Source organism: Saccopteryx bilineata, chromosome 7 (assembly GCF_036850765.1).
Source record: "Saccopteryx bilineata isolate mSacBil1 chromosome 7, mSacBil1_pri_phased_curated, whole genome shotgun sequence".
Taxonomy (NCBI): Eukaryota; Metazoa; Chordata; class Mammalia; order Chiroptera; family Emballonuridae; genus Saccopteryx; species Saccopteryx bilineata.
This window is the reverse complement of record NC_089496.1, coordinates 38535165-38607253: the sequence shown is the minus strand read 5'-3', so window position 1 is coordinate 38607253 and position 72089 is coordinate 38535165. Positions and strand designations below refer to the sequence as shown.

At 40.7% G+C, this 72089-nt stretch overlaps 1 protein-coding gene and 1 long non-coding RNA gene across 2 annotated transcripts; one reads left to right on the top strand and one right to left on the bottom strand.

The window, feature by feature from the left end:
* Positions 1–19984: 19984 nt before the first annotated feature.
* On the bottom strand, positions 19985–26736 carry LOC136310560 (uncharacterized). Its single transcript, XR_010726585.1, has 3 exons — positions 26538–26736; positions 24830–24886; positions 19985–21640 (listed from the first exon to the last, which is right to left on the bottom strand). It is a non-coding gene; the product is annotated as an uncharacterized lncRNA (long non-coding RNA).
* A 476-nt stretch (positions 26737–27212) lies between these two features.
* On the top strand, positions 27213–29102 carry TWIST1 (twist family bHLH transcription factor 1). Its single transcript, XM_066238931.1, has 2 exons — positions 27213–27992; positions 28526–29102. The coding sequence occupies exon 1, from the start codon at positions 27339–27341 to the stop codon at positions 27948–27950; it is 612 nt and encodes a 203-aa protein (XP_066095028.1). The 5' UTR covers positions 27213–27338; the 3' UTR covers positions 27951–27992; positions 28526–29102.
* The last annotated feature ends 42987 nt before the right edge of the window (positions 29103–72089 follow it).

Below are 72089 nucleotides of genomic sequence, written 5' to 3'. Positions count from 1 at the left end.
TGTGTCTATGAGTTTTTGCTTCTATGTTTGTTCATTTATTGCTTTGTTTCAGATCCCACATATGAGTTAAATCATATGGTTCTTAACTTTTCTCTCTGACTCATTTCACTTAGCATAGTATTCTCAAGATCCATCCATCCATGCTGACATTCTTGGTGAAGTGCACTCTCAATATGGATTTGTAGTGTTGGGGAAGTTTCACATCTTGTTCTCCTAATTACTAAATTATATAACTCACTCAAACCATCTGGGCTTCAGTACCTACCCTGATCTATAAGATGGAATAAACATAGCATTATATACAATATCAGAAGAGATCCTACAAAGTGCTTAGTACAGTGCCTCACACAAAGCAAATGCTTAGCCAATGTTGTTGTTGTAGCATATGCTAGTTTAATGTTGAACTTTTATATAGAGCAAAATGACAATTCGGCCTTTTAGAAGGGCTCATGAAAACACACACAAAAGCAGTTTTCTTACAGCCTGTCCTGCTTCTCCTAAACAGAATCTTAAATAGCATGGCATATATGCCCAATTTAAAGTGCTGTCCTAAATATATATTTTTGTTTAATTTTGCTTTTAAAACATAGTATTTGAAGTTAAGACTTCTGATCTATGACAAATGTAATCACAATCTTGGGTTGACCAGGAAGATCACTATAAATCCAGCATTCCTAACGTCATCTCTAAAACTTACATATAAAGTTCTTTACATGAAAAAGTGATACCTCACTTGGTAAGTCCTCTGGGAATTTGTATTTGAGCTAATTCATCTTCAAAGCTGAGGTGTTGGTGATAGTTAAGTGACAAGTAGGATTGCCTCAGTTACTAAGCATTAATTAGAACAATGATTTTCCAGCCTTTTTCATCTCATGGCACACATAAATGAAATACTAAAATTCTGTGGCACACCAAAAACTGTATTTGTTGCTGATCTGACAAAAAATAGGTATAATTTTGATTGTTTCACACACACATAAAAATCACAATTACCTACCCTTTTTGCTCCAATGTGACTTTTTTAAAAAAAACAGGTGCCTATACTTGTACACAAGAAATTCTTACACTAACCAATCAGACAGAACCTTATTACGCAACGTGAACAATAAGATGCCACTCTTATACAATATATATTACCTATATATTTATGGTTCAAGACAGGGCATTCATACCAGACCAATGCTATTATTGTGTTGGCTGTTGTCATTTTTATTATTTGACAATCTAAGGTATTACATGTTTTGAAAATTATTGCAGCACACTGGCTAGAAACTAATCTTGGCTAACATGAAATCTAAAATCCCACTCAGTGCAGTTAACTGAGAGTGGAGTAGCAGGGACATGCTTTGTTTTAGGTTCCCGGGGGACATAGGGGTCCCTGTGCATCCAAGAAGGTTAAGTGGCTACCACTTGCCTCCAACAGAACAGAATACTGGAGTAAAAGAGAACAGGTGCGCTGTTGGAGCAGCAGAGAGAGACGCTGGACCCCAAAGTGCATCTGAACACCTCTTGGCACCTGGCCTTATCCTATTTTATACACAGATTTTTCTTTTTTCATTCTAACACTAGTGGGTTTCTACAAAATCTCTGAAAAGTGGTGTATTCTCTGGCCTAGATTTATTTGCAATTTAAATTTCAGTTTTTTGAAAAGATCAAGTTGACCTTAAATTATAATCGTTCAACATTGAAAAAATGGATAACTTTTTTCATATTTACTATATCTTATGATAATTTTTACTCCTTGCATAGAAAGTTAAAGTTATTAAATCCCTTGTTCCTTTCAAATGCTTTGATTCAACTTCAAGTGGCTTATTTGAGGGTAAAGGACCTTCTGAAATTTATTAAAATTTTTTCTGACTTGAGAAACATACCCAATTTCAAACATTCTTACCACGGGTTTATATTTTTGAACAAAAATGTGGTGGCTCTAGTTAACAAGCTCTTGACAAGTCGTGGGTTTTTTTCATTGCAGGTCTTACCGAACATGCCACACTCATTTCTTTCATCACTAGTCATTTGCCTAATTTCACCAAAGCCTACTATAATTTGAGCAGATGAGCTCAGTTAAAAAAATGCATATAGTATACCACTTTGTTTAAAGATGACACAATCCTAAGTTAAATTTCATACCCTTATGAGTATACTAGCTTTCATCAAATTCAATCAACTGCTTCTAAAATTAATTTGAAGCAGGCTGAAAAGTGCCCAGAACTCAAAGCATTACACAATAATACAACAAAAATTATACCCCAAATTATACCCACATGAGAATTAGGACAGTAGTCCCCAACCTTTTTTGGGCCACGGACTGGTTTAATGTCAGAAAATATTTTCACGGACTGGCCTTTAGGGTGGGATGGATAAATGTATCATGTGACCGAGACAAGCATCAAGAGTGAGTCTTAGATGGATGTAACAGGGAATCTGGTCATTTTTTACAAATAAAACATCATTCAGACTTAAATAAATATAAATAAAATGAAAATAATGTAAGTTATTTATTCTTTCTCTGCGGACTGGTACCAAATGGCCCACGGACCGGTACCGGTCCACGGCCCAGGGGTTGGGGACCACTAAATTAGGACATACCTCAATCCATATTTCAGGGTCCTCATCCTGGATACTTCTGCTTCTACTTCTATAGTTATAACCCCTCCCTCTGTTGTATGATTCCCATACATGCAAACATTCATACATGTAAAAATATTTCAATCAGAATACCTTCACATGTATTTTTTAGTATGGACAGTACATATGTAAATATTTTTACTCATAGCTCAAATCTTAAAAATGTTTTTATATTTCTTCCTTTTCCTCCATACTTTGATAGTTTCACTTTTTTTTTTTTTACTAAGAAACATCTTTTTCCTGAACACTTTCTATGTCATAACATTAATGACTGTTGAACATTCCCATTGTTTGTCACCAAAATTTAAGTGAGTACCAGTGCTTTTACACACATTAAAAACAAGCTTGTGGACAACAGTGGGGGGACTGCAGGAGGGAAAGTGGGGTGGGGGGCTGGGGGGAGGGGTGGGATGGAGACTCGACTTAGGGTGGTGAACACACAATGCAATATACAGACGGCATGTTGCACAGTGGTACGCCAGAAGCCTGTAGAATTTTGTTAAACAACATCACCCTAATAAATTCAATAGAAAATTTAAAAACAGGAAAAAAAAAAAGAAAACAAGCCCCCAAATGACTCCAGTTCTTGATTTAGCATTAGCCCCACAGAGCTCTATCAGGCCTGCATATAATCGCTAAGACCAGCAGCCAGTCGCCATACAAGAGAAAGTGTCTGGAAATGCCATTCAGGAAACCCACAGAACACTCATTGATTAGATGAGGGTCACTGACTCAATGAGAAAAACAGAATTCTCCCTCCGAGCAGATCTACTTCCTCTCTCAGAGAATCAAGAGGATCTGAAGTTGAGGTAATTTACCATATCAAGAAAGAAGTTAGAAAGGATTCAAGAATGCTCTCTGAACCTTGGCTCCAGTTGGGAAGATCTAAGCCGTATTTTACAACATTAAGGCCGTGTTGTGGGTTTTCACAACTCACTTGCAGAAATGTCACTGGTAGGAATTTAGCCTAAAAAAAAAAAATCATCACTTATGTACAAAGATTAGACTACAAAATATGTATCTCGTTTTTATTTATAATATCAAAATGCAGAATATAGCATAGATGTCTACAAATGTAAGGACTTATTTTAAATTGTTGCAGGTGTAGAAAGGGTCATGTACAACATATTGTGCTCTGGAAAGATTATTTCAGTAAATGATACATAAAAAGTATTTTATAAACAACACATAAGGCATGATTTCATTCCTGTTTCATTGGGGACTGTGTGTAAAAACATGGTATGTATCATATGTATGCATATCTTTATATTTATAAATACAAATTTCATTTTATATATGCTACATGAGAACTAGTCATTTTTTATACTTGTTTATATTCTTCTGGTTTTCTACCATTCCCTTTTTGTCAGAAAAAATAATACAATTATTTTAAAGCAAGTAGGGCTACATCAACATGAAAAGCTTGACTGCACAGAAAAAGAAGCCACCAACAAAATGAAAAAGCAACCTATAGATGGGAGAAAATACTTGCAAACCGTCTGACGAGGGGTTAATCACCAAACTATATATGGAACTTCTATAACTCAATAGCAAAAATGCAAATAATCTCATTAAAAATGGGCAAAGGATCTGAATAGACATTTTTTTTTTCCCAAAGAAAACATACAAATGGCCAATAGGTACATAAAAAAACGCTCAACATCACTGGTCATAAGTGAAATGCAAATCAAAACCACAATGAGATATCACCTCACACATGTTAGAATGGCTGTCATCAAAAAGACAGGAAGTAAGCGCTAGTGAGGGTGTGGAGAAGGGGAACCCAGGTCCACTTCTGCATGGAAATGAATTCCTGAAGGAAAGACAGAATCTGGAAGAGATATCGGCACCTCACCACGCTCATTGCAGCAATATCCACAAGAGTCTAGGAATGGAGGCATGCACAAGGAAAGCATGGAATATACATACAATGAACTATTAAGCTATAAAAAGAAGGAAATCTTGACTCTTGTGACAAGATGAATGGACTGTGAGGGGATTATGCCAAGGGCAATAAGACAGAGAAAGACAAATCCTGCATGTTCTCATGTATATGTGGAATCTAAAAATGCCCAGTTTCTAGAAATAGAGTAGAATACCGGTTGCCAGGAATGATGGGTGGTGGGTATGGGGAGATACTGGTCCAAGGGCACAAACTTCCGGTTAACGGATGAGGAAGTTCTGAGGGTTTCATGTAGAGCATGGTGTGAGACTCTGGTTAACAATGCTGTATTTCACAAAGTTGTTAAAAGAATAGATCTTAAATGTTATCAGCACAAAAGAAATAAAAATAAAATTATTTTAAATTAAAAATAGCAGTACATATTGTGAGTTTTACTCTTAGTTGTGTGGCAGGATGCTGTTGCTCAGGTGAGAACTCTTATATTAACTCTAAAACATTTAAGGTAGGTCATTAACAGGCTTATAAATATTATTCTGTAATTTCTTTGCATACTGCAAGCAGACCATACCAGCATATTAGAGGCCCACCCTGTAATTCCTTCCAATTATTGCCCTTCTCTCCCTGCAAGAATATCTAGTGACCTGATTTCTAACAGTCTCAATTAGCTTCAGAGTTTTTGTATTGTTTCGTATGAATGAAATAATTGGGTTTTGGTAAAATACTGATTTTCATTTAAAAATTTATCTTCAGTCAAATAAGTACAATGTGTCTGTAAAGTCATAGTGCACTTTTGACAGGTCACAGAAAAGCAACAAAAGACGATAGAAATGTGAAATCTGCACCAAATAAAAGGAGAACTCTCCCAGTTTCATACCTATTCAGTGCAGTTCGATGTGGGCTCACGCACAGATTTTTAGGGCTCCTTAGGTAGCTATCCTGTATAGCCTCTACAGACTCGTCACTGACTGATGGCCTACCAGAACGGGGTTTCTCCACCAAACTGCCGGTTTCCTTCAACTGCTTATCCCACCGAGTAATGTTATTCCTATGTGGTGGCACTTCATATTGTTATAAATTGGTTTATAACCAATATTGGTTATAAACGCACCAATATTCACATTGCACTTTGGTCACGGATTCAAATTTAGAGAGCCACAGAACACACTGAACTTTCCTCTGTACCGTCCACATCTCGACTGGCATGGCCGTGGGCTGCTCTGCTGTATACATGGTGTTACATCATCATCTGCGCATGCGCACATGCTGCCACATCATCCTCCAGAAACTGGGAGGGTTTTCCTTTTATTTGGTGCAGATTTCACATTTCTATCATCTTTTGTTGCTTTCCTGTGACCAGTCAAAAGTGCAGCATGACTTTACGGACACACTGTATTGTGACAGTCCCCCAAAAAGAGAAGTTGAAATTACTTACAATGATAAGGATTAAAGTTACCAATAAATACACAGTTAAAAATTACAAGAAAAATTACTTAGCAGATATGTACTTTAAATTCAGTGACACTGAAATGGAAATTTTAACAATGTGAGCCATTCCTTCTTAAACACAGCTGAGTTCGCCTGTAACTTCCACAAGCACACATACACACACACCCTAATAAAAATCGGCACGCTAAACTAGACTCATGCTAAGACATTTATTGACTGGTCGGGGATACACTTTAAATTTCTAATGAAATTCGTGGTTTTTAAACAATTAGTACTACAGTTTCGCTTCCTAGTTAGCCCACTGGGAATTACAATGTGTGTAATGTGCTTGTGTGCATGTATGATATGTACATGTACCTGTGTGTGTGTGAGAGAGAGAAGGTATGTGGAGACTGTGGAGCATTTAAAATTTACTTTATTTTTTAAAAAGATACATTAGAACCTGATAAAGGTACTCACAAAAAGCTTTACATATTCGTATGTATGTAAGTCATATGCATAATTGTCTTCACTTAGTTTTCATATTCATGGCTTGAAAACTGCCATATACCAAAAGAAAAAAAATTACATTCCTAATATAATTTCAAAATATTTAAAACCTGCACTGCTTTTAATAACTTTTATTGTTTTGAGCATGTGACATTTTATCCCCATTAGCAATAGCAGATGTCTAATGCATTAAAATAGGAAAATCCTGCACATGTGTTGAAATGGAGGACTTTACTGAAAGGAAAGCATGTGCTTTGATTTATATTAGTCAAAATTCAGATACTGTACTTACTGCTCTTTCAGGAAATGAAAAGGTGAGGAAACTGCTATATATCAGTAAACAAGAGCAAAAGTCTCCATAGAAACCGAAACAGTTTCTGTGGGAGCCACTTAAGCTAAATTAATACCTACAATATGTTCCTATTAGCCCCTAGGGAGCTAATTTGAACAAAACAAAACCCCTTCTTTTGATTCATGCATATTACATAGTATTTACAATTCTTCTTTGTTCACATTTAATCGTCAAAAATTAACCAGTCATCAAGTCTATAAAAATTTGAGTGAATTCTAAAAGGAATTGATCACATACACCAAACAAAAACAAATGTTTACTTACACTTCCCCAACTCCATTATCTTCACCACTAGTCAAAAGGAACATAAAGAACAAAATGAAAAATAATGACTGACGGCCCTGGCCGGTTGGCTCAGCGGTAGAGCGTTGGCCTAGTGTGCGGAGGACCTGGGTTCGATTCCTGGCCAGGGCACACAGGAGAAGCGCCCATTTGCTTCTCCACCCCTCCGCCGCACCTTCCTCTCTGTCTCTCTCTTCCCCTCCCACAGCCAAGGCTCCATTGGAGCAAAAAAATGGCCCGGGCGCTGGGGATGGCTCTGTGGCCTCTGCCTCAGGCGCTAGAGTGGCTCTGGTCGCAACATGGCGACGCCCAGGATGGGCAGAGCATCGCCCCCTGGAGGGCAGAGCGTCGCCCCATGGTGGGCGTGCCGGGTGGATCCCGGTCGGGTGCATGAGGGAGTCTGTCTGTCTCTCCCTGTTTCCAGCTTCAGAAAAATGAAAAAAAATAAAAATAATGACTGACAAATCCAATTTTGTTTGGTGGCTTTTTGTCTCAACGTTCACAGGCACCGTCTCTTCTGTATCTGTGGTTTCAATTTATACCGTCTTGCAAACAGCACATCTGTTACTACCGGGATGATTTTGACTTCATGCAATTTGTATTATGTTCTGTTACTCTCATTTTCTATATTATTATTATTGCTTTATATTCATAGTGTAAGAAATACTAAACTGGGCTGTTTTCTTAAATGCCTTAGAAATGCATGTTTATGTCTGTACGTGGGTGCACATAGGTATGTGCTTGTGAGAGACATGCACATATAGCTTCCTGCTGCCCTGATGTCTGATCACAAGGCTTCTACCATCCCAAGACCTCTGAATCGTTAGTATTTCCTTCATTAGGAGGAAACTCAGTATTACCTGTCATTAGAGTCTCTGATTCATAATTTCGTAACCATAGTGTATGCAATCTGCTCAAGTACCCTAGTGTATGGTGTTCATCTTATTTATGATGTCTGGAACAGCACAAAACGGAGGGGACTAGATGACCATTGGATAAGTCTACCCTGTTTGGCCAGGTCCGTCCCACTGCACTCAAACTTGACATCACTGCCCTCATGTACTGGACAAAATTACTTTCCGATTTTTCTCTTTTTGTTCACTTGTTTTGTGTGTGTGTGTGTGTGTGTGTGTGTGTGTGTGTGTGTTTAATTTAACATAATTAAATTGAGTGTGGACTTCTAAAAACAATATTTAACATTAAAAGAGAACAAACTGGTAAAGCTTTTTCTTTCATTTTAACAAAAAGAAAACACAACTTCTGGGTTGAAAACCAAGGCTGGTTCGGGTCCATATGGAAGGTTCAGTATAAGAAATAAATTGCTAAGTTTTAATATCACCTCCAAGGAAGCCCAAACAACATCAAAAGCAGCACCAAGGTGTTGCTGGATCCTGACATTGAGAGGACAGTGACAAACCCCAAGGAAACATGATTTCAAAGGAAAGGGCAGTACTCAGACTCAGTAAACTATGCAGCTGGAAACTGTTCATAGAGGATTACCAGAAATTTATTACCAAATGGATTGAGTGACAAAAGTGAATACAATTCTCAGATTCATAGCATTCAATTCAGAAATAGAGGTTCAACTGAAACAAAAGTCCAACCACTGGGAGAATTTCCAAGTCAGAAGATATGAGTTACAACCTTTTCTTCATCAGCTTCAAGTACAATGCCATTATCATAGCTCTGATCTGTGGACGTTCTTCAGAACAATTCACTCCTTCATAAATCTAAGGTTTCTCTTTCATACGCTGACTGATTGGCTACAATTTGGTTGTAGCAGCTTTTTACTGTTCCTATATCATTCCTAATTGACTTCCATTGTATTGTACCACGTTACATTTCTCATTGTCCAGTTGTCATTCATGTCACAAGGATAAGTGGCTATGCAGAACAAAAAATAAAATAATTGTATCTCCTGCTTCCCTCCTCTTGTCTTTCTTCTCCCCCTCCCACACACAGTCTTTCTCTCCTTTTATGCTGTCACTGTCTGCTGCATTCATCTGGACTATATTTTATATGCTTCATATAAAAGTTTCTCATTTCAAGACTTTTCCTTCTATAAAAATGCATGCAAATTGTGTTTTCCACAGAAATTATAAAGAAAACATGAATATTAGGTATTTTATTACAATTTAGTGAAGTTATCAGACATTGCAAGTGTCTCCTGTAAGAGAGGGGCTGATAAAATGATCAAGAAGGTGAACAATTTCCTGACAGCACTTTCCCAAGTCTAATGTTCATGGTTGTTTATACATGTAGCCCTAACTAAACCCGCACATACATGTCACCGTGAGGAGAAAGGGAAAAGTAGCCATAATGTAGGCTTGGTTTATGTCTAAATTGGACTAGATCAGATTGAGTTCTTTCATGCTTTGTTCGGCATCCAGTTCTTGTTCTAACTTTCATTATAAATATAACATAAATCTATCAAATATTTATTGGATGTTTACTATGGCCTTGACTCTTTTCTCAACACAATTTTCTAGTTTGGCTAATGTATCTTACTTACCAGATCTCACAGTAGAATACAAGACATACACTTAATGGTCTTGGGCTGATACAGGAGGAGACATGTGGGAGCATTAGAAATAGTAGCTACTGAGATGGAACAGACAAATATTGTTAATATAAGTTTGGCACTATTTTATACATAAATGTTCTTAACTTGAAGCTGTCTGGAAGAGGAGCACTGGCTGAATACCTAGTATGCAGATTACGACTAGCTCTAAAGGAGTAAATTCTAAGCCTGGAGTCAAGGTAAAGACCAGGAGGACAGTGTGATTCACTACTAGAAGAAGAGCCTGCTAGTTATCTAACAATATCCATTCTTCCCTTCTTGTTTTAGCAATAGAATCCGTGAAGGTTACACTAGACATGGCCATCCAGCTAATGGCTGCATTTCACAGTCTCACCTCTAGTTAGTTGTGGCTGCGACTAAAATCTAGTAATGGGATATGAGTAGCAGTCTCACAAAATTTCTATATGGGGCTCCTCAGAGAGGTCTTCTCCCCTTGCTTTTCTTCTTTCCCACTAGCTGAAATGACATCTGGAATGGCCATTTGGTCCATAACATGGAAGTCACATTTTGAAGGTGGTTGAGTAAGAAGTTAAACCGCCAACATCCAACATGGCTGAGCCATAGAACCAACCCTATAACACCTATCTGAATTTTTCCTAAGGTAAACTGCCTTGTTTAATCTACTGTATTTTTGGAACTCTTTATTATAGTGCCATATCCTACCTCGTATATCTTTTTCTCTTAGGTGCCTTGGGACAGTGCCTGGCACATAATAGGGTCTCATTAATCTTGTGGACCAGCAAAGGGCAGAATGACCTCAGACTACACAGAAGGTTTATAAGCCTAAAGCCAGAACACAAATAGGCAATGGCCAGGTTCAATTTGTTCTGAGCATGTTAGGCTGGAGTGAAGGACCAAGTGTTATGTACCTTTTTCTCAAGACAGCTTACAACACACCCCAAATTCCTGTTACCCTAGCCTCATCTCATAAGGTACCCCGAAGAGAAAATAACCTAATTATATATACAAAATGAAAAGGAACATGAAATGTGATAGAACGAAAACCAGCTAGATGCCTTTATGAAACACAACTCAAAGTTATTTTCATTTATGACAGTATAAGCAGTATAAAGTTGAATAAAATTTTACAAAAAAATGTAGTTAAAATATACCTTATCTAATTTGAAGTTTTTAAAATTATAATAAACTTAGCATAGTTTTGATTCATCTGTCTGCTGTGACCTTCTCTTTGACAATACAGATTTAGGCTAATCATACTAAATTGTGGAAGATATCTGTTCCTTATTATACTTTTTCCTCCAACCAGGGGTAACAAACTTTCAAGTTACACATAAGACTTCCACTGAAGATTTTGCCAGGCACAATGGTTTTCTCCAGAAAAGATCACTTCACTGGTAACCTAGATTACTGTATTTTACTGTCAGATTTTGGGGAAGAAAACCTCAAAATTACTTCTCAGTAACTTTCAGTATCTCTGCTAAGGAAAACAATATTTGCTGAGGATAGTCATTATTATGTGTATTATTCAAGAAACTAAAAAACCTATAACAGAATTAAACCACAGAATCAGAAATGAGCCTTTGAGAAATTACTTTTAATAAATTCCTTGTCACCATATCATAAATCTACCTTAAAAGACACGATTTTATTTTATTATTTATTTATTTATTTACAGGGACAGAGAGTCAGAGAGAGGGACAGATAGGGACAGACAGACAGGAATGGAGAAAGATGAGAAGCATCAATCATCAGTTTTTCATTGCGACACCTTAATTATTCATTGATTGCTTTCTCATATGTGCCTTGACCGCGGGCCTTCAGTAGACCGAGTAACCCCTTGCTGGAGCCAGTGACCTTGGGTCCAAGCTGGTGAGCTTTGCTCAAGCCAGATGAGCCTGCGCTCAAGCTGGTGACCTCGGGGTCTCGAACCTGGGTCCTTCTGCATCCCAGTCCAACACTCTATCCACTGCACCACCTCCTGGTCAGGCTACATGATTTTATTTTTTAAATAGTAGCCCTATGAAATTTGTAATGTATTTAATATACAGTTGTGCTCAGGGATACTGTCCTTTATACTACTTAGTTGCTTCCTTCTCTACTAAAATTCAATAAAAGAAAGAAAAAAGCTCCTTCCAGATCACAATACCAGAAATAGCTGGACTTCTCATGGTCTCTCTCTCTCTCCCCCTCTCACCCCCCTCCCAGGTGTGTATATGTGTGTGTGTTTCCTTACAGACCCTACGGATCTTACAATTGTAGTATCTCTTACAATTATAGTATCTGTTCAAGTTGCACACTAGATTCTGTTAGAGCCAAGTGTCTGATGCACCATTTTAAAATACATAAGATAGAAAGGCAACTAGCTTGCTAGAATCCCAGACCTACAAGCTATAAATATTCCAAAAATACATAGGACATTAAAGGTACATTCTGCTGCTAACTTAGCTAAGTTTTACTTTATAGCTTCATTTCCCTTTTGATTCATTTATCTTACTTTGTTCATTTTTATTAAGTGTATTAGTGTTAACAAAATTATACACATTTCAAGTGCATGACTCTACAACACATCGTCTGTGTATTGTATTATATGTTCACCACTCCAAGTCAAGTCTCTGCTCATCACCATCTATCCTCCCAAACGCTCCTCCACCCCCTCCTCTCAGGCTCCCCCACACTCACCACCCTGTTGCCCATGGCCACGAGGTTTTTCATCCTTCTGCTCAATCCCTCCACGTCCTCCAGACAGTTCCCCACCCCCACTGCCCACAGCTGTCAGCCTGCTCTGAGTCTGTCACAGTTTTGCTTGTTAGTTCATTTTGTTCATTAGATTCCACGAGGGAAATGTTTTCTTCCTCCTTTCTTTTTATATCCTCTACCTGAATTCTTTTTCTATAATTAAATGTGTATGGACAAATATAGGAGTATTCTTAATGTCCTTAAACACTTTTAGTTTAGTTTGCAGTTACTCGTGTTGTCATTTTTATAACTGATAACATATGCATCCTTGTGTTTCCTTGTATCACTGCTCGGCACACTTCTCATCTTTCTCAGTAAGCTCGAAATACACTTGACCTTCAGGTGTTTGTTGGTAAGAGGACAAAATGGTATTTTCTGAGTCCCTCCACCCGTTCTTCTGTGTAAACGTGACTTTGGTGGGTTACACTTCTTGGACTACATTCTTTTGACCTGTGCTCTATGAAGAATACCTAAGTAGCCCGATTTCCATCCCTTTTTCAAGTTATCCACGTTCTCTATCGGATGCCTGTCTTCAATAGCCAACAGTATTCTGAGAGTATTTCTGTGTATACTTCTGTTCTCATTCACTTTGTTTGGAATGCACTGTGCCATTCTAATCTATAAACTCTGATTTTTTTTTCTTACTCTAGAGAATTAATTTATGTCTTTCTTATTGCTTCTCATCCATGTGCCCTGGTTTCCTTGGAAAATGAATTATCACTAACTTCACAATATCACCCTACTTAAAACAGTATTTTCCCCATTAGTCACAATACCCCTTCTCTGATTTATTTTGTTTCCATAGCAGTGATGACCACCTTTCTTTTGGTTTCCATCTTCCTCTCTTCCTTCGAACCTCACTCCCATAGTGATCTGTTAGTCCATAGCTTAGAAGCTATGGATATGCTGACATATTACAAACATTACATCTAGCCCAGCTCTCTCTCTCTCAAACTCCAGACTTGTATGTCCAGCTGCCTGCCGAACAATTCCACTTGGACTTCTAACAAACTCAACATGTCTGAAACTGAAATCTATCCGCTCTGAAATGTGTTCTTTCTCAGCCTTCTCCATCTCCATAGCTGCCAGCTCATTTCTTTTGCTCAAATAAAAAGCTTTAGAGTCACTCTGTCCTCCTCTTGCAGGGACCTCATCTCTTACCTTTAGAAAATCCTGCTGGCTCTGCCTTCAACCTGTGTCTAGAATCAGACCACTTCTTTCGACGCCAGCTTCTCTGCCACTCCCCCCGCCAGTCCAGGTCCCAGTCACCATCATGGAGATTACTTCATGGCCCCCTAACTAGTCTCTCTTCCCCGAAAGCAAACCGTAGACCAGAGGTCCCCAAACTTTTTACACAGGGGGCCAGTTCACTGTTCTTCAGATCGTTGGAGGGCCGGACTATAAAAAAAACTATGAACAAATCCTTGTGCACACTACACGTATCTTATTTTAAAGTAAAAAAAACAAAATGGGAACAAATACACTATTTAAAATAAAGAACAAGTAAATTTAAATCAACAAACTGACCAGTATTTCAATGGGAACTATGGGCCTGCTTTTGGCTAATGATATGGTCAATGTGCTCCTCTCACTGACCGCCAATGAAAGAGGTGCCCCTTCCGGAAGTGCTGAGGGGGCCAGATAAATGGCCTCTGGGGGCCGCATGCGGCCCGCAGGCCATAGTTTGGGGACCCCTGCTGTAGACCTTGGTGTATATTGGGTCAGAATTATTTCTGCCGCACGGTGATGTTGTCAAATACTCTCGAGGTGTCACACTTGTAGTGGAGTGATATCCTGAGCAGAATGGACCACTTCTGAAGTGGTTATGTCATCCTGAGGAATCAGAAAAGGACAGCACTGACATATCAATCACTGAAGAACAAACTACCCTTCTAATTGCTGTGCCCACAGATTCGGCACCTCCCTTGGTTCTTCCTCCCAACTATGTTGTTACACTCACTTGGGGCTCTTTGAACCACACTGCCTTCTTTCTCTTCCAGCTCAGGGTCAACTGCTTCAGCTTCTTCTTTGCAAAGAAGATAAAACAGATCATTTACAGATAAGTTTTACTTTGTTGCAGTTTTCTTTTTTTCTCTCTTCACTAATATTTGTGCTGAGCCATGTTCCCTTGGTGTTGCCATACAAAATGTAACACTGTCTTAATTATTAGATACAACATGTGGGTGAGCTGTATCTAAATATGTTTATTGAGTAATTTCAGAATCCAGTTAGTGGACATATTTGATGAATATTTGTGGGAGCAGTCTCCAAATATATATACCGATACAAATGAACCAGACTCCAGGATGAGCCATACAACATCACATTTTGCTAGAGTCTTGATGCTATGTATGCTAGAAATGCCATCTCTGTAGCAGTTCTGAATGTCCCCCATCCACACCAACTTACTACTGTTGGGTGAATGCCTAGTCCGTCAGTCTTGGTGGACAGAGAGAGGGACAGATAGACAGACAGGAAGGGAGATGAGAAACATCAATTCTTCGTTGTGGCTCCCTAGTTGTTCATTGATTGATTTCTCATATGTGCCTTGACCAGGGGGCTCCAGTACAGCAAGTGACCCCTTGCTCAAGCCAACAACCTTGGGCTTCAAGCCAGCAACCTTCAGCTCAACCAGTGACCATGGGCTCATGTCTATGATGCCACACTCAAGCCGGTGAACCTGCACTCAAGCTGGCGACCTTGGGGTTTTGAACCTGGGTCTTCTGCGTCCAATGCTCTATCTACTGCGCCACTGCCTGGTCAGGCTCCAATTCAATATGTTTAAAGTAAGTGTTTTTAATCTCTGATATATGAGTCATAAATATTACTCCATTTCATTGCTGTTCAAGCATATTGGCTAAAATGTAGGTTTAGGAATATTTGACCTACAAATGCACATTTTGTACATTTCTAAAGAGAGTAATCATCAATAAACAGGTATTAATGGGGTATATACATTTTGCACATATGGAGCCCAGGAGGAATGCGAGAAGAGTCTGGTTTCTTTCAGTAATTAGGCAATATGGGAAGAAAAAACCGATACAAATGAACCAGGCTCCAGAATGAGCCATACAACATCACGTTTTGCTAGAGTCTCGATGCTATGGATGCTGGAAACGCCATCTCTGTAGCAGTTCTGAATGTCCCCCATCCACACCAATTTACTACTGTTGGGTGAATGCCTAGTCTGTCAGTCTTGGTGGACAGCGCCCTTGTCATGATCACCTGAATGGAGACGGTGGACTGAGGAAACCGCAGGGGTAAGGATGGCTCCTAGGTTTTTGGCCAAACGATTAGATAAATCCGGGGATGTGAAGTATGGCATAGGGAATATAGTCAACAGTAACTGTAAACTGTAACTGTCACTGTGGTGGAAGAAATACTTTTAAATTTAAATAAATATATACTGATATATATATACTGATATATATATAATTAAATATATATACTGATATTTATTGATTTGCAGGGTGCAAGGAACAAGTTGAGAGCGACAAGTTCAACTTCTCTGTGAGAAACTCACACTGTGATATCAAGTGGACAGGTGAATGTGAATATGAAAATCTTCAGCTCAGATGAAAAACCAGTCACTACAGAAACTGAAGAGGTCATAGGCCTCCTGTTGCCATTTCTTTGCAGGTAGGGCATAGAGAAATTATTGAACCACCTCCAACTAGTGTTCCCACCCTGAGCTTTGAGTCTTTAGGGACTTACACAAGGACATAGAAACAGCTGCTTTTCAAACAGGACCAGACCATCTATTAATTTCTTCACTGAAATTTAAACCTTTCCATTCCTACTTAGAATTGAGTGCAAAACTTCATCTCCACCCACAAAGGTCTGCATAACAAAGTGTTCATGTAAATAATAGTATCAAACATGTATCAAGTGCCAGGCACCACTTTAAGTGGTTCGCACTTGTGACCTTATGTCCTCATTTGAGGTACCTTAGTCTCTGCCCTGCATGGGAAGCACGGAGGGGCAACGAACCCAAGGCCACAGGTAGTGAGACGCTGGGCCGGATCTGAACCTCCACGAACCGGCCCCAGAATCCAGGCTGGCATCCACTGTGGCCACTCTCTCTCCTGCAGAAGAGGAAGAAGTGCTCTGGAGTTCTAAGACTAATTCTAATCCTAGACGTCTATGACCTTAAAGACATTTTTTAAAGCAGTTTCTCCAGTTCTGCAATTGCAATGCTTTCAAAACTTTTAAGACCCTAGAATCTATGTAAACACAATTAAATAAAAAGTAAAAATAAAAAAAAACTAAATAATCATCTAACTTAATTTAAGGAAATTAACTTAAATTCGTATTTTTATTCTTTCATTCTCTAAAATAACTGTAATAATATGATGCTCTGCCAATACTTATTGAGATGACAAGCTGGGGCAGACCTGAGATTGTAGCTTTATTGCTGATGTGTTCACATACGGAATCTGAGAGTCATTCTGCCTCACCAAAGTCGGCTGTGAAATTCTAAGTTAAGATGCATATTAAATAGAGTCCAGTAAAATATTCTAATGAATCTATAAAATACCTGGGTGCCCAATTTTCATGTAAGAATCAGTGTAATGAAAATAATAGTGAGCAAATATTATATAAATTCAGAAACAGTTTATTTTCCTAATAATTATATCAGATTGTGCGGTCTACTTTGCGGATAGCCCAATTAAAAAAATAAATATAATTCATCCATTAATATTTACTCTTCAGATATTCCAAGCCTGCTGATGTGTTTCAGAATTAACATCTTTGTCTCCCTCTTTAGGGTATTTTTTTTTTTTTCTGAAGCTGGAAACGGGGAGAGACAGTCAGACAGACTCCCGCATGCGCCCGACCGGGATCCACCCGGGACACCCACCAGGGGGCGACACTCTGCCCACCAGGGGGCGATGCTCTGCCCCTCCAGGGCGTCGCTCTGTTGCGACCAGAGCCACTCTAGCGCCTGGGGCAGAGGCCAAGGAGCCATCCCCAGCGCCCAGGCCATCTTTGCTCCAATGGAGCCTTGGCTGCGGGAGGGGAAGAGAGAGACAGAGAGGAAGGAGGGGGTGGGGGGTGGAGAAGCAAATGGGCGCTTCTCCTGTGTGCCCTGGCCGGGAATCAAACCCGGGTCCCCTGCACGCCAGGCCGAAGCTCTACCGCTGAGCCAACCAGCCAGGGCCTCTTTAGGGTATTTTAAACAATGATTTTTCCCCAAAAACTTGACTGAAATTAGAAGTGCATTAAGGTTGCTTATGACCATTAGTAGATATTTTTTTTCTCAGTCATTATATACACTTCATGTTCCCCAGAAATATTTCTAGTCTTGGACACAACTACATGTAAACAGACCCGTTACAATTAAAACAAAGATATTGTTAATGATAGTTTGCTCTTGAGGGACACCTGTCAGTAAATAGAAGAGTATCCCTCATTTGATGGACACATGTCAAGGTTCTAAGACCCTGCCAGGAACCGAGATGGTGAGAAACGGCAGTGGGCCCTTCATTCCACACTAACTCATGCTCCACCTGTCAGAACTGAAGCCAGACAGAACCCTGAATAACGGAAGGCTCCCTCGGGCTCAGGTGCCACAACCTCTTCCGAGGCCCACACTTGAAATAAAATCGCCAAGGCCTTAGTACCACGCGCGTTCCTTTCTTCACAATTGTCCCTGCTTTCAATGCAGCCTCTCCACTATGTCCCAGTGTCCTTTGGCTCCCCCGAGTCCCTCCTGTCTTGAGACAAACATCCAATAATCTAATACACTCAAAGGTTTTGGTGATCTAATGTGTGACCTCACCTTGGGGACCCTGCCACCTACAAGAGCAACCTGGAGAGGACAATGCCAGGAAACAACTTAATGAGTACCGAGTGACAGATTTCAAGCATGACTATGAGAAGTATAAGGTAGTTTCTGGAAGGGGTCCCTGCCCCCCTTCTAACCACCTCACTGCCGATTTGACTCATTTCTGGCATAAAAGGGTAGGCCCACAGTTAGCTGCACACCGTTTCCAGAAATAGAAGGAAACTCATTCTCATCACTTAGGAAAACGCTTTCAGGTTCCAGAGTGCGCTGAATCTTAGCTACATGCGGTCATACAGAAACTTGTTCCTCTGGAAAACTGACTAGGCAGACTGGATGATTTCTAACATCCTCCCAAGTTCACATATTTCTAAACTTTTTCTAATTGCCAATTTCATTTTACAGATAAAGCACTGAGGTCCCCAAACCTCCCTCAATCCGGTCATTTTCTCTCAATTTTATATTACCCATTATCCTGTCCACATCCCCATAGCTACAGCCATGATACAAGTTCTCATAAATCAACTGATATACTTATATTAGTTATATTGTGGGTTGATACAAGATCTTCTTACACCTAATCACATAGCTGCCTAATTCATCCTCTGCACTGTGTCCACAGACTGGTATTTCTAAAATATAAATCCAATCATCTACAGTGTGTCCGTGAAGTCATGGTGCACTTTTGACAGGTCACAGGAAAGCAACAAAAGACGATAGAAATGTGAAATCTGCACCAAATAAAAGGAAAACTCTCCCAGTTTCATACCTATTCAGTGCAGTTGGATGTGGGCTCACACACAGATTTTTTAGGGCTCCTTAGGTAGCTATCCCGTATAGCCTCTACAGACTCGTCACTGACTGATGGCCTACCAGAACGGGGTTTCTCCACCAAACTGCCGGTTTCCTTCAACTGCTTATCCCACCAAGTAATGTTATTCCTATGTGGTGGCGCTTCATTATAAACGCGCCGATATTCACGTTGCACTTTGGTCACGGATTCGAATTTAGCGAGCCACAGAACACACTGAATTTTCTTCTGTACCGTCCACATCTCGACTGGCATGGCCGTGGGCTGCTCCGCTGTATACATGTTGTTACGTCATCATCTGCACGTGCACACATGCTGCCACGTCATCCTACAGAAACTGGGAGGGTTTTCCTTTTATTTGGTGCAGATTTCACATTTCTATCGTCTTTTGTTGCTTTCCTGTAACCGGTCAAAAGTGCACCATGACTTTACAGACACAATGTACTTCCCTGCTTAACATTTCTATTTTCCAATTGCATTTAGAATAAAACCCAAACTCCTTAGTATGACACACAGACTAATGTGATCTGAACTGTGTCATTTCCAGCTGCTTCCACACCCAATCCAGCTCTCGCCACCTACAACTCTGTACAAGTCTCTGAGAAGGCCACCACACAAGCTCATGTCTCCATGCCTTTGCCCATGCCATTCCCAATGTTTTTTTTTTCTTCTTACCCTTTCTACTTCTCACCTGGTTCACACCACTCACCCTCCAAGACTAAAGCTGAAATAACGGGTCTGCAGGAAAACTGCAATGGATGCTTGCTGTATTATTTACAAATATCTGATTCTGCTAAGAACGGAAACAGGGAGGAAAAATGACCCTGGCGTGGAAATAACTAACTTGAGAGACACCTTAAACATCAATAAAAGAAGAAAGGGAAAGAAGACTACGTAAGCATCGAATAGTCAAGAAGACCTGGGGGAACCACTATTCCGGAGGCGTCCGTATTGATGGGATTTTCAATAGGATCGCCATTACTGATGTCCCGTCTGGCCCACCTGTCTTTCAGCCAAGACAGAAAGATAAAATACGTCAACTAGGAGAGAGAGAAAGTGGGAGAGAGAAAAACAAAAAAAGGAGATATTATTGAGAGGATATTAACTTTGTAGATTTGTGTATTCCCGGATCTGGGTGGCACGGCCGTTCCTGTCTGCAACCTGTCCTCGTGTGTTAACTGACTCCACACATTTCTTATTCTTACTCTATGTTTCATATTGACCCAATAAGCCATGTCCATCTTCATTAGGCCTCTGGGCTTCCCGGAAGTGTATTTGGAGCCCACCCTCACAGTGAGATTTCCCAAAATGTAAAGACATCCTGTCACCTCAGACCAGGTCCAGTGTTTTTCCCTGGCACCGCTTGAAAACGTCTGCCTCACAGACAGAGGGGGGGATAGACGGGGACGGGAAGAGACTTTGCTTCAGGCAACGGGCGCGTGATGCGGTGGACAGATGATGTTCTGTTGACTTGTACACTTGAAACCTGTATGGTTTTGTGAACCGAGGTCACCCCAATAATATCATTTTTTAAACAAGAAGAAACATCTATCACAGCATTTACCCCTCTTATCCTTGATGTGAGAGACTAAACCTCACTCAGAGCACTAAAACAATGAACGACTGGTGAATTGGTTCAATTACAAATCGATAAATGTGGTGTACCCTGGCCCTGTAGCTCAGCTGATTAGAGCATCATCCCGATACGTCAAGGTTGTGGGTTCATTCTCCAGTCAGGGCACATATAGGTATGCATAAGTCAATGTTTCCCTCTCTCTCAAAAATCAATAAAATGAACATGGTATAATTAATTAGTACCAGTTGAAACCAGAATTCAGTTCTCCTGCATGCACCATTAGGCAAAAGCAAAACCTTACCATTTCTCAGGGTCCTGAGTAGGGGTGAGTAAGACTCATCACTTACACTATGTCTTTCCCTGAGGAATCTGAGGTGGAGAGGGCAAAGGCATTGATCCTGATTAACTACAGGGAAAAACACCCAGTTTGATCTCCATTCTAGAGGTCAAGTGGAAAATAACTAATGAGCCAGAAGTCTTAGCAACCACACAACATGTCTGAAATCCTGCCATTTTTCAGGGAGTAAGGGCATCAGTATTCCCTCAGATGTCTTCCCCTTCACTACCCTGAGATCCAGCAATGACAAGTCACCATCTTTGCTCCAATTCTAAACAGAGCATGCCTACTAGATGAACATCACCTTTCATTAAACATTTCGTGGCCCTGTCGCTTCCTTTTTGTATGACTTGGCTAACAGTGACAGGGATTTTTAAAACCAAGTGCCTACAGTAAGGCACAGCCAGCCACTTCCAACAATTTCTTGGAGAAGAAACCGAAGCAAATAACCCTAATGCTTTTCTATTTTCCACTTATTGCCATTGTTGCTTTCTCTCTCTTGGGATTTAAGCCTTTGATTCCCCTTGTTTATCAAGCCCCGTTCTTTCCTTCGCTCTGTTGGTTCCCTTTTGCTCACTTGCTCTGGTTTCATCTTTCCCCCTCTCCACATTCTGCTCTGTCTCTCTTCAGCTCGTCCTTATTTTTACTCTGCTTTCTCTCTTGTCCTTGGCTCTTCTTTTCAGGTGTGTTGGTCCACTGTGCGCAGTCGGGAGACCTCCAGCAGGACCTCACCACATGTGATGAGGACTGTATCTGCAAGAAGACACAGATGCAAAGCAAAAGCACTGAGTTCCAACTGAACCCCAAATGGTTGTCATGACACCCCACCAGAACCATGAACAGTCTTCCAGGAAAATATTGAGACACAATTCACTTTAACTGAACGGTAATTTGCAAAGCAATCAGACACCTGAAACCTTGTTTAAGAAATAATAGGAAGAAATAGGAAGGCAACCTTAAATTAAATCAAAGAATATGTGTAATAATTCTGGGAAAGTCTTGGGAGTCAATCTTTTTAAAATATCCTATTTTTCTATATCTTTGAAAATTAATTTTAGATTTTAACGTACAATGTACATTAAAATATCACTGATAAAATGTAAAACAATTTCCATGTAATCTTTTTTATGTAAGGATATCCCAAATTCCCAAAAACTGCAAATTTAAACTTTCAAAGGCATTTTGGAATGATCAGATATTTAAAAAACTGTTTTTCATTGCCAAATATGACTCTACAGTTAAGAAAATAAAATTTCTGATCCCTGAAAATTTTGTATGAAATCCTGCTAAATGTAAAATAAACACTTTCCCTTAAAATGCCCTTTTAGTATATTTTCATTAATGTATGCTTTCTTTTATGTTCTACAATAAAAATACATTTTTTCCAAAAAAAACCTATGACTTGAATGCCAACTCATGTTTGTATTTAAAAATTAATAAAAGTTACATAAATCAACTCGACATCCCTAAAGTGACATTCGTTGATTGTGCAGTATTTTTACTATTAGCTAGCTTTCCTCTTCCATAAGCTTCTTTTTAAACAAAGTTCTCTGGGAAATTGCGTCCTCTTGTGGTCACTGGCAAAAACAACATGTTTTCTAAAGAAAGAATCAATCTTAACAATGGATCTAGGATTTAAGGCTTGGGGGGGGAAGGAAGTCATTTGTGTAAATTGAAGTGAAGAGAGATGAAAGTTGCGAGTGATTAGAAAGGGAAATTTAGCTGGAAAAACACACAATGTAAATCATTTGATTTATATTTAAATGGATCGATTATCAGATGATTAAAAAGGAGGTAAAAATGCAGGGAACACTGTGGCCATGACACAAGCCTATATGAATACCTAGGAATTCCTCATATTATTTTTTCAATTATTACAGCAATTCTTTGAATCAAGTCAGAGCGTATTTCACCAAGGTTAACTGGCAGCAAGGATGAGGCCGTGACTCTCAACCCCGCAAATGCAATCAGGGTTCAGGGGAAGCCTCTTCAAAGCAACCCACGCCGCCACGCTCCTGACTCTTCTGTCCCTAAAAATTCAACACGTTATGTCTCCTTGTATCTGTCTCATGTTGAGTGCACAATGCCAGATATCTGAAAAATTAATATTTAGGTAAAAATCTGATTTGCTCATTTGAGGTGTGGTTGGCAATATTATTACTTATTTGTTATGGGGTTTTTTTCACTTAATGAACTGCAAGCTTCAAATTTCAGATCTTTATAACTTTAATTCCCTTTTCTTGAAGAAACTCAAAAAGAGAAAGGCAGAATCAGTCAAATTCATGAATTAACGTATCATTAACAGAGTAAGAGAATGATCCCATAGTCAGGGCCAGGTGTTCAAACATCACTGAGGCTATTTGTGCAACAAGAGAAAGAATCTGATTAGACATAGAGTTATCGAAGTCACTTGCACTGACACAAGCTTTATATTCCACTTTGACAGAAGTCCTCTCCCTTAAATCCCTGTTCAGTGTTTGAAACCAGATTGAATCTCCGATGGCCAATCTCATCTGAGATCCACTCACTGCAGCCTTTTCCAATTTGCGCCCCCTTCTGTGTGAATGATCCTGTGCTTCATTCATACAATTCGGAGAAATTATTTCACCCAACTCGAAGCCCACAAGCAGGTAGGTCATCCAAAGACTGAGGAAAAAGAGTAGAGACAGATTCAAGACCCAACTCCAAAACTTACCAGCTTGCTCACAGTTCCATAGTGTGTGTGTTTCTTTTCCTTCTCTGCAAGTATTTATAAATGACTTTGCTAAGAGAACGCCAGCCCGTACTCAAACTGTAAATGTACAGACATATGCATACGTATTGCATATACTCAGTATGAGATTCCTCACTCTGTGACGTCTAACAGTTTTCCTAAAATTTTTAACACAGCACACATTCCTCAGGAAGGACTATAAACATGCCAGGTTTGCAGTTTGAAAACAAAGCTCGTTTTGAATTATCAAGTGCAAAAGAAAAACACGTTGTTTTCAGTTCCATTTTTTTCCAGAAAATTTTAGAAGTAGACAAAATAATTAAATTGCAAATTAATCCGCTATTCCCAAAGAAGATAGTCCTCCACTAACATTATCAAGTCAGGCTGAGTCTGGGCTCCAAGGGAAATTTCAAACACTTTTTTTTTTAAAGAATCCCAAAATTAGGCTTGTAAAACTAAGCTTTCAGATGTTAAAATGAATATTTTTGAAGTTATCATTACTGTTGTGTATACAACAGAGGATAGAATTACATCTGGCTCTCAGACCATAGAAAGGGATCCAGTCTTTATTCTTGTCTCAGCAAGCGTGGATAAGAAAATGTTAGATAAACTGTTAGGCGGGGTCTAGTTATAGATGAGCAAAGTAGGACAATCTGGCCAGGAAACCATTGTAGTTTGCAAACTAGGGAGTATCAAGCCCTGGAAGTCTGAGAGGTAATTCGTTTGGCAAGCTACAACCTTCTGCTCAAAAAGTAACATTTGAGCAAATCAGAAAACCAGTTTCATCCTTATCCTTCACTCCTTGTTGGAGTTCAAGAGAAGTTTCTTTTCAGAACTAAAGTCATTCATTTTGACTTGGTCAGGAAGACTCCGTGCAGGGCTGGCTCTAGTTAGGTCATTCATTTTAAATGCTCATCTAAGCATTCTGTCATCCAGAGCAGAGGGGCTCCAGCCCTGACAGTCCCTGAAATGGCCAGGACTCTTCATCCCCCAGAAGTTTAGTGCCTGGAGAAGGACTGGGCTCACTTGTTTAAGAACTAGTTTTGGAGACTGATGACTCTGCAAGTCAGGCTGGCTGCTGACCCGTGGCTGCTGCGCTGTCAGGACTCGGTTTCTCCTCCAGGTTCTGGGTTCCCATTTTCATCCCTCCTCCCCACCTCCCACCCCAATTCCCCTTGGTCAGGTAAGGCTTCCTTTACACTTCGCCCATACTTCCATGTCTCGCTTACCCACAGCCACAAAGGAAAGCGTCCAAATATTTAACCTCTTGCTTTTTGAGAATTCAGCTAAAGGGAAAGAAATAAAACAAAATTAAGATTTGTGATGGATCTCTTTTTTAAAAGCCGAGATAGGTAAAGATGGAAAATTTTCAGGATTTCTGCAGCTACTTTCAAATAACAGTTGTGGAATACTCTGCAATTCAGGTTTACAAGAAAGAACACTCCGTAGAGAGCTGGGCAGAATTTCTGCTTGTCTCTAACTGCTACCAAGAGATAAAGTTCTACTGGCAGAAGATGCAGCCACAAGGGTGACTTATCAGAGCACGCTTTGTGTTAAGGAGACCTGCCTGAGTGCTATTAAGTGGAGGTCAAGTAGAATTTGCTTTTCTGACAGACTTTGATTTTAAAATATGGCAGCGACTGGCGAAGCAGGCCAGTTGGCATGCTGTGGTCCTTGTTTCTGAATATTTGTAAAAATGGTGATAGACAAACCCTGCAAGTTGCCTCACCCAAGACAGCACAGTCTTGTTCGCCCCAGTAAGAGAGATGCCTCTTACTCTCATTTCCCCAGTAGGCTGAGCCCTTCACCGGCCCCAGGGCGCTCCAGCCCCCTAAGTTTCCCCGGACCAAAACTGCGAGTCTCAGCGGGGCACAGCCACGTGGCCTTCCTCTGCGTCGCCTCCGCTCCCGCCTGCTCCTCCTTCGGATGGATGCCCGCGGCCGAGACCCTCAGTCTGGCCATGAAAGGGGCGCTTCGCTGAGTTAATTCTCATCTGTGAGTCTAGACTGGGAAGAGCGAGAGCGGCCCTTGACCTGCGTAGGGTTCCCGAGCCCAGGGCAAACAACTCTGGCACCCCCGTAAATCTGACCCCCTAAACCGACTACTGCGTTTAACCTCTGGTTTGTTTTGCAACACAAGACACGAACATGAAACGCTTTTTCTATCTCAGCTGGTTCCAAAAAAGTCGACCGTTGCAAAGATGAACGTCCCTTCCACGGCGGCTCACCAACCTTTTGTAGCTTCCAATTTGCCATTTTTTGTCACTAACACCGTCTTTGGGATTCTTAGTAGTTATTAAACTAAAATGCTTAAAATGTAAATGTGTCCAAGTAACCGGTATGAGTTTGGGCTGCAGTTAGCGTAACTGACCACTCGACCTGCAGGAATGGAGTTGGGAGAGGAGGCATTCACAGCCCGCAGCTCTGTAGGTCCAGGCAATGCTGAACCCCCATCTCACTCGCTTTTGAGCGGACCGTTACAAGTCGCCACTCAAGGCCACTTATTTGGGAGTTGGGTGTGGACGAAATGACCCTCCACCTTGGGCTAGCAGCTCAAGTGTTCAGGGCCGCGGTGAAGACGCTTCGCTGCACCCTTCTGGCCTCACTCTCTTCTGAGGGAGAATGAATTTCTGCCTCTTTCTAGCACCTTCGGAGATATAGTCCCCTGGGCGTTGAGAAGCTTTAGATTGGGTCACTATTGAGACAAAAAGAAGCTCAAATGCTGCTCGGGCAGGGGTGAACGAGCAGGCCGGGGCAGATCCACAGTCCCGGCGGCGCGGCCACGTCTTCAGCAACGCCCACGACCTCCGGACAGCCACAGGAGTTTGGCCCCTGGGACTCCAGGGGCCCGTCTACTTGACCATTGGGTGGGCTACGCGGGTTGCCACTTTTCTTGCCATTCCCCCCCGCCCAGCATTCCCCAACCGGCCCCACGGACCTGGAGGATACTGGGGCGAAATGAGACATCACCACTGCGCAGAAGCTGTTGCCCTCGCTGCTGTCACAGCCACTCCGGGAGGGACCGACCCCGCGGCCGCGCTGGTCCCCTCCGGCCGCTTCCGCGGGCTGCGCTCGGGTGCGGGGTCGCGGCCCGCGCGCTCCTGCGCGGAAGAAAACCGCCCGAGCCCGCAGGCGGAGGGCGGCGTGCAGGGAAGGGGGAGGGCAGCAAAGAGGCGGGCAGAGGGGCCGGCCGCCGGGGCCAGGTCGGTTTTGAATGGTTTGGGAGGACGAATTGTTAGACCCCGAGGAAGGGGGGTGGGGACGGAGGAGGGGGGCTGGAAAGCGGAAACTTTCCTATAAAACTTCGAAAAGTCCCTCCTCTCCACGTCAGGCCAATGACACTGCTGCCCCCAAACTTTCCGCCTGCACAGAGATATAAGAGCCTCCAAGTCGGCAGCTTTCGCCCAACTCCCAGACACCTCGCGGGCTCGCCGGCCCCGGCAGCGTTTCCAGGAGGCCGAGCGGGGTGCGCTTGCGGCCGTTGAGCGCCTTCTTTTTGGACCTCGGGGCCATCCACACCGTCCCCTCCCCCTCCCGCCTCCCTCCCCGCCTCCCCCACGCGCCCTCCCCGCGGAGATCCTCCCCGTCCCTCCTCCCGCGCCCTCCTCGGCGGGCCGCACCGCCCGGGCCGGCGCCGCGCGCGGGGGAAGCTGGCGGGCTGAGGCGCCCGGCTCTCCTCCTCTTCCCCGGGCCGCCCCTCTGCCCCGGGCCTGCGAGGCCGCGCACTGCCACCCGAGAGATGATGCAGGACGTGTCCAGCTCGCCAGTCTCGCCGGCCGACGACAGCCTGAGCAACAGCGAGGAGGAGCCGGACCGGCAGCAGCCCCCGAGCGGCAAGCGCGGGGGGCGCAAGCGGCGCAGCAGCCGGCGCAGCGCCGGCGGGGGCTCGGGGCCCGGCGGGGCCGCCGGCGGGGGCGTCGGAGGCGGCGAGGAGCCGGGCAGCCCGGCCCAGGGCAAGCGCGGCAAGAAGTCTGCGGGCTGCGGCGGCGGCGGCGGCGGCGGCGCGGGCGGCGGCGGCAGCAGCAGCGGCGGCGGGAGTCCCCAGTCCTACGAGGAGCTGCAGACGCAGCGGGTCATGGCCAACGTGCGGGAGCGTCAGCGCACGCAGTCGCTGAACGAGGCGTTCGCCGCGCTGCGGAAGATCATCCCCACGCTGCCCTCGGACAAGCTGAGCAAGATCCAGACCCTCAAGCTGGCGGCCAGGTACATCGACTTCCTCTACCAGGTCCTCCAGAGCGACGAGCTGGACTCCAAGATGGCAAGCTGCAGCTATGTGGCCCACGAGCGGCTCAGCTACGCCTTCTCGGTCTGGAGGATGGAGGGGGCCTGGTCCATGTCCGCGTCCCACTAGCAGGCGGAGCTCCCCACCCCCTCGGCAGGGCCGGAGACCTAGGTAAGGACCGGCGCTTCTGCGCCCCGTCGCCGCTCAGGTGCAGAAGGACTGACGGCCAGGCCGCGGATCCCTGCCCACCGCGCCTTCCTCCGCTTCTCCCGCTCCCCTCTTAGCCTGCCCACCCACCCCGGTACCGCCACCCCAGCCCCTGAGCGTCCCTGGAGGCTGTTCGGTACGGCCAGGGAGTGAGGGATGCGCCCTATGAGCGTGTGCGTGTAGGGCGTGTAGGATGAGTGTGCGTGACACACAGGAGGGAAGACTGAGAACGAGTCAAGGGTCACGGGGAAGGACAGTTGCCAGCGCCTCCCTTTCTTTTGGCTTTAAAGGTTTCGTTCTCTTTACAACCAATCTTTCCAAATTCCACCTCCTCCTTCTTTCCGCCCACCCACTTCCTCTTGCCCTTGGGCTGAAATCCTTCCAGGTTGTTCAGCGTAATTTGTCGGTGGTGGTGATAAGGACAGTGCTCACTAGTCTTAGAAAACAGCCACAGACCCACTCAATAACCAACTTTACCCTCTTTTGGGTTTTTGCAGATATCATTGTTTCCAGAGAAGGAGAAAATGGACAGTCTAGAGACTCTGGAGCTGGATTACTAAAAATAAATATATATGCCAAAGATTTTCTTGGAAATTAGAAGAGCAGAACCCAAATTCAAAGAAACAGGGCGTGGGGCGCACTTTTAAAAGAGAAAGCGAGACAGGCCCGTGGACAGTGATTCCCAGACGGGCAGCGGCACCGTCCTCACACCTCTACATTCTGATAGAAGTTTGAACAGTTGTTTGTGTTCTTTTTTTTTTTTTTTAATTTTTAATGACGAAGAATGTTTTTATTTTATTTTTTCGTGCATGCATTCTCAAGAGGTCGTGCCAATCAGCCACTGAAAGGAAAGGCATCATTATGGACTTTCTCCATTTTAAAATGGTAACAATCAGAGGAATTTTAAAGAACACCTTTAGAAATAAAAATACTGGAATCAAACTGACTTGCAAATCACAGTCAGTTGATTACTCTTTTCAGTCTTCCTCTGAGGGAAAAAAAAAAAAAAAACCTTAAAATACAAAAAACAACATTCTATTTATTTATTGATGACCCATGGTAAAATGCAAATAGATCCGGTGTCTAAATGCATTCATATTTTTATGATTGTTTTGTAAATATCTTTGTATATTATTTTTCTGCAATAAATAAATATGATTGAAAATTTTAAGAACCTTAGAGTTTGGTCTATATTTTTAAAGCTCAGAATTAAGTTGGAGGAAAATACCTGCTTGTCTCACTCTGGAGGCACACACGAGGGAGGGGGCACGAATATAAACAAAGCAGTGAACAATTCAAATAAACCAGTGACTGACAGGTACAGGCGTGGTATTTAGAAAGACAGCTTTATTATTATTTCAGTTTGGTGTTCAGTGGGCTTAGTAGCATCTCTCCATCTCTTATCAGGGCCCCAAACGGCAAAAAAATAAAATTTGTTACTCACCCCTCTTGCTTATATTTTGAAGAGGCAGCTGTAGAAGTTAAATGCAAATAAGCAGTAGAAAGCCAGCGCTGTTTTCTCTTGTTACTGTGTGATTTTGTCATGCTCTCCATTTTTTCCGAGGACTTTCAAATAATGGATTCATTTCAATGAAAGGGTGCATAAAGTGTTATTAAAATTATCAACTTACATACACATAAATGAAGAAAATGCATAGAAAATAATGGGGTTTAATTCAGCAGAAAAGGGAATTCATTTTGTAATTTGTTTAACGAGTGAGAATGACATTTAGTGTCATGTTTGCTAAAAAGAAAAGGCAAAGTGAAGAATCCTTTCCCATTTTGATGTTACCCACTTGGGAAGCACGCTGCTGCTTCAGCTGTAATGAACATGTGGAGTGAAAGACTATAAACAAAGAACGTGAACTTTCAGTATCCCCCGGTAACTATTGGAACAATTGCAATTTTAAATGCTAAAGTTCTTCATTTTCTAGTCAGTTCATTAACAAATATATTTTATCCAAAACTACACAGAATTTTTCCCTGTTATATTATGTACATGAAATATGATGAAGTTAAGCAAAACAATAACAGGGACAAATGGTGCTTGATTTTTATTTCATTCTTGGTATTTCTGGGTCAGGAAAACCTTGGCTTTTATCATCAGTATCAGTAGAAGCAGTAAGTCTGTATCACTTAGTTCATGACTTCCACATCAAGTTGACTGCATTGACGTGTTTCAAACTGAAAAGTGATTTGGGTGCTTAATTCAAACAATGACTGTGGCAAATAAATGTATGAATGCAAACAGATCCTGTGTGCTCAGCTCAGGTTGAGGTTATTATATCGCCTGAAGGTTTTTGTTTCCCTCTCCATACGTCATCACAGAATGCTGACTGTAAATTTATTATTGTGAATATTTTAGGCCATATTTTACAATAGGCAGCCTGGAGCATTTACTTATATTAAAAGATCAGTGATGGCTTGGGGAATTAATTTTTGGATTTTGCTAGTCCTTTACCAAACGAGATGGGAAAGTAATCATGTGTGGGTGTATTTCTGGAGTGAGTGAGAGAGAGAGAGAGAGAGAGAGAGAGAGAGTGTGTGTGTAAAGTAAGGAGAGTGCCCTAGAAGATGGAGGGAAAGCAGCAGGATGGTAATAATTCTCTTGTGTGTATGTATCATCCAACCACCTCCATTTTCTAAATTGTTCATGGAGGAATCGCCTTGTTCACTAGCTTGGTCTGATTATTTGATATTTCAGATTTCTTGACGTACATCAGGATGGAGCTGACCATCATTGCTGAGAAGGTAATCTCTATCTTAACTCTGATGATATAAAAACTAAAAGTTTCGAAAATAGGCAGTCTTCCCTTTGCCTTTTTTTCCCCTAATATTTTGTCCTCTCCATTTTTTCTCCCATAAAAGAAACACTTTGGAAAAAAGCAAATTCCACATTTATATTGAGTAATACTAAAGACTAAACTGAAGGTAATACTTCCCCCTAGATTGTCAAAAAAATAAAAGATTGAAAGCAAGGTGGTCGCTAGTTTTACTTTGAATGAGAAGAATTCGCGGTGGAAAATAACAATTAGAATACAATTTTCAACTTGCAGACCATTTCTATATTTCCAGCCTCCTCAACCACAATACACATGATGATGCTTTTTTAGAATAGAAATAAAGCCACCTGTGTCTTTTTCCTCTCTATCATTATTTCCTGTTGCATTTTATTTCATTTTATTTTTGCTACCTATTCTTATTTAAAAGACACGGGATGTTTTACTTCTGTTCCAGAAGTAAGAATTTAATGTGGTGGCTGGACCCAGGAGTCTTAACCCTTTACCCAGAATATATTCACTAGGGGACAAGTATTGAATTAAATTGTCAGGTGAATTCTAAACAACTAAGACTGTTTCCTTTACTGTGCACATAATTTTTTTTTTTTTTTGCCTTGCTCTTGATGTCGTTGGATTGATTGATAGCTTTCAGTCATAAGAAAACAGCAAGTTTCTGTTCCCATATCCACATTTCCCGTTTGCAGACACACACTTGCTAAGCACATGCTCATTTGATAATTCATGCACAGTTGCAGGTACCCTTCCCCAACTGAAACGTAAGTCAAAGAACAGACACACAATATGTGTACTTTTTGCCCCACACCCAACCACGCCACGAGCTCCTTGCTCCTTGGGTCTTCAGGCTCATATTCATAATGGAGCTTTTTAAGGGACACTTGGCCTCTTGCAAAAAAGTCGAGCATTTTGCACATTCCATGGTTTGGCAAACTCAGAACTGGTTATTTTCTCTAGACCGGTATCAAGTTCTTCTCAGGCATATGATTTCACTTGAAGTCTTGCCCAGGAATCCTTCAAAGTGAGCGTTTGTCCCGCTCTCATGATGTCAGGCGGTTTTCCCTGCATCTGTAATTTGAAGAAAAACAAACAAACCTGCGGGGAACAAACGCCACGGAAACCCAAACAGAACTCGGTGGGGAGCGGGAGTCTCACCTGCAGCGGGCGGGCGCGGGAGGGGACGCGGGCCCAGAGTCCCCTGCGTGGGTGGCGGCCGGGCCGCACCGTGGGGACAAGCGACAGTGTCCGTGTCCTCAGCTTGCGTGCACCGCCCGGGGCCCGCATCTGGCCGCGGCGCAGAGGCGGCGGCTCCAAGTGTCAGCGGTAGCGAGGGGAGCCCCAGCAGCTTCAGGCAAAGGCCCAACCTCAAATTTCCAGAGACAGCCCCACATTAGCGACACACGGGGGTCAGGAGGGGGTCCCCGGGGGCCACTTTTCCAGAATTTTCTGCCTGTGTGTCGTAAAGCGTGCCCCACCCCCAGCACCAGCGAAAGTGGAAGGAAAGTGTGCGGGCCAAGTGAACAGAGAACTCGGTTTCCTCGTCATTTCTCAAAGCAGGCAACCCCACTGTTTCCCAGAAACCTCGAAACCCGGCCCTCCCGGTGCAAAAAGATTTATTAATTGACCTTCTTTACTGAACAGCAAAAGACAGACTCCGTAAACAGGCCATGGGACACATTTTCCATTCGCTTTTGTCCCAAGGCCCCAGGACGTGAGCCCACTTAACGTTCTCAGCAAATCAAAGCACGTGTCCTTTGAAGAAGGTGTGTAATTGGAGTTTAAGGCATGTATGGAATTCCCAGATGTCTATAAAGTAAGAAGGAGCATGTGGCAGGTCACTGGAAGGTGGGGCAGGTTAAAATCACTGGCACAAAAGTTCCCCCCTTGACAGTCTCCTTTGTAAGAGCCAGGGAGATAAGTCTCCGGGAAAGGATGGCGCGATCATAATGAATATCCAGCTTCTATCAGAGTCATGGTAACCATGGTAAAAAGCACATGGTCAGAAAAACCTCAAAACCTCAAAGAAAACACAGCCGGGATTTCGTGGGCGCCCTGCAATGAGATCGTTTGGGTTTGCTGGAGCGAAGGCCTTGAGCAGCCGGCTTGCTTGTTTACGTGGACTATTTTCTTTTCCTTCTGTTTTTTTCCCCCTTCTCAAGTTTGTGGATGTGTCTTCGTCCTTCTGCGTGTGACATAGGCTGAAGCCAGGGGAACAAAATCCCAGATTAGGAAAGGGGGTGGGGGGAGGCGTTTTAAGAACATTCATCCCAGAAGGCAGCCTTCTTAGGGGAGGAGAGACCGGACCGAGTGAAATTAAATTTCTGTAAACCATGCAGTTTAAACATCTAGCAGATAGAGCTTAGGTGAAAGACAATCATCGCCCTCAGCTGCTCCCTTTGCTAATTTCACCACCGAATATAGAGATTTGCGTGAGACGGCTGATCTAAGTGCGAGTTGGAGTGGAGCTCATTAGGCAGTTGTTTTTTGTTTTGTTTTTGTTCTGAAGCCAGAATCGAAGGAAGTAGGACTTTTCTCCTTGGATTCAAGATGGTGCCCTCATTGACCTGCAGAGTGGAGCCAGAGGCGGGAGACCTTAGGATGGGGTTCTGCCAAAGAGAGAGGCCCTGGCAGAGGTTGGCGCTGGGAGGGGGTGGTGATGTGGGGTGAACGGGGGCTGGGGGGCTGGAACAAAGCGCACCCTAGACCCAGCCACTGAGGCAGGCCGGAGGGGGTGACGCAAGTGTGACAAGTGAAAAGTTAAGCAGGTACCTGAAGGAAGTTTATCTTGCCCAGATGTTAGAGCTTTTATGAAATGTCACGTGAAGAGAACAGATGTACAACTTGCAAAGGGGGCCACGCCTGTAAATACAAGGGAGGCAAAAGCTCAGAGGGAAATCCAGGCATAAATCATCAACCTCCTTTTCTAGTATCTCTTTTCTCCTTTAAATATTTGCTTCCGGAAAGGGAAGACATGTCTTTACGTTAAGTGCCTATGCCAGAAGTCACAGCCCCATCCCCTGCCCAGCACCGCCACCCTCTAAATGCCTTGAGTTCGGAGGGCTGGGGGGGGGGCGGGGAGGACAGATCTCACCCCACTGCTTTGCCGGCTTCACATTCCCCATCCCCCATGTTTCTCTCCTGGCTTCTCAAAGACGTTTGATCCTGAGAAACGGATCGGATCTCGGTTTGGAAAAGCTGAAACTAATCAATTGCCTTTTGAAGGGGTAGAGAGTGATAAGAAGAGCGAAGGAATGCCAGGCCTGACGTGACAGACCCAAAACCTCCAAGAAGCTCGGATGAGCTGAAAGATGAGCGGTGATCCCTCCCTCCTGGGGCAGGGACCCAGCGCCCTGGGGATCCCAGCTGCCTATGGAGTAGGGTCTTTAGCAAGTTAAATCACCGGTTTGATTGAAAAGGATTTTTTTTTTTTTTAAATGACTTGTACAGATAGGAGGCTTCTTTTTCTCCATGCAGTAAGGAAGCTCAGTTGAGAAGCAAAATTAAAATGAATTAGCAGTTGCCCAGTTGTGGAAGACAGTCCAATTCCTTTCTCTGTACTAGAGCTAGATGTCTATAGGGGTTATTGTGCATTTTACCATGTGGCACAAGTTTGGGTCTCTACGCATATGGAGGTTTTAAATATTTGTCCACAATACCTTTAAGACTGTACATTAAATGAAACTACTGTGGCTCTTATTGCAACACTATTCCTAAGTCTCTGTTAAATTGACATTGCACCTGGCTCATAGATATTATATAGCCACCCACACAGCTTTTTACTGTAAACAAACTTAAAGTTGGTAAGTTGGGGTATTTCATTCCATAATATTAAATCTAAATTTACTGTCTGAGTTTATCATTCCTTTTTGGATTCCCAAAGGCGTGGTCGGGACTGAAATATATTCAAAGTGATCACTTTAGCTTTTAGGGTTGACTGTTTTAAAGATGCACAAGACCACGTAAACAGACATCTTTTCTCCCTATACCATTTGCTCTAAATACCCATCCAGCCAACCTGGAGGAACTTGTGTCTTATTTGGGGTGCATGCCATATCTGGTTATAGCCCCCAAGGCATGCCAGAGGAAGACCCCAGGGATCTTTCCCTTCTTGGTTCGCCCAGCCTGGATGAATGTTGGCTTGGTCCCTGACACCCTATGTGAAGCTTTCCTCTGGGGCTGGCAGACCTCCTATTTCTAAACATAGTGCTGGAGGAAAGTTTACATTTCTTTTCCTCTTTTGTTCCTGAAACTTAACACCAATCAAAGAGTTGTTACTATTGTTGAAAGCGAACAGTGCAGCAAACAGACCATTTCAGTACTGCCAGCTTAGCAATGACAATGAATGAAGCCTCAGCGAAGTTTGCTGATGCACCCCTCCAACAACCAGTTCCATTCCTGGGGCAGAAGCCTACCTTCCGAGGCAGTCTTCTTGAACATGTTCTTATAAACCCACTTTGCACATCATGACAGAAGAAAATTTCTGTTAGCCTCTTGCTAAGGTTGCCTCTCCCCTCATTCCACCCTTGACTTCTCTTGCTAGCCCCCCCATCAACGCACACCTTTTAAAACTTCTAACTTTGTAACATATAAAAGAGATCTGGAGAGAGAATCCTTCTTCCTCTTCCTTCTCTCCAGCCCCAACTGAGTGAAACTTAAAACACATCTCATAGATCAGCTTTCTTCTCTGAAGCTAGGCACAGTCCACGACCCGGATTTTCAAATAGCCCAGGCTGGAGTCTGCAATATTTAATCCAGTCAGCTATTAAATGTCCTCCGGCTGATTCAAGAGTATAAAACTCCGTGCAGGGATAATGATACCAAGAGCAGTTTGGGGAAGGGAAGGGGGGCTGAGAGGGGGCAGAGGACTCCTGGGATCCTTTGATTTGGAAAATCCTGTTTTTAGAACTCCTGTCAGAGTAATAACAAAGAAAAAAAAACATGAAAGAACAATTCTTTGTTCCAGGATATGGTTTTCATGAAATACTACTAACACACACACACACACACACACACACACACACACACACACACACCGACTATTAATAACCGCTTCTGAGACTCCAATTTTCCTTTACCTATTAGGGACGAGGAGGTTCCGTAACGTGATCCCCTCTCCCCTTTCCTGCCGCCTCCCTCCCCCCCAATTAAACCAAAGCGGTTGTTCTGATGAGTCCCGCTCGGCAGATAACCGCGGACTGAGGCTACCCTCTGCATCCCGGCTCCACGTCCCTCCTCCGGCAAACCCAGGCCCCAGGGGAATTGGATGAGGGCTTCGCCTTCTCCTTTCCCAAGGCAGTCACTCGCATTTTAGGAGCGAGCTCTCCTGGTCCCTGGCTGGAATCCTTTTTAGGACTCCAAACACATGTGACACCAAGGGGCTGGCGTGCCCCTATTCTGCCTGCCTTGCCTCCCAAATGACCCTGCCCAGGGCTTTTGTTGTTGTTGTTGTTGTTGTTGACTTAAAACACACGGAGGGACTGCAATTAATATAGCAAACGGGGCTGCGGGTAGGGAAGGAGAGCGACGAGGCAGGGGGTGGGGATCGCCGGAGAAAAAGCAACAACATTTGGGAAGGAGGTGGGGGGGGGGGGCAACCTTTTAGGCAGCGGGAACGAGGCATTTTAGCAGCCGCGTCTGTCATCTGTAGCAGGGGTTAGATAAAACCGTCCCTGATCAAAGAGGTTCGTTCATAAATCACCCGTAAGAAATGGATCTTGAGGAGTAAAAGACACGTGTCCCATAATCTCAGTTTCGGAGTCCGCTGGCTGCCAGCGCGGCTCCTGAGGCCCCCTCTCGCGGTGCCCGCGTGGCCGGCGCGTCTCCCAGCGGGGTAGGGATGTGGGGGGAGGTCTCTCCTGCCCGGCTCTCCCCGCCCCCACCTCTCCCCGCCGCCCCCTAGCTTCCGCCGCAGACGCCCGCCGGGCCATCCCTGCTGCAGGCTGGAGATATTGATACAATCGGTTGATTCTGGATTGACCAAGGAAGTCGCGGGGGGAAAGCTGGAGTGTTTCCATTTCCGAGGCGAGACCGCTGCGCTCTCAGAATCGCAGATCTCCCCCCTCGAGGGCCCAGGTCCCCTCCGTGTCCTCGTCCCTCTCCGAAATGGGCAGTGTAGCGCCGCGGGGAGAGTTCAGCTAACGCAGAAAGGGACGGGGCGGGTGTTTTCTGATCCGAGTTTGGTTAAGTTTCGGACGAACAGTTCTTTGCACTGAGGTTTGCCGCACTAGTGGAATATGGAAGGAGCGGTCGCGGTCCTCGAAAACTAGGACGGAATGGATTCTTTTTCAACACCTCCCACCTCCCAAGCCCCAGACTCCATCGCACCTGCTCTCCCGATTGAAAAAAATAAGCGAAAGCGAATGTCCAGTCCCGCGTGTTAAGCGCTCTGGCCAGCTGTTCCCAGGACCCCAGAAACGCGGATTGGACGAACTGAGCAGCGCTGTGGTTGGCTAGCTTCAAGAAAGCAGTTGACAACGTTACGAAAAGATAGGGTTTGTGAATTTGTGCAGGGGATTTACAATGACAAATGCCCCTTGCCCCTTGCTTTTTCCTCGGCTTTAGCATCCTCCAGATAAATAGGATTTTAGTTATAATAGGTGTTTATGGGTCCAGGAATTGCACTTTGATCTAGGATTTTGGGGGTGGAATGTCTAAGGAGTCTCTAGACACTTGTCTGATTTGAATGCTTTTCAGAATGATTTATGGCAAAAGGCTCCTTTCTGACACTTCCAGATGCCAAAGCTCTTACCTTGCAGGAGGGGTGAAGGAACTGCTTCCAAATAGCGGCAGGGAAGGGGGCCCTAGCGGTCCCGCCCGTCAGCCACCCTACCCTGACCGTGTGCACCAGCCCCTGGGGCAGCTGATAACCTTTCCCCGCCTTCCCACTCAAGAAGAGGGAGGGATCTTTTTTTCCTATTTTTTTTAAAGATGTCCAAACCACAGAGGGAAACCAAGTCACCCTCCGATAAAGTTAGTCTCTTGCAGCTAACTCTGTTTTGTGCAATTAACCACCTGCTCCCGCCCGGTTGGTGGTTTGGTGTTAATGCGATTTGACCCCCAAATGTGAAACGGGCGGGGGGAATAAGCCCTCCGTTGGGACCCCTGGTGGTTTCACCCTGCGGCCTCAGCCTCTGGCCGCTGCCGCGTGGATCGCAATCCTGGTTTCCCGCGGGGTGGAGACAGGCAGTGCTCAGAAGCTGTGTAGGGGTTGTCGGAGGGAGGAGGCGACGTCTTTCCGAAAGCTCCCTGCAGGCTCCGATCGGAGAGGCGAGGCCAGAAAAAATAACCCTCCGATTCGATTACGGCGAGCTCCACCAAGAAGCTGAGCCGCTGCAATGTGCGCCGCGGTAGGGGGCAGGTCAGACAGGGCGGAAGCTAGCGCGATTTTAGGGGACACTCCCAGGGCCCGCAGAGCTGACAACGCACTGCAGGCATTTGTCAACCTGAAGCTAAAGATGGGCCCGGCCCGCAGTCGCTTCCAGCGGACTCTTTTCCAGGAGGAAGCGAGGTTTTCCACCCATTTCTTCTCCTTCGAAATGTAACAGGCTGGGGACTAGGGAGGAGGAACTTGGTTTTCTTTCTTCGTTCCCAAGGTGAAAGCAAATTCAGGAAGGAATTAACCGGGAAGGCTTGAAGACCAGCGGTGAGGAGGGTCGGAGCCAGGGCACTGCTGGCGAATGTGTGCTTTACAAAGGAAGGTTTAGCCCTGAGAGATGTGCTGGTTATTTGTTTAGGATCCACGAGGTTGGGAATCTGTACTATCTGGGGAACAGTGTGAATATTCCAGTCGTTTTGGATGAGCCTCTACACTCCTACCTCCCCGAGTCTCCTAATGTTAGTACAGTAACTTGAAGGTCAGCGGTTTGCTTCCCTGATTGAAAAATAAGCCCGATTTCCTGGGTGAAAGAGAATGCATTCAGTTCAGAGTCTGTAGAAAACGTTCTTCTCCACTGTGCAGGCTTTCTTCATTCTCCATAAGCATTACAACGCTAGGAACCAGATCAGTTTATTGGTTTATGTAGAACTGATGCTGATTTGATAAAGCTTAATCATATGACAAAATGCATAATGATTATCCCCTCCTCTCTCTCAAAGGACAGGCAGAGCACTGCCTTCTTCCTGGAGTCCCATCAAAAGACTCGGATGGCCTCTTGTCTTTTCAGTGTGTATATATTCAAGAGCATAAACATATTAAATAAAAAACTTTCCCAACTTCAAACCTATCAAATGTTTAACAGCTGAAGGATATTCGTCTTTAGGAGGCAGGCCAAAATGTCAATAAAAATTTAATTATTTCTGAAACATATGGGAGCACTTAAAAGACCCAAAATGTGATACTAAGTATTGATATTGAGAGGAAACCGAACAATATACTTTCGTATTTGCTGGTCAAGACCTCAGACTCCCCCAAAAGTTCCATAAGCCACAGGCATTTTTATTTGTCCTGACAGGGTTTCTAAAACTAGCATGAAAGACAGGTTGTTGATCAAAGGGGTCATCTGTGTTCTGTGTAAGGAGAAATTAGTGTTGAACTCCTATGAGTTTGGCTTTTATTTTCTATAGAAACTGTAGTGTCTATGATAGCTAATACTATTTCATTGATGAATGTGGGGGGAGGGAGTATACATTGCTGAGGACTGAGACCATGCATTGGTTTATTTATTTTCTTATAAAGCGAGTGAGACAGGAAGCACTTTAGTTGCTCATTGATTGCTTCTCATAGTACCTTGAGGGGGGCTCCAGCTGAGGCAGTGACCCCTTGCTCAAGCCAGCCCACCTTTGGGCTCATGCCAGCCATTATGGGATCATTTCTATGATCCCACACTAGAGCCTGCAACCTTGGGATTTCAAACCCGGGACCTCAGCATCCCAGTTTGATGCTCTAGCCACTGGTACACCACTGGTCAGGAATGATTTTTGATAACTAACACTAATTGCCTCCTGAAATGGTTCAACCAAATATTCTTTTCAACATGTAATTCTGCCAACCCTGAGATGGTTCTTTATACCAGAAGGTGACACTGGTGACATTATTTCTGTAGTTGGCTGTGATGAGCAAGACTGATGTGAGACTTGAAATAATCTACAAAATATAAGTCACAAATTTTTCAACTTAGCGCTTCCATAGGACTTTTGATTTCTTAAAAATGACATCAAAGTTTAACTGTTGAGTTGAAGGTTAATCTGCTCGTCATCTGCTGCTCTGATAAATCCGGAGAGTTGATCTAACCCATGGTCGTTATGTCCAATTTTCCCTGTGGTTCACTTCACAATGCCTTCAAGAATTGCTGTGGATACCTGGTTCTCTGTTTCCCTAGTGAAGAGTATCCCATGGTTAACATTAGCCTGATGGTGATTTGCATACCTTCCTTGATTGGTTACCAATAGGCCCTCTACCATAGGAAGAAAGTCTCATTTCTTTCAAAGTTTAGATTCATTTAATTGAAGCATTTAATTTAAAGCAAAGGACTCTGGAGCCCAAAGTATCTAAGATATTTGCCCAAGACTAACTGGGCCTAGGTCAGTGTTCTTTTTCACTATTTGGGAACATGTTTTTTGTTGTTGTTGTTGTTGTTTTTTGTTTTTTCCATTTTTCTGAAGCTGGAAACAGGGAGAGACAGTCAGACAGACTCCCGCATGCGCCCGACCGGGATCCACCCGGCACGCCCACCAGGGGCGACACTCTGCCCACCAGGGGGCGATGCTCTGCCCATCCTGGGCGTCGCCATGTTGCGACCAGAGCCACTCTAGCGCCTGAGGCAGAGGCCACAGAGCCATCCCCAGCGCCCGGGCCATCTTTGCTCCAATGGAGCCTTGGCTGCGGGAGGGGAAGAGAGAGACAGAGAGGAAAGCGCAGCGGAGGGGTGGAGAAGCAAATGGGTGCTTCTCCTGTGTGCCCTGGCCGGGAATCGAACCCGGGTGCTCCGCACGCTAGGCCGACGCTCTACCGCTGAGCCAACCGGCCAGGGCTTGGGAACATGTTTTAAGATTTTAAACATCACAAAAAATTCTAGAATTGGCCTGAATATCAGAACTACCCATTATCTTCCAGCTGAGCAACTATTCCCCAAGGTTCACTATCTTTTTCTTTTATTACAAAGTTTTGTATAAACAACAGATAACAAGACCAGGACTGTCTCCTTATAAGTAAGTCTGGACACTACTCTTTAGACATAACACCTGGTAAATTGTGAAGGCCAGGATCTTATTTAGCTATTTTGTGTTTTCATATCTTAAGAATGAAAATGAGTATGTTTTTATATAATTATATATGCTAAAAATTCAAGTAGTAATATTATGTATATGTGTACCTTTCAGGGTACTTTATACTTTATTTTGATATTTACAATTACTGAAACAAAGCCTTGTTTGTGGAAAAATATCCTAAGACCATTATTTTTGTCTTTTATAAGGATAATTGCCACTAAGAATATTCTTATGAATTCAAGATTGAAGGGGGGAAAAAATATAATTTAACTAGCATGCGCAGAAACTGTTTTTTTGGGCAGGAAAACCGGGAGTGTAGTTTGCCCCATGGAGTGCTTATGGAATGAGGCAGAACGAAAGCAGGGTGATCATAAGTGAAAAGGATCCCAGAGGCCCTTTCGGTTTGTGATCTGTGATGCCATTCTGCTGTCTGACATGCTTTCCTAGTGGGTTTTGCTTTCCTGAGTTAACTGATGCAAAGGGCAACCTAAAATCAGACTAGTAGGTAGCGTGACTCAGGAAAATCCCAGCCAAGATAAAGTGTGGACCTTATTCAAGTGTACAGAAATGAGAGACTCATTTTTCTCCTGTACAAGATCTGCTCCACTGTCTGACTGCACAGCTAGAGTTAAAGATCATTTAGATCCGCAGTAGCAATTTCAGAATGTTCACTCCTTCCCAAGCACTTTTCCCCAAGTGACAGGCTGTGTGGGTGGCCACTATGACACTGCCTTCAATTAAACCAAAGCATGATTATTCAGTCAACAAACATTCCTTGAGGGCCTCTCTTAAGGTCTAGAGGTGACACAAAAGTGACTCTGTCCTGCTCATCGTAACAAACAAGGGAGCTTCTAAGCACAGAATGCTGGCCTCACCTGTGGATATTTGATGTGTGAGCCCTGCAGGCCCCTACAGTGACCACTTCCTCTCAGTTTTCTTTGATATTCTGGGGTGGCACAGAAAATGAGCCTCCTTCTCCCCCCATAATCTGCAGAAGAATAGTGATGGAGAAGCCAAGGCGGTTCTTCTCCATTTAGCATGCTAACACTGGGAACTTTGGAACAGAGAGAAGTAGCTTTTGCTACTTTTCTTTGTTTGCATTGCACATTCATCAATCTGTACAATATTCTATAGATTAATAGTTGCTTAATAGACTTTAAGCTTTTTGTAGACAGGTGCCTATCCAGCTTATCACTCTAGTTCCAACACCCTGCTAAGCACGGTCACGTGGCATTTTTGTGGGTTTGAACTACCATCGCCATTACACTAAGAGGAATCTGAGGCAGAGAGGCAGAATACACATCTAAAAGACTGAAAAAATAACTGTGCGACAGTTCCATACTAATATGGTAGGAAATTCATATACTTGTTTCCCAGGTGGATGTTGAAACTGAAAACCCAAGTTAGCACAAATGAAGATGTTTATTAAAACATCGTGATGCAGACATTTATCTTAAGTATACCAGCGTGGGTTTCTGTATGGAGCCAGCATCTGCCATCTGCTTCTACTTCTTTGTGTGAATAAGTGTAGGGACACTTCTTTCCCAGGACATATGGCTTACCTGTCAGAGCAGGATTGTGACTGTCCCTCACAACTATATGTAGCAGCCTTGTACCCCAAAAAGCAATCATTGTAAAACTTAATAAGGTATCTGGCTAGCTCATTATCACTGCATTTTCATATCTGTGATACTGATTCCACTTGATTTCTCTAAAGGACCCAAACACAGCCTTTCCATGGGTGCTTCTTAACCAAACCGGGGCAGTCAAGCCAGAGGGTCTCGTCTCCTGATCCAGTCAACTACAGTTCCATTTTCTTATATTCCTGTTCTATAAACATCACCCTGTCACCTCCTCCAACGGCATAATCATTGATAACTGAACCGTTCACGTCAACCAGTATCTATTGAGAAACAGAAATGCCAAGTTAGTTACTCACTGTATATATGCACACATTGTTCCAAACCCAAGAGTGGTGGTTTAGAGAATCAAATATAATTGATTGTGAATTGAAAAGAGGCATTCTAAAAATATTTTAAATTTGGTATGATTAGTATGAATGGAGAAAGCTGCTCACCCACCCCCGTTCTTCTCCAGCCTTCCCCCTTCACTGCAGGGATGCGGTGAACTTGTGTAATTTAAGGCAGGTGGTCCACATCGTAGGCTGACCACAGAGGATGAGAGTGTGCATTTGATACCGTGACTGCTGCTCTTTAATAGACTTTAAATATGCTATGACTATTATTTGGCTTTTGGCTATTACATTTATTTTCACTTTCTTTCAAAGGCTTCTCTCTTTCATTTTGTCATTTTCCACACACTGAAATGTAACCCGGGTCCAATGGCACCAAATAGAGGATTTATCTATATTGTCATCAAACTAAATGCACACGAAATATCAAAGGGGAGCAGAGGGCACCCCTTATATTTGGCTCTTGAATGCTGCCAGAAAAGGCATACATTTTTCTTTGCCTAGGTAATAATACTTTATTTTTATATAAAGCCTTTCATCTGAGAATCTCAAAGGCCTTCAAGATGTCGTTTGGGTCTGGCATTCCTCAACTGGCTGCCCTTTGTCTCTTTGAGCAAAGAAACACATTCCTGTTGGGTGTAGTTGCAGAACTGAGTTTGCACTTGGGTATGCACATTCAGAGGTCCAAGGGCATTGAGTGTTTCTTGAACAGATCAAAGAAATGACCAGTTATGACATTCTCAAAACAACCCAGAGAGGAAGATGGGTGGCAAAGGCGATTATCGAAGTTGCAGGTGGAGCAGTTGTGACACAGCAGGTTAAGTGACTCACCTGAGGGCACACAATGGCGTCTTTGTTACTGTTGGAAACAGTAGTAACATCTACCAGACCATTAGTGTGGCTGTGTTGCTTTGACACCCTACTTTACTGCTCCTTCTCCTTTCAGACGAGAAAATCTCTACAAAGTGTCATCCTTGCGCATGTAAGGAAAAGATCCCAATGCAAGGAAGGAGAATAGAGTAGCAACTTGAAATGTTGACGATAAAGACGTGTGGGCCCTCCTTCTTCTCCAGAAAAATCACACACCTTCTGAATCAAGTTAGAGAGTCTAAAATAGAAAAGGAATATCCCTTGCACATAGAAAGTGAAAGTGTAATCTATAGGTTCTTCTCCTTATACATAAGAGAGCATTGTATAATCTTAGTCCAGAAACACAGGTATAATGTTATGTGTGTGTGTGTGTGTGTTTCACTAATATATAATAGCTAACTCTTTAAGCTACTTGTACATTTTAAAACTTAGACGCATTTTTCACTTAGATCGTATCTATGACTATCTTTTTCTTTCCTGGAATTCTGTTTTGCCTTAGTATCTCCAAACAAAGTCATTTGCTTTAATATCATAGTTACTAGTCTGAAGGGCCCTATTATGGATTATTCCTCCTTGGCATCAGTATATGGTTTACTGTTAACTCAGTGTTTGACAAGACTGAGTATGATGTTCCACTTAATATTTATGTTTTAAAATCCTCTTTCAAAAATTCTTTTCCATTGATTTGAGGGGAGGGGAGAGAGAGAGAGAGAAGCATCAATTTGTTGTTTCACTTCATTGTGTACTCATTGATTGCTTCTCTTATGTGCCCTGGCCAGGAGTCAAACCCACGACCTTTGGTGCTGGTTGACACTTTATCCACTAAACCACCCTTCCTGGGCTGTTTTCTTATCCTCTTAGGACACCATATCATAATCTACCTTTAATTTTAAAACTCATTGTCAGGTTTGGGGCAGGGAATCCCAACTGTGCTTTTGCATGTAAAGTAACTGCTGTATTTTATGCCAGTAAGAAGAGGTAATGGAAGGAATATGTATATATTTTTAATAAGAAAAATATACTGAGACCGTCGTTTTTATGTGAGAATAATTATACATTTGAAAGAAAACAATTTATTTAACTAAAATTTGTTTTGTTTTGTTTTGTTTTCCTTTTTTTAAATATTCAATTTGAGTGTCTAAAGTAGAACCTATCATTCATAGGCAACGATTATTACCCAAAAACCAGAAAAAATTTCCTGGAAGAATTTTACTAGCATATATCCTGAACCTGTCATTATAGTCCATCTTACTAGTACTATATGTTAGAAAAAAAATACATTCCTGGGTCTGTGTCTTCCCATTTTTCTGAGCTCAAAAATGCACAGATAAAAGACACGTGATTTAGAAAGTTTAGAAAAAGCCATAGCATGTATAACATTGGCTTTACATATCAGGGGTGGAAATCTCACAGTGATATGCCCATTTTCTTTATCTGAACATATCATCTAGGTTCTCAGCTTAGTTTTGATCTGCTCCAGAAGAAATATGCATAAACAAGCAGGAATAATGTTGAAGAAAAAAAAGAAGTTAAAAACTCAGTTGTTTTACTTTGCTTAAGATGGAGAATCTAGAATCTGTCCTGCCTTTTGTCATTGCTGGTCCGTCTTCTATTAATTTTCATTGCTTTGTGCTGTCTGCCAGCGAGCCCACACTTGAGAAAGAAGGTAAAGGTTTAGCAACATGAAACAATAAAAAACGCATAAGAGTTTTTCCTGCTTTGTTAGATAATCTAAGCGTGGTTTTTGTTCTTCTTTTTCTTACATGGAGTAATCAAACCCTTAATGCGGTCCTCTTCGTTGGCATACGTATCTTTGTTTTGAGGTTATGTGGTCTTCTTGCATTATTCATTTTACCCTAAAGTCCATTTTCTGATGGATTCATTTAGGGCATAAATGACAAAAAGAAGAACAAGTCTAGTCTCAGCTCTACCACTTTCTAGCTGTGTTATTTGCCAATAAACTAAATTTTTCTGGGCATCAGTTTCTCTGAAATTGGGAAGTATGCTAGATTATATCACAGGCGTTATTATTGCATAATCTGATAGCTCTGATGATACTCCAATAAAATACAATTTTTAATTGCCATTGTAAATTAACTTGTCAAAAATTTTTCTCTGTGACATGCCAAATTTAAGTCTACAGGATCAATTAAAATGTTGTCTTTTCTAAACTTGTAACTTAAACATTGTGAAATGAAGCATTATTTAAAAATACAGGAGTTTTCTCAATTTCCAATTATCGTACTTACAAAACAACCATAAAAACTTGAGATCTGAGAGCAAGTACAAAAGCAGTGATAAATTAGTAACATCTCATTGCTTTAAAAAGTTATTTGCAATAGTTTTACTTTGCTATTTTGTTGTTAAAAGAAAGCATTTGTTATTAATCTCTTAAACTGAAGACTGAGTCTATATTAAATCATTTATAAAATATCTTTACTAGTCAATATTATTTTATTTAGCATCTCATAGCTATCTATATACCAGAGGCCTATGAGAAACAATGAGTATATGTGTTTACCTAATAATTAGCATTCTTATTATTGATAATGAAAATGATGTACACAAAAATGTATGTTGGCTACAAGATGTATTTAAAATATTATTTCATAATTCTTCATCAAAATGTCCTTTTCCATATTTGACATCAAAGTAAGGGTTTAAACTTGAAACTTTTCTTAGGATTCATGCTCTGAAGTATTTCTGGTTCTTGTTTTGTTTTGTGGTCACTAACCACAGAGAAATTTGTCTTTTTTACATATGCTGGAAATAATTTACTGCTTTTAGAAATATTAAACCACACACACACACACACACACACACACAGACCCAATGTTAAAGAAACATTATGGGTCTGCTGAAGCCCTCAAAAAGCCAGGAAATTGAGAGTTAATGCAGAAGTTCTTATCTGGCTCTATGTCCAAGGGACTTAAGGATCTCTGAAGAATGACAGGTAGAAGGCACACATGGTTAGTACAATTTATCTGAGACGCTATATTTACACTTAATATATAATAATGCTCTTCTGAAACGCCAATTCTTTTCTAGCATACATAGACAAAAGTCCCAAATGCAAAAGACTTCTAAAATGACAGAGTAGATTTTGATCTGTGGTGTAGACAGATGTGTTTAATTGTATGAACTTGACAAAAATTATGTTCTCAAGTGAGTTTTTTAGAAGTGTTATTTACTTGCTTAATTTTTGCTTATGTTGTATGGGAGAGCCATGCTTTTAAACTTGTCTATTTTACTCATCTCGCTAAAAAGGCCAGAGATCCAAGCTTTTAACACAGACTAGGTCTCAGGAAACAAAGTCTCCTTTAGTACATAACAAAGTCTCCTTTAGTTCAGTGGTTGTAAACGATATATATATATATATTTTTAAGTGTTGATTTTCAAACATTATCTTACATTTAATTATATAGAAAATGAAATTTGTTAATCAAGAACAAATTTCTATTGATGAAAACATTTAATATGATTTGTTATTACATTATATTAAATTATCTCTCAAAAACTTATACTTGCTTGTTGTTTCCATTTTAATATTTAATTATTATTTAGTACAGAATATATATTTTGAATTTTAATAAGAACATCTATATTAAGAGTAGTTTCATTTATAAATAAATTACTAAGTACCTAATTATCAACATCAGGCTTAATTCATAGTAAAATATCTCTTTAGATTGTATACAATGCTTTAAGTTTTTAATATCTGTAAGTAGAAAGACTGATAGTTCTGGATATACTTTTAATAGTATTAAAGTAGATTGTCACATAACCAAAACAGAACACTTTTAAATGTATTTCTGTTGAGCTGGAGTTTTGTCAAAAGAATTAAACAATGATAATTAATTAATTAATGTGTTGCTTCATTTACAGCCATATTATTTGCTTTCTTTGTAACTGCACAAGAAAGGTGGTAAAACCCCAGTATGTCAGTTATTCAAAGTAAGCATATTTGGAATCAGAAAAATAAATATGAATTTACATGAATTATAAAGCATAGACTGCTTCCAATTTTAGTTAAGAAAAATAATTTTTCATTTTTGACATAAATATTACCAGCCCAAATACAATTTTTTTTAGATTTTAGAGCTGTATATGTTTTAAAAGCAAATTGACTATGTGAATGAGACATAATAGATGATATATTTAGGAAATACTCATTTTCAATATATAATTCAATTTATTGAAAACTGATTTGCCACCTATACTAGAGGTTTCAGAAAATACTGGTAAAATAACAAACATTTAGAGAAATATTTCACAACCTATTAAGCTCAGAGTTGAATTAATTGTACACTTCAGAAAGGATCAATTGTTGAATTCTAAAACTACTCCACATTGATTGAATCTTTTTATATTACTTTTAATCTATAATCATATTCTCTATACTTAAATATAGAAATATTTAAAATGTCATATTGAATAAAGACTTTACAATGAAGCATTTCCAGATTCAGGAACATAATTATAAATTTTCACATCACATATTCCAAACCATAGATTTGATGGGGTTGCGATTCATGTGAAAACAAATAAAATTGTTCAACCTGCTTTTTAACATAATTTCCCCCGTAAACACAGGGGACACATTACCAGGGAGAAAACAAGTTCACGAACCAAAGTTGTCATAATGCACTTCTGAAAATTAAACTTTGTAGGCTTAAAAGTCACAGCTTCACAAATAAGAGATTTGCCTTTCTATTCTGGGCTGAAAGGAGGACATTTGACACATTTACATGGCAAACTTAGTCAATGTTTGGAAACGCTTTGTAGTGGCCAAGAGCTGTGCATTTCCTTCTGTTGACCTGATTTTTTTCCTCCCATAAAGTTAATTAATAGAAGATGCATCACACAGGATTATTGCAGATGTGCACATACCACAGTGCTAATTGCTCTTATTTTTTACAATCCAGCCCTGCACATGCTTTAATTTATATTTGCCTGAGTTAGCTTTTTAGTGAATTAGCGGCACTCCGCCACACACTGAATAGTAATGTGCTTGCATCACTCGATTATTTCAGATGCATTATTGTCTAGAATCCATGCTCCTCATTTCCTTACCACCCACACCCATCTCTTTCCTCTGTTTGGGAGGCTGATTTGTGTTAAGAAGGGACCACCAAGCTATTAACTCGAGGACATAACTAGCATTGTTCATAAAGAGCGGGGCTTATGATCACATCACATTTTAACTCTTCCACCAGCATTATCCGTGTTTCCCCCAATGCTTTCAAGAGGCAATAACTCCAAATGCCTCGCATGGAAATGATAAACTGCCCGTTGTGCCTTTTCTTTGAAGGAGTTCTCCTGCAGAGTATCATATTTAAATAAATTGCCATTGAGTTTTGCAAGCAGCACAATCATGCCCATTGAGGTGGAGTCTTTTGATCATATTTTGTAATGCAATCAAGGATCATATGAGGATTCTGGAAGAGGCCAACCTCACTATGTGCTAAATAGGCGACAGGAGAAAGAAAACATTAATTGCCCTGAATCCCAAGGACACAACAAAGCGCACCTGTGTCCCAGATAGTACAGACCCTAAGGCGGCGGTCACATGTACCATCAGAAGACCTCTTTTCACTTGATTGATCAGTGATTTCAATCAAACTACCAGATTTGTAAAAATTGCTGATATATGCAAATTGTCAGGAAAGGTCAAATGGGTGACACAAGCGCAGTGTTTGTTCATGTAATGACATTCCCTAGACGGGGCTCAGTTACCTGGGTTCTAGGTCCGCCTGTTTGTTGACTGAGTCAGTTGACATCTCTGCCACTAGTCTCCCCCTCTTGCCCACCTCTCCGGAATCAGTAAGCCCAGACCAATAACTAACTACTTACTGGAAGAGTTGTCTTGAGGATTGCATGAGAGAGTGAATGGGTAACAACTTCAAAAGTATACAGCACTTTACATATGTACTATTTGGAGAACTGTATGAATATGTATGGCACAGACTGTATACAAATAGTGTTCAATTCTCATTAACGTTTTGCAAATATTTTTCAGTATTAGTCTTTCTGGCGAAAAGGACTTGGGAATCTTTTATCAAACAAAACTACAGAGTTTGCTCTTAGGGAATTGCTAACTGACAGATTAACTGGGCAAACTTGGGGACACTGTTGAACTTCAGAGGATTTAAAAAGAGGCAGCAGATGTGGAAGTGGGGGCTTGTAAGGAATTTCCTGCTCTGCTGGTCCAGCATTCCAACTTTCTCTTCAATGCTGAGAAATCAATGGGAAACTAGCCGATACCACCCCAAATCATTTCCTGCTGACAGATATTGTGTAGCGACCTGTTACCTATTCTGCTTTTTTCAAACAGTATAGGAGAGAGAAATGAAAAATTGAGAATTAATAAACAGATTTTTAAAAATCTCAATTAAGATTACTTGGAACTTCAGATTACACTCTCGCCCCAAGAACAGGGTATTTAAAATGACATTCTAGTAAGATCTCAGCAGTCAAAATGGAAATGTCATTTTTTGCAAAACATTTCTCCTCTTCCCTAAAGAACAAATGTGGGGTCGACTCCCAGTGTACTACCCTACCTTTCTGCCAAAAGGGAAGCAAATCAAGGGCATTGGAGCAGAAGAGCACATCTTGGTCCTAGAGGGTGAAGACTGAAGCTTTTTCATAAATGTTAAACAGTGTTTACAATCTACATGCTTACTGTGAGCGGAAGTCAAAGGTAAATGACTGGGGAGGCAAATGAACTCCATAGCTTCCATATGACTCTGGAGCCTGTATTAGTTAGCTAGTGCTGCTGTAACAAAGGATCACAGACTGGACTAAGTAACAAAAATGTACTGTCTCTCAACTCTGGAAGCTAGAAGTACAAGATTCATGTGTGACAGGGTTGGTTTGTTCTGAGGACTCTCTCCTTGTGTCTTCACATAGTCTCTCTGTGTTTCTGTGTCTTAAGCTGTTTCTCCTTCTTTCTCTTCATTGAAGTATAATTGACATATAACTTTATACTAAATTCAGTATAAACTTTGTACTAAATTCGTATAACTTTATACTAAATTCAGGTGTAAAACATTATGCTTCAATGTATATATTTGTATACATTGCAAAATGATCACCACACTGTTTAGTTAACATCTGCCCATACATAGTTATAATTTTTTTCTTGGGATGATTACTTTTAAGATCTACTCTCAGCTATTTTCAAGAAATGAAAATAGCTTAATCATCCTTACAGGATGATTAACTATAGTCACCATGCTATACATTACATCACCCTGACTTATATATCTTATAACTGGATGTTTGTACCTTTTGACCCCCTTCACCCATTTATCCTTCCCACACTCCCATCTCTGGCAACACCAGTCTTTCTCTGCATTCATGCATTTGTTTGTTTTGGTTTGGTTTTTTAATTTAGAAGCACATATAAGTGAGATTGTATAGCATTTGTTTTTCTGACTTATTTTATTTAGCATAGTGCCTTCAAGGTCCATTCATGTTGTTGCAGATGGGGAGATTTCATTTGTGTGTGTGTGAGTGTGTGTGTGTGTGTGTGTGTGTGTCTGAATAATATTTTATCTATTCATCCACAGATGGAAGCATACGTCATTTCTAATCCCCTCTTCTTCTAAGGACACCACTCATATTGGATTAAAGACCACATAATGACCTCATTTGATTTTACCTCTTTAAAAACCCTATCTACAAATAGAGTCACATTCTGAGGTACTAGGGATTAGGACTTCAATATGTGAATTTTGGGAGGGCATACTTTAGCCCCTAACAGAGCCCTTTTTTAGTCTGAAGAGAACTGAAAAATTCTGCCTCAAATGCCTTGAGGAAGAAATTGTTCTCAGTTTCTACTGACACTGCAGACAGATACACTCAATTTATAATCCTGACAATTACAGGTGAAATTCTTAGGAGATATATTGACAAGATTTTTGCATAAAAAGGAAAAGAAATAGCTGGAGTAATTAAGCAAACACTGAATTAAAATCATTAGTGGCCACTCAAAATACGATACATTTTTATAAGTCTAAAAAAACTTTCCATAAGAGAAACATTGTTCTTTCGTGAACAATCCATACAAATAATCCCCAGCCCCATCTGTGATCTCGCTCTATATTTCCCCAAAGCCTTTGTTTCTTTTCTCTACTGGAAGCTCAGCCCACTTACTCCACCCTGTTTCACAAATGTAAATTTTATGAGAACAAAGCACTGTCTGTTTTGGTCACCTGTGTAATCTCAATGTTAGCTATACAATGAAACCCAAGAAAATATTTCATGAATAAATAACAAAGTTGTTGGACATGAGGGACTAGAAATTTGGAGCTTAATTTACTCTGTATTGCATCTTGTACCTTGTATATTACAGGAAAAACCAAACTGTCTGTGTCTCCTGCAATTCCAAACTGTTTAGCTAAAGCTGTTCTTTATAGAAGACTTCAAAAACTCTGGTAGCAGTCTCAGTAAGATCAAGGAACATCTTAATTAGTAGGCAAAACTGTGAGCCAATCAGTTCATTAGATAAATAAGTTGTTTATAAGTTAGCATATATATTAGGCATATATACATTACCTCTATTTCTTAAAGTAATACAGTGTGATGTATATATTTACCATTTTACAAATAAGGTAATAAAGTTCAGAGAGGTTGAGTAAATCACCCAGGAGTTCACTGCCATTAACTGATGGCAGCTGGATTTCAATTTCAGTTTGTCAAGTTCAAAGTCCCATGACCTCATTCCTATCCAACTCTGTATATAGCCAAATGGCCACTCTAGAGAGGTTGGGGACACACAGCTATTCACAACCTGAAAATACATATTTTTAAACATACTGCTTTTATTGAAAGGTTTTAAAAAAAAGCCAAAATACTCCTTTCCTTCTCAATAAAGAAAAACAAAATACTGGCATGTTGTAAACACAGCATGAGTATTTAAAAGCCGGGTGATATTTGTCTGAAAAGAAACGAAAGATCATCTTTTCTCAACTGGTTTTTCTCATAACTGGACTTCAACTAACCTTATTAATCAGGACAATGAAGGGGAAAAAAAAATCACAAGGCCCATGAGTCAGCCCATTTCAGATTCTCAGTGTCAGCATGTGGCCTCAGAACCCCAACGCAGCCTTTTCACTCCATGCGTCTTTGACTGTTTATTGCAGGGAGGTTGCAGAAGAGGAAAACAGTCTGTTTTGTTACCGGTCCAGGAACCAGGAACGCAACTAAGTGTCTTTATCCCCAAGGCAACGTGGCAGTTTTGGGCTGATGCCCACATTGTTAAAACTGCGTTTGTTTTCAAGTCACTGGAAGGTTGTTTGTTTGTTTGTTTTTAGCATTTTAAATATTTCTGTTTCTTCATGTCCCCTTCCCATCCTCTCTAGAGGAATAGTTTATATCATATGATTGATCTGATTTTAGGCAGCCACTTTGCTACAACTCTTATACTGGGAGACTTGTTTTCTTTCAACTTGAGGGTACTTTCTGGGACCTGTTAGTCATTTTTATAATAGTTTCTATCAATCTGCCATTCCAGAGTCTCATCTGTTTCTTTAACGGTTTGATTAACTAAATATTATGTATATGACTGAAAGCCTTTCTCCCCTGTCATAAGCATAAGTTCTAAAAATAAGTAAATTTTCTTTTTCCTTCATACTTAATTCTAGAAACATGGGGTAGAAAAAAACATGTAGTATATATTCACTCAGTATTCACGTCTATTACGTGGGCAGTAGAGGTATGTGTGCCAGTTAAACAGGATTGTCTATGTAAAGGATTTAGACCAGTGTCTATCCTGTCATTCTGCCTAAAACCATCTGATCTTTTTGTTGTGGTTCTCATCGCAGAAGCCAGGAAAGAAATCACTCTTAGCTTTTGAAGAATGGAAGAAAAGCTGTTGCTCTGAACTTCTTTCCTCCCAGTTCCGTGCTTGTTTGAAGCTGGGAATCCTCAGCTGTTTGATATGTGGGCCGCAGCACCGACTTGCGACCCTCCATCTGAATTTGCTATCAGCCTCACCGACGCTTCAAATCCTTTCCCAGCCACACTCACCAATGCGAAAGTGTGTGTAAGTGTGTGGATGTGTAGTGAGGGTGGGAGGCTGGACCCCCACTTCTATAAATAAATAGCATAGTTCACGAAGGATAATGTTCTTCCCTTCACCCCTTTCTCTTCCCTTGGGAAATCTGATTTACTTTCAATGACTCAGGAAGAGTTGAGGTAAGTACGGCGGTTCCCCAGCGATGGGAGGGGCTGTGGAACTCTGTCTGACTTAATAATAAGGGGACGGTTTCTGTTGGGTCCGAGGAGGAGCCAGGCTGAGTCAGCTCCCTGACATGTAGGACCAAGCATTATGCTCCAAGTCTTTTATGTGATCAATTATTTTAAAAACAAAAGCCAAAAATCCTTATTTGACTACTTAAAGTTTTAAGGCAAACTTAATAAAACCCCCTATTTCTTCGTTACTAACAAGTTAGCCTCCGGATTGCTTTAAGAATGAAAGACCTTGGCAAGGTTTTGCAAAGAGTGTTGGAGCCCTTGCCATTGGGAGTAGACACGGGGAATTAGAAACACAGAAGGATCTGCATATGACTCTTTCCAAGCTGTGCTAGTTCTTTAGACAACACCCCTGCTACGAATACACATTTAAAAACACAATCAACAACAAGAGCCTGACAAGGCAGTGGTGCAGTGGATAGAGCGCCGGACTGGGATGCGGAGGACCCAGGTTCGAGACCCTGAGGTCACCGGCTTGAGCGCAGGCTCATCTGGTTTGAGCAAAAGCTCACCAGCTTGGACCCAAGGTCGCTGGCTCGAGCAAGGGGTTACTCGGTCTGCTGTAGCCCCCCAGTCAAGGCACATATGAGAAAGCAATCAATTAACAAAGTGCCACAACGAAAAACTGATGATTGATGCTTCTCATCTCCGTTCCTGTCTGTCCCTATCTATCCATCACTCTGACTCGCTCTCTGTATCTGTGAAAAACAAAACAAAACAAAAAACCAAGAAAAACTTAGGGAGCACAGCAAACGCTCAGGTTGAGGGCAGTTAGCACATGTGTTTATGTGTTGAGGTAATGCCACGCTTGCTCCTCCAGGCAGTGAGTGGGGGAACACAGGGAGTGCTCCACGGAGAAGCAGAGCTGTTGGCCCATGGGGCATGCTTACTGCTGTCAGTCTTGGGAAGCAGGGGCAGCCGCTGGCCCCCTAAACACCCCTGAGTCATGGTCTCTGCTTAACTGTATCATCTTTTTTCTCTTCCCCACTGAGCACCCAAATCACTGTCCCTCCTTCACAGTACGTTTTGCTTTTATTATTGTCCCACAGACATAGCTCATGTAAGGGGTGCAGCACCGGCTCACCAAATGAGTGACACTAAGTTAGCAGAAGCACTTGCCGTGACCGTCCCTCTTGCCTCTTCTAGGAAGTACCTGTGTGGCAACCGTTCTCACTCCCACCCAGGACCCAGCCACTGGAAAGAGAACTCGTACAAAGTGAGTTTTAGGTGCCGTGTATCACTTTACAGACGGCTAAACTCCCCAGGCTTTTGAACTTCCTATCTTGCTCATCAATGCCACGTGTAATCTGCTTCATCATTCAAATCAGAGGAAATAATATGTTCCGCATTTTTACAAAATGTAGGACTCCCTTGTAGTTCCTAAGATCTGAGTTTTGGAACTGGAAATGAACCTTTCCAGAACTAAGTTAAAACTAATGTTGTCAAGCACAGCCTCATGGTTCAGAGGAAAAAAAGAAAAACATCCAACTCAGGTTCACCAAATCAAAGCTTTATCAGTCCTCTTGGTCATCAAATGTTAGAAATCATGCTGATGAATTATATGTCAGTGAATCACAAACAGAGGTATTAATGCAAAGTTTCAAAGGGAAAAATGTTTGGCCATGTGTTCTTTCAAATTTTCTAAATATCACTCAATTCTGCAACTGATATGTTGAAAAGTAGTTTTTTTACGGCTCTACTGAGCTGAAGTTCCTTTACCATGCAGTTCACTCCTTTAAAGTGTACATGTCAATGATACTTTGTATATTCACAAACACATGCAAAGACCTTCACTGTTAGTTTTAGAATGTTTTCAGCACTTCAAAAAGAGGCCATCTATTATTTTAACTATTGCCTCCCTAGGCGCCCAGGTCTCTCAGCCCTAAAGCAACTATCAAAACTACCTTCTGTCTCTAGAGATTGGCCTATTTTGGACATTTCACTTAAGTGGAATCACATAATATGAAGTCCTTTGTGACTGACTTCTTGCATTTAGCATAATATTTTCTGGGATCATCAATGTGGTAGCATGTATCAGTATCTCACTCAGTTTTATGGCCAGACAGTATCCCATTGTATGGATATGCTATATTGTGTTTCTCCAGTCATCAGCTGACAGAACTTTGGGTTATTTCCTTTTTTTAGATATGATATGTAATGTTGCTATAAACATTCAGGTACCAGTCTTTGTTTCTCTTGGGAATATAGCTAGGAGTCGGACTGTTGCATCATGGAACGGTTAATGTTTGACCATTTGAAATGCTGTCAGTGTTTTCCAGGGGCCTCCCGGTTTTACATTCCCATCAGCAGCGCTTGAGGGTTCCCGTATTTCCACATTCACAATTGCTAACACTTGTTTTTATCTGACTTTTCTCTTTTAGCCATTCTAGTGGGTATGATTTAGTATCTCATTGTGGTTTTTGGTTTGCATTTCCTTGATAGCCAACACCGTTAAGCACTTTTTCTTGTGCTTAATGATCATTAGTAGTTTATCTTCTTTGGAGTACGGTGTATTCAGATCCTCTGCCCATTTTGAAATGGGGTTGTTTATCTTTCTATTATTGAGTTGTAGGAAGGTTTTTTTTATATGTTGTAGATATGAGTCCCTTATGACATATATAATTTGCAGTTCTTTTCTCCCATTCTGTGAGTTATCTTTTTCTTTTATGACATAGTGTCCTTTAAGCACAAAAGTTTTAAATTTTGATGAAGTCAAATTTATCTTTTTTCTTTTGTTGCTCATGCTTTTAGTATCATATCTAAGAAGCCAATGCCAAATCTCATATCATGAAGATTTATCCATGTGTTTTTTTCGAAGAGTTTTATAGTTTTAGCTCTTACATTTAGGTCTTTGATCTATTTCAAGTTAATTTTCTTGTATGTTGTAAGTAAGGGCCCAACTTTATTTGTTTAACATGTGGCTATAAAAGTGTCCCGGTACCATCTGTTGAAATAACTATTACTTTCCCATTGAATGGACTTGGAACCCTTACTGAAAATCAATTGACCATAGACACGTGGGTTTACTTCTGGACTCTTAAGTCTGTTCACTTGATCTATATGTCTGTCCTCATGCCAGCACTATACTGCCTTGATTAATGTTACTTTGCAGTAAGTTTGAAATCGAGAAATGTGAATCCTCCCACTTGTATCTTTGGGTTTTTTTCATGATTGTTTTGTATATTCTGAACTGCTTGACTTCCTGTCTAAATTTCAGAATCTGCTTGTCAATATCTATGAAATTAGCTGGGATACTACTGGAGCACATTGAATTTATATACCAATTTAGGGAGTGCTGTAACCTTAACAATATTAAGTCTTACAATCCATGAACATTTTTTTTCACTTATGTAGGTATTTTTAATTTCTTTCAATAATATTTTATAATTTTCAGAATAATGTTTTTGCACTTCTTTTGTTAAATTTAATCCTAAACATTTTATTCGTTTTGATGCTACTGTAAATTGGATTGTTCTTAATTTTATATTCAGGTTGTTTATCACAAGTGTGTGGAAACACCATTGATTTTGGTTTCTTGAACCCTCAGGCTTGCTGAACTCATTTGTTCTATTAGTTTTTTTTGGGCCCTGGCTGGTTGGCTCAGTGGATAGAGCATTGGCCTGGTATATGGTTGTACTGGGTTTGATTACTGTTCAGGGCATACAGAAGAAGCAGCCAGCTGCTTCTCCTTCTCTCTCTCTCTCCCTTCTCTTCCTCTTCCCCTCCCACAACCAGTGGCTCGATTGGTTTGAGCCTCAGCCCCAGACAGGGGTTTCCGAGTGGGTTCTGGCTGGGGCACATGCAGGAGTGTGTCTCACTGTCTCCCCTCCTCTCATTTAAAAGAAAAAAGAAAATAATTATTAAAAAAAAAGAATAGAATTATTTTTAAAATTCTATGTCAGAATAAATCATGGTACCTTTTATATGTTGAAATGTTATGTAACAAAATTTTAGAAATAATTTTAATGCTATTAAAAGTCATTGAGAGATAAATAAAAAAAGCAAGATGCCAAATTGGTAGTATACATAATCTTTTATTTTAATTGAGGTATAATTGACATATAATATTATATTAGTTTCAGATTCACTACATAATTCAATATTGTATACGTTGTGAAATGTCCACCAAAATAAGCTAGTTACCATCCATCTTAGTATAGGTGATCTTAGCTATAAACTTACAAAATGTGCATATAAAAAAAGACTAAAATATGGGTATGATTAAGGGTTTTTTTCATAATTGTTTGTGTTATTCTAACTGTATTACTTTGTATTGTAATAAAAGTTATTTTTATAGCAGAGCAAATTATGCTCTCCATAAAATTCTTTTGCTATGACCATCAAATTCCAAGTTGGTATATTATAAAAACATTTTAGATGATTTGCATAAGTTGCTTTTTTGGTGCTTGTAAAGGGTTGAACATTAAATACCTAGTTAGATAAAGAATTCCAATAACTTTTCACGCTACTTTTAAAAATTGGTTTGCATTTAGATGTGCTTAACATTAAAAACCAGATTCTTGTCTGACTCTCTCCTCCTACACTGAGGAACACAAAGTCCTACAATGTGGAGGAGACAGGAAACTCTGGAATTATCTTCTCAAGATGACAAAATTTATTGTTGAAAAATGTTTTTTTAATAAAAAAAGTTTACTGGGTGGATACTGTTTAAATGCTAACACCTTCCAACTGTCAGTTTTTTGACATTGCTTTGTTTCTTGTCTCTTTTTGTTTGTTTTATCATTGTATTGTCAGTTGGGACAGCAGTTTCTGTTTAGCTTTTATGTCGTAACATGGATTTGCAGCATTTGGGGAGAGCTCTCTCAAATGTCCTCAGCACGAGTGATTTCAAATACTATCACATCTTCTAGTTGATGAAAATATTTAGAGTAACTGCTAAAAAGTACTTAGAGCATTGAAGTCTTGCAACGTCCGCTTTAGATACAATTATAAAAGGTAGGCAAAGAAAAATGAAAAGAAGAGAGTTTTGAAAAATAGTATGTTACAGTTTTAGATGGTGGGTCCTACTTCTTTGGAGCCATTCCTATGTGATGAGCTAAAAAATATTACTGCTCATATATAACTACTTTTTAGACTAATTATTAATTTGCATACTTTCCCCATATTCACTAGGGGTAGTAGATATTTATGACATGCATGCTAATTCACATGTCTGTGAAATCACTTTAAAGGATCCCTGTTACATTCCTCAATATTTCCCTCTAGGTAGGTTCCTTCCTTACACATTTTATGTTTAATTGTATTTTAGTTCCATGTATTTCTCCAAACAGGAAATGTCCTTGATGAAAAACATTGTCATAATCTTTTTCCTATGAAACAGGGCCATTTCAATGAAAAGAGTCAAAGATGTAAAACTAGAAATTGGAAACCAGAAATCTAAACCAATAATAACTCCTGTTTGTTTAGCATTTACCACGTGCTTGTCACTGTGTTGCCTGTTATATGCATCGATTTATTTAACTTCAAATCACTTCCATGAAACAGAATGTTGAGGAAACGGATTACCACAGAGATTCAAGATCATGTAGCCAGTTCGTGAAATAGCTGAGCCTGGAACCTGATTCTGACTGGCTTCAGAGCCCACACTTTTTTTTTTTTTTTTTTAGATTTTATTTATTGATTTTTGGAGAGGGGGGAGAAAGAGAGAGTGAGAAAGAGGTACGAGAAGCAGGAAGCATGTACTGGTAGTAGTTGCTTCCTGTATGTGCCTTGACTGGACAAGCCCAGGGATTTGAACCGGCAACCTCAGCATTCCAGGTCAATGCTTTATCCACAAGTCAGGCCAGAGCCCACACTTTTAATCACTAATCTATGGTAAGAGATTGGGTTGTAAACTGAAAGCCTAAAAACTTACAATGCTTTGCTCTTCTTTTTGTCAGAGGTTAACCCCATCACAAACAGAATTACTGGTTATTCAAAAAGTGTGTTAGTATCACAGACCAGTAAACAGAATTTTTGTCGTGAGGGCTTAGAACACACCAAGTCCCCATGCTGAAGAGGGATTATTTATCATGCAGAAGATGCCTGAAATTAGCCTGGCTCAGTGGCTGTTGAACGGTGGAATTAAGTGTGTTGACTTAATTCCATTAACAAAATCAGATTAAGGACATGTAGAAGTATACAAGTTATATTGGTCAATGTGCTTGGTAGAATGAGATGGCAGAAAAATTATGTCCTGTGGAGTATACAAATCACAACTGTTCTTCAGTCAAATTGTGAGTTTGTACCTTTAAAAATCCCTAGTTCTTCATGGCAACATGATCTCATATGCCTGTTGTGAGGGTTACTATGAAGTTTAGGGACACTAGTTAGAAAGCACCCAGGTTGGCATCTGACATACAATAAGTTCGGGTTGTTTTTATTGTGTATGCTGTGAGTAATAGGTACAATTTAGAATGAAGAGGCCCTTCATCTGCTCTGGTTGGTGTTCTATATTAAGAAAAGTGGTTATGCATTATGTAAGTCAAAAAAGACACAAATAAAAATGCTGATTGAAGCATAGAAAAGTAAAGACATATTTCTTAAAATTAGATTTTCTCAGTATGGAAGGGTGTGCTGATAATGTGTATCTGAAAAATGACAGCATTTATTTCATTATGATTTGACATCTGGAGCCTAGTCTATTCTAGGTGGTGGAGATGGACTCTTTACACATAGAGCCTTCAGGTCAGCTTGTTCTTTGAAGAAAAGTATATGGGCATATACCCAAATTATGCTATTGTTAACTGCCTTGTTTCAATTGCAAATTGACAAGCAAGACCTGACTAGATATTTGTATTCTAGACTTCATTGTATAGCTAACCAACTGTGTATTATTGGATAAGGAGTGAGCATCGTTGGAAACAATGATGCTCACTCCTTATTAAAAAACAATATCAGGCCTGACCTGTGGTGGCGCAGTGGGATAAAGCGTCGACCTGGAACACTGAGGTCGCTGGTTCGAAACCTTGGGCTTGCCTGGTCAAGGCACATATGGGAGTTGATGCTTCCTGCTCCTCCCCCTTCTCTCTCTCTCTCTGTCTCTCTCTCTCACTCCTCTCTCTCTAAAAAAAATCAATAAATAAAATATTTAAAAAAAAACAAAAAAACAAACAATATCAGTAAAATGTGATATTCATGAGTAAGAAAATGTTTAAAATTGAAATTCAATTCATTGAACCTTGACTTAATTTCTTTGAAAGTACGATAGTCAATAAAAAAATAAATCCAAATAATTTGCAAAGTAGATTATTTCTGATTGAAGATCTTGACATGTAGACATACTGTATTATCCACTCCAATAGTTAAAGTTACACTAGTTATTATAAGAGATGATCCTGAGCCCATCCCCCACCAGAGCCCACGGTGAGTAGCTGGTAATGGGATTTTGTGTGGTGGCCTTTTAGGATGGTACCTGTATTTCTAGCAGACTTCTATCTCGCCTTGGCATCTCTCCTTGGTGGACAAAATCTCTGCTGATTTTCACAGCCAGGTGTTATGTGGGTGCCTCTTCCTGACTCTGGTGCTCTAAGCTAGAGAGTCCAGCTTGGGGTTGAGACCACGTACTTCTCAGGGGCATCCTTTGCAGCTGAGATATCCCTCTGGAACCTCAAGTAACTGCCTGGGAGGGCTGGACCAGCCCTTTCATGTCTCTGCTCTTTCTCCCAGTCTTGAAGTGGCTTCTTCTGTAAATCCTTGCTTATACAACTCCTCTTCAGTTGGTTAGTCAGGTTGATTATCTCTATTTTAGTTTTAACTCCAGTTTGGTCCTGGGAGGAGGTGAATGTAGTTTCTCCCTTCTCTGCTTCCATCTTGGATTGCATGGTCCTTCACTATTATATATGTTACTTAAATAAAAAATAATTTATGGCCCTGGCCAAATAGCTCAGTTAGTTAGTGTGTCATTCCAATATGCCAAGGTTGCAGGTTTGATCCCTGGTAAGGGCGCATACAAGAATCAACCAATGAGTGTGTATAAGTGGAACAACAAATCAATATTTCTCTCTCTCTTCAAAATCAATCAATCAATAATAAATAAATAATTTGCAAGAAATAAATTTGTATAATGCTCTTTGAACATATGAAAGCGTGGGCCTGACCTGTGGTGGCGCAGTGGATAAAGCATTGACGTGGAACGCTGAGGTCACCGGTTCAAAACCCTGGGCTTGCCTGGTCAAGGCACATATGGGAGTTGATGCTTCCTGCTCCTCCCCCCTTCTCTCTCTCTCTCTCTCTCTCTCTCTCGCTCTCGCTCTCGCTCTCTGTCTCTCTTCTCTAAAATGAATAAATAAATAAAAATAATTTAAAAACACTGAACTTGAAAGCGTGAACAAACTAATATTTAAGAATGACAATAATGTTTATTGTAATCACCTACAGTATAAATTTTTAGAATCAAATCTTATTGTCATTTTAACATGTAGCACTCATATAACTCATACTAAACAAGTTACTTCAGTTATCTCATTAACTCTAAAGAAATGACTTTGACCCTAAAAGATTACACAGAAAATAGTACAGATATGTATTCTAGACTTCATTGTATAGCTAACCAACTGTGTATTATTGGATAAGGAGTGAGCATCATTGGAAAAAGTGTCATTGATTAGATAAGGGTGTCAAATAGGATTTACCTCTTGTGTTAGTTCAACACAGCTGCCTGAGAGTGCTCTGCTGGGAAGAATTCTGAAGCAGGGTTTAGGCCCATTGGTCAATAATACCACCATCAATAAGAGAATTCTATCTTGATGAAGGATAAGAATTAGCTATATTTAAAGTAAATATTTGCTATATCTCAACTACATAATTCATTGATTTCTTTATACTTCTAAATAAGGGTTTTTCTGAAGGCTTTAGACATAACTATCGTGAAGTATACCAAAGGGAGGATCTGAGATAGGGTATGGATCATTAGACAGCAAAAACAGGGGAAAGGGAGACATTTAGAGAGTGACTTCATTTGTTTGAAGAGAATTTTCAAAACATAATTATGTCCATGTTTAATGTTAGCACAAAACACATTACAAATATAAATGTCTTTTGGATTAGTCACCATTTTTAATTATCCACACCCTTTTCTTTCTTTTAATGTGGAAAATCAAGTGTTTTCTGGATTGCACATTGTGCCATTATTGTGACCTATTAACTGGAGCATGGAAATAGGCTAGCATAATAATATTTGAGAGACAGTACTGCCACATGGTAAGCGAGGGTGTATACAATGCAGGTAAGGGGGGGTGACTTACACTACACAGGAAAAAGCAAAAAGACATGCAGATGGAATGAATGGAATAGGACTTAGGCTGCACACACAGATGATGTTTGACATTCCTCTTTAAAACATCTCATATGACAAAGCCAGGCTGCTCTGGATAATCTAGCTTTGACATATCCAGTGAATTCAATCTAGATAGCAGAACATTCACATTGGTCAAAGCTATTTGGACAATATAGCATGAAATAAATCTCTTGGTCTCTCTGCGATAAAAATTTTAAGGTGTCATTTTTATCTTCATAAAAAAAACCCTGCAGATTCAAGAGTCAGCAAAGCCAGATTCTAGTGTTAGCTCTGCCGTTGTGTGGGCAGATCATTTCCCCACTCAAGGGTTTGGTCTCTTCATCTGTAAAATAAGCTGAGTCAGTTTCTGATACTCATGGTTTCCTGTATTTGAATCAGAGATCAGAGTTTTCATCACAGAACATAAATCCTGGTCTGTGATTTGTAGGTACAGACCTTGAGAATCACATGAAGGCAGAAAACTAGAGCTCAATGGTTATATGTAGGTTTTGGCAGGGTGTCTGTAAACTTACACAAAATCATTAGATATTAAGCCAGATCCCAGAGCCACCCTTTATACTTTTTTTTTATATTATTTCTTTTCCTTCCAACCCTCCTACCTCCTTTCTACCTCCACCATCAGTGTTTGCTCTCACTCTCCTTAATCTTAGCAATTTCCAATATGGCTGCTTTGCTTTTCTGTCCATAACAACACAAAGCTAAGAGGTTCATCGGCAATCACCTTTGTTGCCTGAAACATTGGGGTTTGAAAAAAACTAAGACAGAGTTTTATCACCTCAAGAGGCAGCTATTTAGTGAATGGCTCTCATTGATTTCCAGTCTTTCTTTTCTGAAATTCCCCACTGGAAAGTTAAACTTCTTGTCTGGCCTTTGTTGGGTAGCCAGATTCTCTTGAGAACATGATCACGCCCTGGCTGGTTGGCTCAGTGGTAGAGCATCGGCCTGGCGTGCCGGGGACCCAGGTTCGATTCCCTGCCAGGGCACACAGGAGAAGCGCCCATTTGCTTCTCCACCCCCCCCCCTTCCTCTCTGTCTCTCTCTTCCCCTCCCACAACCAAGGCTCCATTGGAGCAAAGATGGCCCGGGCGCTGAGGATGGCTCCTTGGCCTCTGCCCCAGGCGCTAGAGTGGCTCTGGTAGCGGCTCTGATCGCGACGCCCCGGAGGGGCAGAGCATCGCCCCCTGGTGGGAAGAGCATCGCCCCTGGTGGGCGTGCCAGGTGGATCCCGGTCGGGCGCATGCGGGAGTCTGTCTGACTGTCTCTCCCTGTTTCAGCTTCAGGAAAAAAAAAAAAAAAAAAGAACATGATCACTAGTTCTTAGAAATTATTGAGCACCTCAGAGAAGTTTTGCTTATTTAGGTTATATGTATTGATATTTACTTTATTATAAATATCATAAAAACCTTGAACATATTTTCTTAAAGAATAACTATATTTTCTAAGACTAAGAACTCTAGTGAAAAAGTGACATGGTGTTAGTTTTGCAACTATTTTGGTATCTGGTTTAAGAAAAGATAGCAAGAGTCAGCTTCTGCATTCAATCTATTGTAATATGTTATTTTGATTGACACATATGGCAAAAATCTGGCTTCAGAAAAACTTGTAATTAGGCAGAGGAGGAATACTTTACTAGTCTTTCAGATGACTGTCAACATTTTTCTTTGCTTTTACACCAAAACTCAACAATGGTAGTTTCTTAAAGATTACTTTCAATGTGGAGTTTGAAACTGAATCAATACACTTTTCCTTTTGTGTTAACATCAGTTTGTATCTTGTACTTTGAATAGATCTTTTACCAATGTATGATCTTGTGACACGATGCATTAATAATTTGAAAAATATTGGTTCACCAAATTATGCAGAATTTCCAAATGTTGACACATTTTGTTACTCAGTATCAAAACCCCACATTCATTAATATAGTATTACCACACTCATCCAAGAAATCTTAAGCGTTGGGAGGCTGTCAAACTGAGGGTGGTTAATACAAGTTTTCCAAAATTGGCAATTTTTATTTGAAAGATCAAATTTTATCAGCAAACATTTTGGTTGTTTTCGAGTGACAGGCTCATTTCGGTAATTTTGGAGAAAATTTCTGCCAAGTATCTATGTATGAAGAGCCAGTGTGTCTGGTGGCCATTCTTTCAAATGAAAAATGACCCAGTTGGTCTTCCCTAACTCTTCTCTTGCCCCGCACACTTAGCAGCAAGGAAGAGTGTTTTACACCATTGTCTTACACAGAAGTTGGCTGAGAACACATGCTCAATATGTTTTGGAATAAACATTTCATAGCATTGTGACAGGATTTGAAATACCAGATTGAATTACTCACTTGTCCTTTTGTCTAATGCTAAAGTATCTAAGAAAATCACTGACCCTGATTCTGTTTCACACACACACACACACACACACACACACACACACATATTGATTTTAGGTAACATTTGAAGGAGTTAAAGCGCTCAGACCTTGATATGCTCAAGTTTGCTAAGAGATTAAAACTTAATTATTCCAACCACTAAAACAGAAAAGGATAATTATCTAATGTGATAGAGGGGCTCAATATTGTATAACAGCAATCATATTACAAATCCATAAATATATCAAATTAATATGTTGTACACCTTAAATTTACATAATGTTATATGTTAAATATAATCAATCAATAAATAAAGCCAGGAAAACACTAGAGGAAACTAAGTAGAAAGTCTATGTGCTTTCTATATAAATGTTTGCTATTTTGGATAAATAGATTTAACATTGTAATATCACTGCGATAATAATTTATACTATAGCAAATACTTTCCATTATAAAAATAAATAAATAAATAAATAGACCCAAACATGACCCTGACATAAATGTCTATGTTCAGACAATTACTAGAATTATTGGAGCAATCACGTTATAAGTTATAAAAATGTCAAATCACTATACTGTACACTTGAAACTCATATAACTAATATAATGCTGTATACCAACGATACTTAAATTAAGAAATTATGTCCCAGCATTACAGAAAAGCTTGCTTCCTATTATTTAAATCCCACAACTCCAGCTAAATCTTGGGGTTACTTTTTTTTTATTTTTTAATAAAACATCAGAAAAATGATCACTAGGATAATGAGAAGCTAACTAAACTTCTTCATTATAAATGAAGATAATTGTGAAATATAATAATTGGAGAAAATTTCCATCATTTTCTTAGCTCAAATTTACTGAAAACTATGTTAACTTAGTTTCAAAAATTCTTCAGACATTATATTGAGTATTATTATTATTGGCTTTATTCTAAATATGTCTATACAGGTAGAGCAAAACAGAGAGCTAAGGATTTAACAGGGGAATTTGATCAATGCAGACAGGAAAACAGATGTTTTTCCCCCTAAACAGAAGATTTGGAGGCCCAATTAGGAAAACTGCCTCTGCTCTTTATGCTTAATTTTGGTAGATGCACAAATCAAGGATGTCTAATAACAGCTATTGCTTTGGGATAGTTGGGTATAGAATGGTGTGTGTGTGTGCATGTGTGTGTGTGTGTGGGGAAATTCTTTGGAAGCCAACATAAAGACCTCCATTAGGTAAATAATATTTTTGACTCCATCTTAACTTTCTTAAAAAATATACTTGTAGTGGTGGCAGTAGAATAATTCTCAACCTAATTGTCACATTCTTCTAATTTCACATTCAGCTACTAGAATTAAGTTGAATGTAGGAAAATGAAAACTGTTTCTACAAATAAATGTATCATCAAATAGACTGGTCCTGAAGTCTGTTTGCTGCCTAAAAGAATATAGTGCTATTTCTATGCATTATGGATATTTAAAATATTCAGATCAAGGCTAATATCATATTAACACTTGTTCAAACCCAAAGAACCCCTAGTACAAAGAAGAACCAAGTAGACTAAGGCCAGGAATTCACATGGACTTTTATTTGCTATGGAATCTCAAATTACTTAACCTCTTTGGGCATCAGGCTCTCCATTTCAAAAATAAGTAATACTATTTTGTGAACAGCGAAGAAGATATTATATCTTTAAACACATAATATAGCCCATAACACAGCATAGATATTTGCTAATTTCATTCATATTCTTTATACTTTCTAAGGCGATTTTCTAAGACAAGATGTAAAAATTGTCTTCGTTAAATCAAATAATGCTTATTAATTGGAACTTCATGATAGCTATGGGGCTAACATACTAGGAAGTACCCAATATATCACAAGGAATTGAGAGTTTAAAAAAGTAAAATAATAATTTCTAAGCCTATAGGAAATGTACCATCTTCACAGAGACGCAACACCCTTCAATGGTTTGGTTACTTTCCAATGTAGCAGAATTACTCTGCTAATTAAGTGGTAGTTACTGCCATTATACATCATTATGTTTAAATGGAGTATCTGGAAGATGTCTCAATCCAACAGCCCTCCCAATTAAGTGTGTCCCATAGGTTAATAGAAATAACTTCCTCTCCTTTGGGTAGCGCTGTTTGGAAAAAATACCTAAAGTAACGTCTAATCATTAAAAGGTCAAAATTATGCTTCTCAATTAACACTCCATAAAGTGGAACTGGGAAAATTTGCCATGACTGCTGTATTTTTTGTCAGTCTGGCTGCAAATCAGTCGAGACGGGTATATTCTGAGTTACAGTATGATGCACGCACACTTTGGGGAAAAATAATGGATGGAGAGATCAACAATACTCCATTAAGAGAGCCAAAATCTGCCAGTTGTAAGAGTAATTCACCATGTTGTTATTATTTGGGTTTCATACAATTCCTAAAATATGTGATTTTTTAAAAATTAAACAAGATGGAGAAAAGAAAGCAAATGCCGAGGTTATAAATTCCAGAGGGCAGGAAGAACACCTCCCAGGAAAATGGTGAGTTCACAAATAATCACACATGTTCACCACAAAGCATTTTGCACTGGGCATTAAACATCAAGACACTGTACAATAATTTTCGGCCATGGAGCTGAAGATAAGGAACACTTTTTGAAGGCTACTGCTGCCACTAACATCTGCAGATTCTGGCAACTTTTTCATTTTTTATTTTTCATAAGTAAGAAGCGGGAATACAGAGAGACAGACTCCCACATGTGCCCCAACTGGATTCACCCAGAAAGCCCCCTATGGGCTGAAGCTCTGCCCATCTGGGGCCATTGCTTTATTGTTTGGCAACTAAGCCATTTTAGTGCCTGAGGTGAGGCCATGGAGCCATCCTCAGTATCCAGGGCCAACTTGCTCTAACCAAACCATGGCTGTGGGAGGGGAAGAGAGAGACAGAGAGACAGAAAGGAGATGGGAATGGGTGGAGAAGCAGATGGTCACTTCTCCTGTGTGCCCTGACCAGAAATCAAACCCGGGACATCCACATGCTGGGCAGATACTCTACCACTGAGTCAACTGGCCATGACCTCTAGTGACCCTTGAGTCACGGGAAATCTAGGATTTAGTATGTATACAAATTTGTAGATTACAAATGTCAAGGCTTAAACATTTGAATGCACTGAAGAGCTGGCCTTCTGTTTGACTTATCCTACCTCATGCTATTTATAGTATGGGAAGAAGCCACAGAAGGCAAACACACTTTGCTCATTTTCAGCAAATGCTACATAGAGCCTTCCATTTCTTTGGCTAAAATGATTTTAAAAATTCAAAGACAAAGATTGATGAGAAGAATTTTAGAAGACTAATCTGACCCTCCCCCTCCCTGGAAATGACTGAGCATCTTCAGGGCACACACTCAAGAAAATATAAGGATAGAACATTTAACAGGAATATTATTGATACAATCTTGTCAAATATCCTAGAAAATTATTAAATATTTGCATTTTTTATATATCAGCATGCAATCAGTAATGAAAAATAGTGTAAATGTTTAAAAAATAGTTATGCATTTATTCCATAATAAATGAGTCCATCTCATAAATTTAGATTTATATTATTAAAAACATAATGTGAGCACATTCTTAAATATCCTCCTTGTTTACCTCTCAGGGGCTCTCGACTCTACCCCCTTGGCATTGTTTATATGCATCCTTGGTATGCTTGTAAGAAAGCTTCATATATTTTTTATTGAATTTATTGGGGTGACATTGATTAATAAAGTTATATAGGTTTCAGGTGTACAATTCTACAATATATCATCTGTACGTTGCACTGTGTGTTCACCCCCCCAAGTCAAGTTTCCTTCCATCACCATCTATCCCCCCCTCCACCCTCTTCTTTTTTTTTTTTTTTTTTCTGAAGCTGGAAACGGGGAGAGACAGTCAGACAGACTCCCGCATGCGCCCGACTGGGATCCACCCGGCAAGCCCACCAGGGGTGACGCTCTGCCCACCAGGGGGCGATGCTCTGCCCCTCTGGGGCGTCGCTCTGCCACGACCAGAGCCACTGTAGAGCCTGGGGCAGAGGCCGAAGAGCCATCCCCAGCGCCCGGGCCATCTTTGCTCCAATGGAGCCTCGGCTGCAGGAGGGGAAGAGAGAGACAGAGAGGAAGGAGGGGGGGTGGAGAAGCAAATGGGCGCTTCTCCTATGTGCCCTGGCCGGGAATCGAACCCCGGTCCCTGCACGCCAGGCCGACGCTCTACTGCTGAGCCAACTGGCCAGGGCCCCCTCCACCCTCTTCTTCCCTCACCCTCTGCCCTGTAGCAGTCACCATACTGTGGTCTGTGTCCATGAATTTTTCTTTATTTTTCTTTGGCTTAATCCCTTTACCCTTCTCAGCCAACCTCCCACCACAACCCCTCTGACAGCTGTCAGTCTGTTCTCTGTATCCATGAGTGTCTCCATTTTGTTAGTTTATTTTGTTCATTAGAGTCCACATATAAGTGAAATCATATGGGACTTATCCTTCTCATATATTCTTTATAATTTTCTTTCCTCAAAAAGCAGATGTCATATTTCAGAGTTAAGGAATGTGAGAAAATTTTTTATTTCTTCATTTGGCAAATTTAACCTTTTCTAATTCACCAGATGGTGGTGATTTTTTTTTCCTGGCATTTTCTTTCTTTGTCAGAATATACACATATGCACACTTAATCAAGAGAACCTAAATCAAGACTAGTATGTGTGGCCCGTCGATAAGACAGGGCCAGAATCCTGGGGTATTAGGGCCTTTAATCTCTAGATCAGGCTGAATTTTGGCAATCGTGGTGAAGTGTTGTTGTTTAGATGTCTTAATAGGAAGCTTCAGTGATGTGAAAAATTGAACCAAAACCTATATTCCCATCTTCTTAGAATGGCATTCTAAAAAGCATGCCCAATGGTACCTCCCAGAGGGCCTAACATGGTGTCAGGAGTCAAGTTGGAGCACTGTTGTGGACAAAGACATGTGCTGCCCAGACCTCATTTCATAGGAGGACTCTGACCCTGTCAGCTGGCAGCCCTATCAGCGTTTCCCTCAGTGACAGAGGACTGTCTGGGCTATAGTCACACTTTTCCTGAGCAGCTCACTTCCAATTACTGGTTAGGTGTGAATATCAAAGCCTGACCATGTTATCTCAGTGCTTAGATCACTCTGAAGGGCTATTCTAACTCATCTCCCTGTGGGGTTGGCTGAGGCTTTGTCAGGCCCGCATCCCATTCCGACCTCCCCTCTAGCCCTTTCTGCTTCCTCCCTTTCCTTTCCACTTGGGTACTCATTCCCCCAAGTCCTCTCAGCCTCGGTTTCCAAAGACTCTCCCCTTAGTTTTAATTATTCCAGTATAAAATTGCCTTTCTGGGTTTCCATAGGTCTATTTGCTCTTTTTCTTTGACTGTTTTGTGTTTAATGGTATCTGTAACATAAACCTTAATTCTTAGGGACTGTTTTGCCTGAAGATAACTGTCCTTCTCTTTGAATCATATAGCAAGTCTTATTTTCTAAAACCAGACTATTTTTGGTTCTACAGTTCTATTGGCAAAACTGAACTCAGAAGGATATGTGCACATTTGCACTTATGAAAAAATATCCACAAACATATTTATTTTCAAACTCTAAGTGGTAAATTTTATGTATTAAAACTTGTAGAATTTCAGTAAAGCACTGTATTTTAAATAATATTTTGTTATAAAGAAAAGAAATCCAAAAATGAATGAGTTAAGTATCCATTTAGAAAACCTAGGGAAATAACAGAAAACTCTCAAAGAAAGCATAAATCATTAAAGTAAATAAAAGCAGAAATTAATGAAGTAGAATGAAGGTCTGTAAGATACAGCCTCTAGGCCAGTTGGCTGTTTTATAAATAAAGTTTTATTGGAACACAATTTCACTAATTCATTTAGTCGTGACCATGACTGCTTTCATGCCACTATGTCAGGGTTGAATCTTTGTTATAGAGATGATATGGCCTACACTGTTAAAATATTTACTACTGGGTCTTTACTGAAATAGAAAACAGCTATGATTCAGTGAAATAAAAAGCATAAAACATAAAAGTTTAATCTCTGAAAAGACTTAAAAATTGACAAACATTTGGTATGACTTATTAATAAAATAAGAGAAGACATAAAAAAGCATTATTGTAAATGATAAAGAGGACGTAAATAACATATAGTAAGAAGAAATTATTTTAAAAAATGTGTCATTAAGTTTAAAACTTAGCAGCAGTGGACAAATTCCTAAAAAGGTATAACTAAAACTGCTGAAATGTAAAACATTTGAATGGTCTGGATAA

Bases quoted from the DNA above. Each gene is read 5' to 3' on its own strand.
- TWIST1 (XM_066238931.1), top strand. From the start codon at position 27,339: ATGATGCAGGACGTGTCCAGCTCGCCAGTCTCGCCGGCCGACGACAGC.